This window comes from Notolabrus celidotus, chromosome 19 (assembly GCF_009762535.1).
Source record: "Notolabrus celidotus isolate fNotCel1 chromosome 19, fNotCel1.pri, whole genome shotgun sequence".
Classification (NCBI taxonomy): Eukaryota; Metazoa; Chordata; class Actinopteri; order Labriformes; family Labridae; genus Notolabrus; species Notolabrus celidotus.
In genome coordinates this window covers 26,873,287-26,945,375 of record NC_048290.1, presented here as the reverse complement: position 1 = coordinate 26,945,375, position 72,089 = coordinate 26,873,287, and the positions used below count along the sequence as shown (strand labels likewise).

The 72,089-nt window shown below is 40.0% G+C and overlaps 3 protein-coding genes and 1 long non-coding RNA gene across 4 annotated transcripts; 1 reads left to right on the top strand and 3 right to left on the bottom strand.

The window, feature by feature from the left end:
- Positions 1 to 18,855: 18,855 nt before the first annotated feature.
- On the top strand, positions 18,856 to 20,512 carry LOC117831289 (putative nuclease HARBI1). Its single transcript, XM_034709916.1, is given in 7 exon segments — positions 18,856 to 18,904; positions 18,907 to 19,254; positions 19,332 to 19,447; positions 19,602 to 19,689; positions 19,845 to 19,870; positions 20,123 to 20,343; positions 20,345 to 20,512. Coding segments are annotated over 7 exon segments (1,002 nt in total). The 3' UTR covers positions 20,499 to 20,512.
- A 20,948-nt stretch (positions 20,513 to 41,460) lies between these two features.
- LOC117831292 lies at positions 41,461 to 48,089 on the bottom strand. The gene is made up of 3 exons (XR_004634967.1): positions 48,041 to 48,089; positions 41,836 to 41,894; positions 41,461 to 41,695 (listed from the first exon to the last, which is right to left on the bottom strand). It is a non-coding gene; the product is annotated as an uncharacterized LOC117831292 (long non-coding RNA).
- An 8,003-nt stretch (positions 48,090 to 56,092) lies between these two features.
- On the bottom strand, positions 56,093 to 60,209 carry LOC117831290 (complement C1q-like protein 2). The gene is made up of 3 exons (XM_034709917.1): positions 59,995 to 60,209; positions 59,724 to 59,861; positions 56,093 to 56,683 (listed from the first exon to the last, which is right to left on the bottom strand). The coding sequence occupies exons 1-3, from the start codon at positions 60,206 to 60,208 to the stop codon at positions 56,412 to 56,414; spliced, it is 624 nt and encodes a 207-aa protein (XP_034565808.1). The 5' UTR covers position 60,209; the 3' UTR covers positions 56,093 to 56,411.
- Positions 60,210 to 62,287: 2,078 nt separating this feature from the next.
- On the bottom strand, positions 62,288 to 69,011 carry LOC117831503. The gene is made up of 5 exons (XM_034710222.1): positions 68,834 to 69,011; positions 68,512 to 68,741; positions 66,800 to 66,956; positions 66,529 to 66,666; positions 62,288 to 62,760 (listed from the first exon to the last, which is right to left on the bottom strand). Exons 1-5 carry the CDS (start codon positions 69,009 to 69,011, stop codon positions 62,489 to 62,491), a joined length of 975 nt encoding a protein of 324 aa, XP_034566113.1. The 3' UTR covers positions 62,288 to 62,488.
- Positions 69,012 to 72,089: the final 3,078 nt, after the last annotated feature.

Genomic DNA, 72,089 nt, shown 5'->3' with positions numbered 1-72,089 from the left:
TAAGTGCTAGCGCTAGTTAGCATAGCCACATAGCTACATGTTCATAGCTGTGTACCAAGACACATGTTGACATACTGATAAATAAAACAACAAGAAACACTAAATCTGTGACCAATGGTTCAGATAGGTCCTGCTACAGGCGCCTCTCCGTCAGGATCAGATTCAGAGGGTTGAAGTAACGCGGGTCTGTGAGCAGCCGTGTATATTCAGCCAACATGTAAACATTAGATCAACGTGCCGGAGAGCCGAGGGCACATCCACTTCCTGAGGGGGCGTGGTCAGAGGGAAAACAGACTGTTCTGAGGAGGACTGAAGAAGAGGGTTCTTCAGGCATGCCAAAATCTGATTTCAAAGTGTTTTTTTAAGCATAAACTTTAAAGACATGTTTTGGGGACCTCTTAGACCAATATATATTGATGAAAAAAGCGTGATACGTCACCTTTAAAGGAAAAATACATTCTTGTAGTTACCAACTACAACCAGATAATGCTGCAGTTCTTTTTTGGTTGTTGGCTAAGGAAATTTGGAGACTTTAAATACTTTTGCCTTGACAGGAGAAATGGTTCTTTGCCCCACCATCCAGCCGAGATATGCAACAGACACCATCTCGCACTTAGCCAAATTGACCGGGAGCCAGGCCACAACTAACCGCTCAAAAAGCGCATGTATGAAGGTCAGAGTGCCAATTGTCACTGTAAATCACCAAATCATCCAAATACACAGCACAGGCCTTCAAAACCAATACAACACAGTTTAACAACCTTTGTAACATTGACGGAGCAACCTTTAAACCTAAAGGCATTTCTTTATAAGAGTAAAGGCCGGACGGAGTGATGAACGCAGACACTTCCTGTGCACACTTACACAGTAGTACTTGCCAATACCCCTTAAGTAGATCAAATGTGCTTACAATGATCGATAAAGTCACCCATTCAAAATAATGGAAAATGATCTGATTTTATGACTGCATTAACTTCCTAAGTCCGTGCAAAACCTGGATGTTTAATCAGGCTTTAACACCAGGATCCTTTGAGATGCAGAACTCGGAGACGATGGCTCAGCAATTTCACTTTTAATCATACAGTCATTCTCTGAATTTAAAGTTGTTTTCAAGTATTTTCTGGTGACATATGATTATTTGGTACATTCTTCCCAGTCACTGTCTAACTCTGTGCAGTATGCAAACACTAAAATGAACTGAGTAAGCGCCTTTACCACTGCTTTAGCTGTGATGGATCAGGAGGACTCAGCTGAACAGGAGCACGCTTTACAGATGGGTCTGCTTCCTGATTAACCTGGGAACTTAGCTGGAACTAACTGAAACACAGCCTCACCAACAGAATCAAAACAAAGAGACATCCACTTTCTGAACAGCAAACCATTCTGCAGAAAATAACCATTGGTGGCATTAGGTAGCAGGCAAAATACACTCAAACATTTCTTTTAAAGAGGGGTCACTCTGCTGATCTTGCATCAGCTCACTCAGCAGCACGACCACCGTGGAAACAACGTTATTACAGCTGCTAGTGGCTGTTTCTGCCCACAGTTCAAGTGGTAGGTGAAGTAAGTGAGTATGATTATCAGTTGTACAATGGTCTTTTTCAAGAGTCTGTCAGGAGTGCTTGTAGTGGATATTTGACTTTACAAAAATAAAACTCAAATCAAAACCAGCCATGGGGCACAGGGAGAGTGGATCGTACACAGGGTCCAAAGCTTGCCAAAGTTCAGCCAAGTATGCAGTTTCTTTTGTGGTTTATTAAACAACAACAAAAAAAAGACTTCTTTCAAACAGTAGGTAGTGTCTTTGTGCTTTCAAATCTCTCAGTAAAAAAACATTCACCTTCCCTGGTGTCCGCCCCTCGTATCTTACCTGCTCATCTATATACACGTCACCCGGTGCAAAACTATCAACCTAGAAAAGTGAGTAATGAAATATATTAATTACACCTAAGGCATCAAACTTAATCCTATAATTACCTTAAATGAAATAACATTAAATACATTTATTAAAGTAAAAAAAATGAATATTTGAAACAAAAATAACTCCAACAGTGCTGGCTTTACAAAAGAAGAAGTTTCAGAGGTGTCAGTTTAAAAGGAAAAAGCATAACAAAGAACATTTTGTTGTAATGGGCTATAATGATCAAGGTTATGTCTGTGGAAAAATGTTAGCGAGTGGTAGTACTGAAGAGGGGAAGACTTATAATGTGAAAGTGTCTACCAGACAAGTGCAGAAGGTGAGGACCCGACAACAGATGACACAACAACAAAGCAGTCAGCAAGAGGCGAAGTGAAAAAAAGGAAATAGTGTTACTGGAAAAAGAAAAACTTTGAACCTCCAGATGTTGAATTTGATTAAGAAAACTCAGAAGACAGGCTTGACTGGACACAATACATGTTTTTTGTCATTTTTTTGTCATTGCTGCGTGATAGCTTAACTAGCAGATACAGGATATGTAGTATATGGAAAAAATATTATTTTCTGTGTTTGAAATTACTTGAGGAAACACTTGATGGAAAATCAAAGATAATGGGTTAAAAATGTTGTTTTATATGTTTTGTTTCTGTGAAAAGGAAAAAAATGTGAGCAAAAAATTGCACAAAAATGCCTGATTTATCAAATATAATACAAATTAAAACACATACATGCAAATTGCTATTGAATTTATTAATTTCCGGGCAACTATTTGATTGTTCAGGGTTAAAAAGTTATTGGCAGTCCATACTTTTAAAAATTGATATTGACAGGTCCTACCTTGGTGAAATATTTTTGCCTGTGTAGAATAGGTAAAATATGTATCTGTGTAAAAAAGGACAATAAAGTTATTGCTGTTCAAACCGAGCTGTTCTATGTTTTGTATAGCCTTATTTAAAGGTTGTGTTATTGGATTTGAGATAGCCATTAGAAAACAGGTATTCAAATAATTTAAACTGTTGTTAAAATATATTAATATTCACTTATTAAAATAGTCAAACAGAAGTTAAACAAAACCCTTAAAGGCCATTAATTTGAAGGGGTTATTTTTCAGGAAGATGCAAACTGAGTATAAATAAAATCACTTATTATAATAGAGTCAAATAAAGAATATCCCTGATAAAATGTATTATAGTTACATATTTTGGAAACACACAAGTGTTTCCAGAGGACACTTAAAAGTGATGCACACGCTTATGCTTATGCTGATGCTTATGAGGCAGTTTAGCATTTATAATGTGTTACTTAAGGGATACATGTGTTACACTTTACAATAAGGGTCCAGAAAGCATTCACTAATTGTTAACTAATTAAGTTTTGTAACTTTTATTAATGTTTAATAATGTATTAATTAACTCTGAGCAGTGGACATTAATTAACTGCTTATTAATGCATTAACTAATGTGTTAGTTAATGTTAGGTAATACATTATAACGATTATTAAACTATTATTAAACTGTTAATTAATGCTTAATAATGCATTAACTAACGCTAATTAAGGGACCCTTATTGTAAAGTGTTACCGTTATGAATGAGGATGAAACAGGTGTGAGAAATTAACAGAACTTTTTTCTGTGGTTTGATATGATACAAGTCAAAACTCTCGAGTTAGGGAGCAATAGAGCTTATTATTCATAACGTAATTGATGAGTATTATTTATGTTTTTATTCTTATTCTCTAGGATCTGGATAAACTTTCTAATACACAATTACAAGTTCACAAAGGTCTTAACGCCACGGAACGACAATAAGGGGGGAAAAAATCAGACTGTTTTCTTACCGTTTCTCTTATTGCATGATGTCCGGCTGCGCAGTCTCATCCAACATGTGTCATGAAATAAATCCTCCTGTCTTCTCTCCTGGCTGCGTCATTTCCACCCAGACAAGAGTGGGGAAAGTCCTAAACTTCTTTGTTTCATGGAGATGGCACGCCAGTCAAAGCGGTTATTCCTTTAAGTAGGAAGGGGGTTCACTGCGGTTTAAACAGCGCGAGCGCTTGCATGCATTACCTATCTACAACTTTCACCCGGTGAAGCGTGAACACAGCCGGGGATGGAGAAGCGGATGCTGAGCTGTCCGTGCGCTGCACCCCGTGTCTGTGGACCGAGGAGAGCTGGAGTACAAACTGAGGGGGGGAGCGAGACCTGGGGCGGAGCTAGATTTGGTAAAAACTATGGGGCGCCTCTTTGGGTTTTTACTTTCCCAATTTAAGACAGATGCATGGCCGTGGGAAGCAGGGGTGCTGAGGGTGAAACAAATACATTAGTTAACACAATTTTTTCATTTTATTATTTTCTGAAAATGTAATGCCTGAGGAAGATTTCAGAAATAATTACAGCAATTTAAAATAATAATTCATTTTAAAATAACACAATGCATGGGCCCTGTGTGTGTGTGCCTGCTGAAAAACTAAACGTATTTGGATAAGTTCTGTTCAATGCGCTTTACTGCCTTTTGGGCCTGTTTTACCAGGTTTGGCTTGTATGCTCTTTGCTGTACAACAGAGTATGGAAGTTGCAATTTGTGAATTTATAATGAAAGGTTCTCTTGAAAGCTTGCATTCAAACCAGACAAATACAAATAAAATGTATGGGCCCGATCTACTAAAGGTTTGCGTGTATACAAACTTGATAGCGCACGCAAAGCTGACGTACTAACCGGGAGCACCGAGCAAAATAGCACTCGCAAAACATTTAGCGTGTTTGTCTTCATGAATATGCAGAATACATGTAGATCATCAGAACGTGCAAAATACTGGGAGGAGGAGATGCAAATGTAATCATTTAGCACACGCAATGTGATTTATCAAACCTGAAGCAGATTGTGCGCGCTGTATTTGCGTCTATATTTAGCACGTTTGAAAGGCAGGTGCAAACTGGCACAGCGTTACGCACACATGGCTGCGGTCACTGTAAAGCTCATCATAACATCGCTTTACAACATGCCCGCAACAGCTGGGCTTACAAGCATTACTACATGTTTTAGTCAATCAAACCAAGAGAACACAAAAATAATGATAATAAAACAACACAAATTCAAAGCAGTTCAGCACCACGGATAGCGACCGCATCATTCTGACACCCACTTTAACTTTTTCAACTAATGAGAGCACAGTAGGTCACTGTATCAACAGATATAAAGTTTAGTCAAATTGGCACAGCGGCCCACATGTTCACATACAAACAAAAAATCAATATGAACTCGGCCAACTCACCACTGTCTGGACGAGCCTTAAGCTCCGCGGACTTGTCCACGATGCACTGTATGTCCATTTTCTTTGATCTGTCATTCTCAATAAATAACATGACATGTCCACTCAGTCTATTCTGTCCCATCGTGCTCATCAAGGGGTTTTTAGTTGGAGAATGAGCGCTCACTGAGCTGCTCATCTCGTGCTTGCAGCAGTGTGTTGGGATGAATTGCCTGAAACGTGTTCACAGTTCCATTTAAGCTGGTGAATCTTTGGGACAATTGCTGGATGATGATATCAGGCATTAAAAACGTTCACCCGAAAGTTGCTCCCTGGGACAGTGAGGCGACTGTCTTCATCCAAGTGACGCCTAACTTTTCTTGAGCAAGAGTGGCAGACTAAGCCTCATCAAATCGCTCTCTAAACTCCATCAAAACACTGATTGTGTTTTGGAGTAGAGTAGGTGCGTTTATTTCATTGGCAGATCTTCTGTTTTTTTCTCACATCATTCACCTTTTCACAGATGGCCTCCCAAATCGCGTTTCTAACGCTGAGATGTCTCTGCTGGAGTTCACCGATTTGTTTATTTCCCTCCTCCACAAAGACCTCCAACTCCATGGCTTCAAACTTCATTTATCGCTTAAGACCACTCTGTTCTCTCAAACTCTACATGGTGACAGCCGATAGCACACGCAAAATCCTCATTAAAAAAGGGCGGTCCGCACCACTTTTGCACTCGTTATCATTTGCGCACGCAGTCTTAGTAGATCACCCGCAACACGCCCAGAAATAACACGTGCAAAATTATCATTTGCACATGCAAATTAGCGCTCGTTATTTGGGATCTTAGTAGATCAGGCCCTATGTGCGCTTTAGTCTATAAGTTGCATAAGTAACCTAAATCCAAAAAGGAAAAAAAAAATTGCACCTCTTACTACAGCACCCCCAACTAAAAGCCACTTCCCACGGCTCTGGACAGATGTGTATCATATCAGTCATTTGAAATACTGAAAATATTTAAAGGCAAATTAAAGCTGGAAACTCAAACAACGCCATTAACTCGGAATGTGTCCCAGAACATGTTATCTTATAAGATTTATGAATAATGCAAAATGAATGCTTTGCAGAGCTTAAAGCAACAGATGGTGGTAAATAGTAGGCTATACATAAACATACCAGCTGCTGAAAACAGCTTTCTTTAAGTGGCTTCTTACATCAACATTTCACCTATAGGCTACCCATTTTAATTGCTTTAACTTTTTTTTCTACCATTACTTCCATTTCCTTCCAGTTGTTGATTTTACAGCCACATAAATATTCTGAGGACGCCATGTTTCTTACATATGCAGTCATTTCATGCTCCTCATAATGCTGATCCAAGAATTTAAGCTCACAGCAGTCTAAAGAGGACATTAACCACGTGCCAAAATACTAAGGTTCAATCTCTGTCTTTAAACCTCTTTGTGTCCATCACCATTTTTCTTGCAATAAAGAAACCAAGAGGAGTTTGCAAATATGCCCTCTTCATTTGTAGCACCTTTCATTATGTAGTTTTTTAAAAGGAATGCACAAGCTGCAAGCTACTGCCTAATTATGTTTGATTTGTGTGCTACCCATGGGATCACAAAGAAAGACAGTGTGCACTTTCTTAGGTGAAGTGTACTGTACAATTACTCCACCAGTTATAGCTGGAGGCCCTGCAGCAAGTATTTCAGAATTCAGCTACTGATGATATAAACTCACCTAAATAATAAGTGGGAGAGAAATGAGTCAGTGTATGCACCACTGATGCTGTAAATCTTTCCACACACAATAACTAAGAACCTTAAACAGCTGCTGATCTGATCAGATATTTATAAAGAAAATGGCTGAATGCCCTTCTCACAGTAAAAGAACACAAATAAAACACTATTATAATGTGCTGATGGATGAGAAGAGAAAGGCAGACACTCAATGACAGAGAGCGATATGATATGAATAAAAGATCAGATGCTGCTGTGAAACAAGACTCTCCTCACAGAGTGACACACTTTTTAGATATTCCTCAGCACACTTGAAGGACCAAAGGTCAGAAAGGAGAGTGGACAGAATTTATTGAGGAACATGAACAGATGAAGAGTAACATTAGTGAAGTAAACATGTTGTCAAATACAGATTTATCTCAGCACACAGTTTTACATTAGAGCAGCATGAATACATGGCATGCACTTTTAACAGCATCCATCAAATCTAGCAATATTCTTCTAAAGGCTTCTTTGGAGTGCTGCTATGGGTACTTGGGATATTAAATTAATAGACAGGAGTGATGTATGACTCGTTAAGTACTTTTCCTGCTCTGATTTCTAAAGGATGCTTTACTGTTTCTCTCATAGTGTTTGTTTTCTCCTCAAAAATCTCTGAAGTATTGATCAGCTGTTTTAAATCCTCACTGCTGCCACTGGACAGACTCCAAGTGAGACTCTTAAGTGATCTATATTGATTCATGAGACAAATATACAGAAGCGTTCTACTTCATTTATTTTGTTTTCTCTGTCTTTACATTTTCATCATTCTGTGAGGGGCACTCATGTTGGCCAACTGAGCTCAGAATTGGTCTTATGACAGGACACACGTGTGATTTATGAAACATTCGTATCTGACCAATCCCAGCGTACGAATGATCGGGTCTTGATAAATGTGGCGGCTGAAAACAATCGTCATTTAAATATCATGCCTCTAATTATTCACGGTTCAGCCGGGATCGCCCACAGAATTTCGACATAGAGGGAAACATGTCTGATCTGGAGATCGGCACCATAGCAACGTAGGTAGAAACATACAACTGTGATGTTTGACAGCCAGAAAAAAGGCATTAAAGCTGGGGTTGGTAGTCTCGGAAAACTAGCATGAATTTGAATGTAGCATTTCCTCATGACTCCGTCTAACCCCTCCCCTCTCCCCCTCGGAGCTCCTCCAAAACGACGCCCCCGCTCACATGCATGAGCGCCGCTGATTCATGACCTTATGATCATGACTGATTCAAAACCGGTCCTCACCAAAACATTCTCATAGTGAAAGTTCAAAACACAAACAGATATGGCTGCTGTTAGTACTCACAACTGTCATGCTAGCATTATCCAGTTGTACTGGTGACACAATATCAGGAGAAAAGTTATAACACATATATAATACTGTAACAGCTCTACTGTTTGTTAAACCTGTTCAGTGTAGATGTTCTTGATTCCTACAGTGTTGACAGTCAGTGAAGGCATCAGGAGAGGTGTAGAGTGTGTGAGCTGGAGAGAGGAGAGACAAGAGGAGAAGTTCTTCATTCATTCAAACATTGATTGTTGTTTTGTTGGTTGGCGTGATCACGGCTGACAGTGACCGGTTATTAAAGATCAACGTGTTCACGAATCGGCTCATCATCCTTACAGCATCTGGACGGACGCTACAGCATTTTCTGTAGGACTTACTAAATGTCATTCATTCTTCTGCTTGTCAGAGCCCCCGTGGTGAGAGCTTTTTTAGACTCTGATCCGGACTACAGTCCTGAGCAAAGCACCTCATCGGGTCAGAGGGGACAGGCCCGAGGTCGAGCGAGAGGGACAGTCAGTAGAGGCAGGGGAAGCAGAGGCAGGAGACGGGGACGAGGAGTGAACGCCAGGGAAATGTACGCGCAGGAGGCGGGCAGAACGGCAGGAGGGGATTTGATTGGTTTAAAATTTTGGGACCCAAAAACGGTGATTGGTTGGTGTTTTCCCAGGTTTACTCCGGCTGTAGATAGCAGCTTTTTTTCACTCTTTTTTAGTAACACATTATGTATTGATTACCATCAGGACATAAAGATCAGTTTAACCAGTATAACAAAAAGTGGATCTAAATCTGATTACCAACCCCAGCTTTAAAAGGAGTCAAAAAAACTATGTCTGGATGAAAGTCACTGCAGCCGTCAACAGCGTGGGTTTGAAATCTGAACTCCAGCTGAAGTTTAAACATTTGATTTATAAATCCTCGGATGATCAACGAACTTATTCATCCGTGATATGAAAGTTTTAGAGGTCTTAATAAAAGTGATTCTTTATATTCAGGGGGAAAAACTGCAGACCTTAAGATCGCTGTAAAAAAAAAATAATAATAATGTGGCCGCTCTCAAAACAAGCTGCGCTGACCCCGGCCTGGAACTGTCTCTGTGGACTGTAAGGGGGAGCGGCAGCACTTACCGGGTCTGTGTCGGGGCGCAGGGGGCACAGATGAACCTGTGCCTGTGTCCAATGCAGTTGATGGAAAATATTCAATATCGTAGACCGCACACTGGTTAACCCACCAATTGATATTAACTCCAACTGTGGTCATTTTGTAACACGTAGCATGAGTGTTACATTAATTATTAAAAACTCCAGACGTGCCGACAGGTTCTGATCCCATGTGAATGAATGTTCTTCACTCTTAAATGGTCAGCTGCCACACACACACACACACACACACACACACACACACACACAGGCCATCCATAAAACAATCGTCTTCATTGTAAGTCCTGTCATCAATCGTCTTTCTAAAAAAAAATCCAACCTATTTCAAACGATTGATAAATGAGGGCCATTGTGTTTAGTGAAGGAATCATCCCAGAGCACAGCCAGGTGTGTGCCTGATTGCCCCTGATTTGGAGCAGGTGTGGGAAGCTTATATAGACTCTTGGACTCCAGGGCCCTGTTTTGACTCATTAGCTCTCCCTCTGAGTTACTGAGTGGATCTCTCACATGGTCTATGTTGTTTGTTGCCTAAGCATCACAAGGCCTTTCTAGAAATGTGACCTCTCTCTAGTTAGCTTTGTAAAAGTTTGTTTAATTATAGGAACCTCTCTGTTTTGACCTTTTTATTTAATTAATTTATTTCCCCCTATCCATTCGATTGCTTGTGATTTTAGTGGTTATTCTGTTTGGAATAACTTTAAGCGTCCCATACCCCCTAATCCTGACATTTATTTCCAAGCTGCTGAGTTTTTTTGGGCTTTCAGTGAATATCCTGATACAGACAATCCTGCTTTTTTTTGTTTGAACAAACATTTCTAATGAAAATCTACAAATCAGATATTAAACACTTGGGGAAAATTTGAGAAAGGGAAAACCACTGTTGTACAAAGTCAGAGGCATCAGGATTTGAACAGACTGATGACTTGACAGTGAGATACAGCAAAACTTTACTGCAATGGTGCAGCAGTTTTTAGAACAACCTCCAAAGGGATGTAGGTAGATTATATAATCACACCACATGCATTTTATACAGTCAACAGAGCATAAACAGTAACTACACACCTGAGATTCTCCTGTTCTCCATCGCTTCTTTTCAGCAGAAGCTGCGTTCACTGGCTGATGTCAGGGTGGAGCAATTAACATTTATCAGTCTCAGAGTGAGACCTTTCCTCCATGAGGGGAGGATGATGTGTAACCTGCTGTGGTATTTACTCTCCCTCTGCAGTGCTGTTTCAGACATTAACCAACAACAGGAGCTCAGGGAGAGAGCTCAGATCAAGGCCCAGCTGTCATTATACGATGCAGAGAGCTAATACTGAGTGACTGGACAGTTTGATGTGGCTGCTCTATTGTCAAAGTTCACGACCAATGGTTGGACCTTTTTTGTGTGTTGATATCTGTAATCATATAATGTAAAGCACATAAATGTATCCTATGATGATAAACATTCCTAATTAAAAAAAAGTAAACACCAACTTTATGCTCACTCTGCTTTAAGAGCAGTTAATGGCTTTGAAACAATTTATGCACTTTGAGATACAGCTTTAATTGAGATTTCATTTAATGCTTATGATGCATCATATCCTCTTTATGATGTGTATGTAAATGCACTTTGGCAGAGCTTTTAAAGCAGAATCGTGGAGCAGATGCAGGATTTGGATTTCTGTTGTTGTTTAATGAGCATTTAAATGTCAGTATAACACTCTTTTTGCTCCATTGGTTAAATACAGCAGTGAGCTGCAAGTTGAGCCTGAATGTATCATTAAACATAATATTTTAATGCTACTCTCACTGTTTTTTAGAGTGTTGCTTGTCAGAATTAATTTAGCAGCCTTCAGATGAGAAGTAATTTCAGTACTGAGGGATTTTTATGTAAATGTGCACTTATTGCTCAGCATTAAAGGTGATATCAAACAGAGGTACAGTTGTTTTTATTATTTCCCACAGGCTGCCACAAATCCATGCAAGACTAAAAAGACATTAACAAGTCTCTGTCAACTCATTTTAGATGCATAGAGCTTAGTTTGAAGAATTTAGATGAAAAACGGCATTCATTAATCAGACTAGCAACTGTAAAAGTATGTATTAACTCTGATTCCATACACCTGCAGATGTACATCAATAGTCGGCTTCAGTTAAAACAAAATGATGAACCACAGTCATGAAAGGAAACTTAACATTTAACAACATAAAACAGGAGGAGATGATCATTTGTATATGATTTACTTTGGAAGTCAAACACATTGACACTGCTATTGTAACTACAGTACATTGGTTGGACTGGCTAACTGGCATGTTTCTCAATGATGACAGAAACATGCTAGTGTTTGTTCATGAACAGAAAGGAAGATTGATTCCTGACATTTGTGTCTAAATAAGTCACATCTGGTGATAGATCAACAAGAGACCTGGTGAGAGTCTTCTTCCAAAGCCCAAGGGGTTTTCTTTTTCAGCCTTGTTCAAATGGAGAACGTATTCACCTGGGTGGTGAAAGCCCCTCAAGTGTCTCTGTAATGCAACCCTCTGCAGAGCCGCCAAACATCAGCTCCCCTCTGTAGTCCTTGGCTAAGTGGGACAGACAGCATCAGATTGCCTGACAGCCCATTTACCTGCAGTGCTAAAGGCCTCTGGGATCCACTCAGAGCTGTTTTAGAAGGCTAACAGAAACACGCTCTGCCTGTAACCTCCAGAGGAAATCAGGCATGGACTTCCAAAGATTCAATCAATTGCTTTTTTCAATTATTTCCCACTCAAATGTTTGAAATAATCTCTGATATCTCAAGGAGTACATTGATTCCTGAGACAGGGAAGTTAGATTTACTGTACATATTTATTAAAAAAGCTGTCAAAGACACATCATTCTATCTTTGAGAAATCACAAACGTAGAGTGGGATGACGAAGTAGAAGTAATCTAATCAGTTTAATGATATTTTTTCAATAAGAACATACAGAAAACATCACCACATACCACACCAGTTGCAAAATAAAATACAAGCAGCCTTCACTGCATATACACAAACACACACAATAATAATAATAATAATAATAATAATAATAATAATAATAATAATGATAATAATAATAATTAAATTAAGAAAAATAAAATAAAATTGTCACCCTCAATAGCCTTGCAGATAAGTATAATCTACTGTTGCCTGAGAAAGTCCATTAAGGGTGCCCACACCTCTTCAAATTCTTGCATTTAACCCCTAATTACATAGGTTAACTTTTCTAGTGTAACACACATTGCCATCTCTCTAATCCAAGATTGTGCAGAGGATACTTCAGTCTCTCTCCAAGATAGAGCAACCATCCTCCTGGCCTGCAGGAGGCCAAAGTTGATCAGAGTCTCACACTTCGAGTTAACAGGAAAGCAATTTGGGTATATTCCTAAAATACAAAGTTTTGCTACACAGGGTACCTGAATACCTGTGATTTTACTTAGAGTGCAGGCAACCATTTTCCAAAAAGCTACCAGCTTAGGACAGTCCCATACACAATGAAGCAGAGTACCTTTCTCAATCGAACATTTCACACATGTATCTGGAATGTCAGGGGACCATTTATTGAGTTTCTCAGGGGTTATATACACTACCGTTCAAAAGTTTGGGGTCACTTAGAAATGTCCTTATTTTTGAAAGAAAAGCACTGTTTTTTTCAATGAAGATAACATTAAATGAATCAGAAATACACTCTATACATTGTTAATGTGGTAAATGACTATTCTAGCTACAAACGTCTGGTTTTTAATGGAATATCTACATAGGTGTATAGAGGCTCATTTCCAGCAACCATCACTCCAGTGTTCTAATGGTACATTGTGTTTGCTAATCGCGTTAGAAAGCTAATGGATGATTAGAAACACCTTGAAAACCCTTGTGCAGTTACGTTAGCACAGCTGAAAATGGTTTTGCTGGTTAGAGAAGCTGTAAAACTGGCCTTTCTTTGAGCTAGTTGAGTATCTGGAGCATCACATTTGTGGGTTCGATTATACTCTCAAAATGGCCAGAAAAAGAGAACTTTCATATGAAACTCGACAGTCTATTCTTGTTCTTAGAAATGAAGGATATTCCATGCGAGAAATTGCAAAGAAACTGAAGATTTCCTACAACGATGTGTACTACTCCCTTCAGAGAACAGCAGAAACAGGCTCTAACCAGACTAGAAAGAGAAGTGGGAGGCCGCGGTGCACAACTGAACAAGAAGACAAGTACAGTAGAGTCTCTAGTTTGAGAAATAGACGCCTCACAGGTCCTGAACTGGCAGCTTCATTAAATGGTACCCGCAAAACGCCAGTGTCAACGTCTACAGTGAAGAGGCGACTCCGGGATGCTGGCCTTCTAGGCAGAGTGGCAGAGAAAAAGCCATATCTGAGACTGGCCAATAAAAGGAAAAGATTAATATAGGCAAAAGAACACAGACATTGGACAGAGGAAGATTGGAAAAAAGTGTTATGGACAGATGAATCAAAGTTTCAGGTGTTTGAATCACACAGAAGAAGATTAGTGAGACACAGAACAAGTGAAAAGATGCTGGAAGAGTGCCTGACACCATCTGTTAAGCATGGTGGAGGTCATGTGATGGTCTGGGGCTACTTTGGTGCAGGTAAAGTGGGAGATTTGTACCAGATAAAAGGGATTTTGAATAATGAAGGCTATCACTCAATTTTGCAACGCCATGCCATACCCTGTGGACAGCGCTTGATTGGAGCCAATTTCCTCCTACAACAGGACAATGACCCAAAGCACACTTCAAAATTATGCAAGAACTATTTAGGGAAGAAGCAGGCAGCTGGTATTCTGTCTGTAATGGAGTGGACAGCGCAGTCACCAGATCTCAACCCCAATGAGCTGTTGTGGGAGCAGCTTGACCGTATGGTACGCAAGAAGTGTCCATCAAGCCAATCCAACTTGTGGGAGGTGCTTCAGGAGGCGTGGGGTGAAATTTCTTCGGATTCCCTCAACAAATAAACAGCTAGAATGCCAAAGGTCTGCAATGCTGGAATTGCTGTAAAGGAAGCATTCTTTGATGAAAGCAAAGTTTGAAGGACAAAATTATTATTTCAACTAAAAATCATTATTTCTAACATTTTCAATGTCTTGACTATATTTTCTTTTCATTTTGTACTCATTTGATAAATAAAAGTGTGAGTTTTCATGGAAAACACAAAATTGTCTGTGTGACTCCAAACTTTTGAACGGTAGTGTATGTCCTCATTAACCACTTGTGTTGTAACATTTTCATTGGAGTATTAATGGTTTGTGATTGAGCCTTTAAACAAGCTGTCGCCCACTCAGCTTCTTCAATATCTTCCTTAATATCTAAACTCCATGCCCTTCTTCTATCATGACTAGATTCCTCATCATGCGAGACAATCGCTGTATAGAGTAATCTTATCAGTTGATTGAAGGTATGATTTAGTCATAGTCCTGCTCCCAGACCAAAGTTGATGTTTTAACTTTGTTAGTTAAAAGCTAACATGCTGAATTAAGATTTTTATTTTAATTTCTGCTAATTCCTCCAATGCATGTTTACATTTTGAATGTCAGCAGGTCTGCAAACATTAACATATAGCACTTAATATAACCATGCAACAAGGCAAGTTCCTGGTCCTTACAAAGCTGCTGCACTGTTGCCTCAGTCTGGTACCTGGTTCCTTGGCTTACCTTCCAGCTCCTGAGCTCCAGCCTGGCACCCATATCTCTCGCCTCCATTTGCAGTCATTCTCGGGTCCTCCATTCCTGAATCTTTTACTGATTTTAAAATCGATCCTCAGTTGCAATATAGAATGCCACACTTTTTTACTGACTTGGTTGTGTCTGAGAATGTGCTCCAAATAGGCTCTACCCCTCAGATCCTCCTCTGGAGAGGCTTCTTCCATCTGATTGGCAAAGCCCGAAGGTATGTGCATCAGGTTGACCTCCTGATTATTCTTTGGAGAAACTCTTGCCCTGTGGTAAACCCTCTGCCTGACCTCATGTGGTCTTTGTTTCTGCCGCTGTCCTTCCTCCAGTCCGTGTACTAGATCCTGCTTAATTATAAAACTATTAAACATAGTTATATTCTTCTGTTCTCAGAACACTAGTCCCCCTTCAGACATCACTCCAACCACTGTGCTTGATGTTCCCAAAGAGAATGTTAGTACTGATGAATTGACGAAAAATACACAATGGATATGACACATTTTATCCAATCATTTTACAATTTATCTAACCCTCAGACATAAGAGAGAAATGTATTAATATCTGATTGTGTTGGTGACTAAGAGAAGAGGGATGATAGGTGCATGATAATTCCCTCTCTTGCTTCAGCTGGCAGATGTACCAACTGTCAACAACAACATGCACGTCATGTTGATATTTGATGAATCCACTGTCTGTTTACTCACTTAAAGCAGTCAGATGAACAAAACAACACAGACCTGGAGAGGAACATAACAGTCAGCTCAATGAATCACACAGCGACATGACAGAGAAGAGTCACTTTCAGTTTTAATTAGTCCAGCAGACCAATTTTAAAACACAGATAGAAAAAGATGAATTCAACTAATACTGACATCTGACTAAAGGAGTGATGAACTCAGACTTTGGACTTTCACTTCACAGTTTGTGATCTTTTGTTCATTCACTTTGAAGACTCTTTTTCTGAGCTGCAAAATGTTGTATAAAGAAGTTTAAGGAAGTAAATATGGGAACCAATCTCCATCCAGTTAAGACTCATGTAAACTTGAATTGTATTAATGGATTTTTTTTTTAAATAAAGGGATCAATCTGTACGTTAATCATGTGATTGTCAATAGGTTTTATCAATAGTGTTTTGTGTTAAATGTAATTTATTTTGTAATTATAATAACCGGTCTTATTATGATTTAAAGTTTTGTAAAAAGTACATGTTGCATTAAGTCTGCTACTGAATCAAAGGGGTTGCATAAATAATAACATAAATGTAAATGTAAAGGGAAAAATTCCTGGCTTAGAAAAAAATTACAACAATGCCAAAATATTTGAAAACAAACCAACACTTCAGCTCCATGAAGATTGTATGCAAAAGTATTAAAGTGACAAGTCCCCATAGGTTCCGGTTTTATCTTCACACTTTCATTCCAAGTAAACATCACGCACACACATACCTCCTCTTTCACATCATCATGCATGGATCTGGTTTCTGGAGACAAAACTAAAAACTAAACTACAAACCAAAAACTAAACCAAACATCACTTTACAAAATCTTACTATACTTACAAAACCTCCAAATCAAACTCTGTATTTATATACAATACAAAACTGCTTCAAACTCCTCTCTCCTAGAATCTATATTTGCTGACATTTGATACAGAGCATACAGCATTTCTTATAAAATTAACAAAACACAAAAAGTACAACAAATACAATGTTAAAACATGGTGATTGAAAATATTAGAACACTTAAAAGGAATGATGTAGCACATAGAAAGGGAAACTGAACCTCAATTAAAGACAAACATACATTTAGTTAACCACATCGCACTACGCTGCACTGCCACCATTTTTTCATTCAAAGAGGTGGCTGCCAGGGAAAAATGGGCAGGGTTGTAGAGTTGTCTAGTGGAGGCATAGATCCATCACCGAACTGGAGCCAAGCACTGATAAGTGACTCCCAAACACATGGAAAGCAATCAGACTCAGTACCACAAATTATACTGAGAAAAAAAACAAAAAGTAATCTGCATTTCCCAGCTAATGCATGAGGATGACTGGAGTATATATACTGGAGTATACAACAAAGAGACACAGCGAAAGCAAAAAAAAAGTGAGCTTTAATTACAGTAGAAAGGCTCATGGAAACAATTAGATAGATTGGGTATGAAACTATTCTTGTAAAAGCCAAATATACTTCACTCTCCAAGGACAGAGACAGTAGTCCTGTACCATTTTAAAGTATAATTAGAGGAATAACAGAACAGTTCAGTGGCTGGGTATGTAAATCAAAGACATAACTTTATGACTGCAAGGGCGAATTAATTATGAAAGAAAAATCCCAACTCATATCACAGACTCCATAATAACCCTGATTCACTTCTAAGCCAAATACAATACACAGTAAAGCCAAGAGGCAATGCCAAAGTAAAGACTGGACTTTTACCTCTTCTTAAGGCTCACTGGGCAGAGCTGTTGGGACGGACAGAATAGTTTCCGTTACACAACTGATCAGCAGGTAAACTTCAAAGATTTTCTCCTGACCAACTGTAGTGGATACCTTGACTCCAGCTCACACCAACACTATTTGTCTCAAACCAAGATAAACACAGCCTTTCACCAAAGTTAGTGTATCCCCTTCAGAAAAGGTTCTTCTGTTAGATGACTCTGCAACAAGTAGGCATACAATATCCAATAATCAATCAATCAATCAAGCTTTATTTATATAGCACATTTCATACAAATCAAATGCAACCCAAAGTGCTTAACAGTGATTGAAAAACTAGAAAGAAGCAGAAATAAAACAATGGCAAGACATATTAGGGGAAGATAATAATAATAATAATAATAATAATAATAATAATAATAATAATAATAATTATTATTATTATTATTATTATTATTATTATTATTATTATTATTATTATTATTATTATTATTATTATTAATAATAATAATAATAATAATAATAATTACAATAATAATAATAATAAATAATAAAAATAACATAAAATAAAAGAGAATAAAATGAAATATGTTAAAATGAGTTAAAGCATCAAAATTAAGAATACAAGTAGTTAAAATAAATAGATTTATAAAAGGTAAGGATAAGAGTTGAAAATGCAACTAAGGCTAAAAATATCAATAAAACTGAGTAGATAAAATAAATAAATTAATACATAAAAATCGAATAAGATAACAGTTAAAATTACTAAAATAATAAAACATACTGCTTTGAACCTTTTTATTATAAAAAGACTTCATTTTTGCCAAGTTGTTGTTTATTTATATATTTTTTTCAAAGTAGAAACAGTCTGTCATTGGTTGATTTGTTTAGCTTTGAATCCTTCTTGTTTTAGTTTTCCTTGAGTTATCAGTTGTCAATTCTTGTGTTGTATTGTCATTCTTTACCCTTGTGTTCTGGTACTTCGTGTGTGTGTGTGTGTGTGTGCGTGTGTGTGTGTGTGTGTGTGTAGTGTTCCACATTTTATTTTGTGGTATTTCCCCACTGTGTCAAGTCTACTTCATGAGTTTTTCCTTCTCTGTGATTGTGTGCCCCACCCTGATTAATTTCACCTGGTTCTTGTGTCACACCTGTGTTTGATTACCCTTTATTCAGTCTCTGCATGTTGGTTCATCAGGTCTTCTCCAGTGTGCCTTTTGTCTTCCTTCCAGAGGGGTATACTACAAAGCTGGATTTGCTTGTGCAAAAATGTTCGGTATAAGAGATCAGTGCGTATAAAGGGCCCGCCTACTGACCAATCAATTCACTAGAAAGATGGCATGCCCATTTTTGGACAACCCCGTAGAGCTGGGAGTGCAAATTGTAAGATGATCACTGAGTGGCAAAACCCTCTGTTTCTCCCAGATGATGCACTCATTGAACGTTATAGGTTCTCAGTGGAAGGAATAAAATATCTGTGTGTGCTTCTGGAGCACACACAGAGTCATGCACTGAGCGTTCAGCAGACAGTCTGCATTGCATTACGTTTTTTTGCCATAGGCACATTCATGTATGCAGTCGGAGATGCTGAAAATCTAAGTAAGAACACTGTGTGTTCCACAATTCATAAGGTTACTGGTGCACTTGTTGATACGTTGGATATGTTTGCCGTGTTCTTGGGACACTTGCCGACACAGGCTATAAAGAGGGCCTCTACAAGATCGCAGGTAACCTGTAAAAGTATTCTTATTGAATAATCAAGATCATTTGACATACTGTTGATCATTAAATCCAGATTACCCTTTTTATAGGATTCCCAAGAGTGATCGGTGTGATAGATTGCACGCACATCCCCATTCCCGGCCCTTTGGGTGAAAATGAGGCAGACTACGTCAACCGTAAATCATTTCACAGCCTCATTGTTCAGGTGAATCATTCACTGGTAATTTGCAGAATCAAGTGTATTTTTAATCTGCATGCAATAGTGAAAACTGAATAATTCTTGGACCACCAGTCACTCTGTGGAGGAGCTTTTTTGATGCTACAACCTGAGGCATTACTAACAATAAATTATTTTACAGATGACTTGTGACCATAACTACCTCGTCACAAGTGTTGAGGCGAAGTGGCCCAGGTCAGTTCATGACTCCCTGATCTTTAGGGAATCAAGTCGAATCAACTTTATTTATATAGCACATTTAAAAACAACCAGTGTTGGCCAAAGTGCTTTACAAGGTAAAAAGTAAAAGTACATGAAGACAACAATAAACAACAACATAGCAGGATATTACTGTCCTCTTCACGAGGAGAAGGCCAAAGAGAAGAGATGTGTCTTCAACAAAGATTTAAAACATTCAACAGTTGGGGCCGATCTTAATTGGAGTGGCAAGCCATTCCAGAGCTTAGGGGCTGCTGCTGCAAAGGCTCGCCCCCCCCGGGTTTTAAGCCTTGTTTTAGGCACATCCAGGAGCAGCTGGTTTGTTGACCTCAGTGCTCGGCTGTGTGACAAACTTGAGCCGGGTGATTTTGCAATTTTTCAAATTGGATTTTTTATTTAAACATTCATTGTGTGATACTGATGGTGGCATGTTTCTTGTGGTTTTCAGGGCTGTTCAGGGGGTTTCTGCTGGGAGACAGGGGCTATGCCTGCCAAGCATCACTTATGACCCCTTACCCTGACCCTGAAGCAGGACCACAAACGTCATTCAACGAGGCCCTGGCAAAACCCCGCTCAAGAATTGAGAATACAATTGGGATTCTTAAAGCTAGATTTACCTCCTTGCAGTGGTTGAGAGTGGCACCTGACAGAGCCTGCAAAATAATTGTGTTGTGTTATTCTTCACAACATTGCCGCAATTCGGAAGGAAAGGGCCCCTGTTGTGAACCCCCACCCCCCTGATGTTGTGGACCCCATCACCTTGGACTTTCCCACTGGAAGGGCAGTAAGAGCAGCCATAACCCAACAATTCTTCACTTGAACAAAGGACTTGTTCTTTTTCTTTTTCTTTCATTTATGCATCTTTATTTCTTTCTCTCATTTTCTGCTCTCCCTTTCCTGGGAAGACAAACAGTTATGCATTAAGTTGTTTCCTTAATTTAATGGTGCAGAAAATAAAACCAGTTATACCCTCTTCTCATGCTCCAGCTTCTCTATTTCTAGTTTTGTTTTTTTTATCAACAGTCTTTCATATTCCATGTCGAGCTCCAATTTTCTTTTGTGCAGAGTCCTCACATTGTCAGCTCCAACCTGAAACACAGCACAGTTTCTGCAATTCAAACAGAATGCAGATATCAAGCCGACAATCCTCATAAAACAAGTTGTGCTTCATTTCCACCTGTGATCCAGTCTGCTGAGAGGTAGAGGTCTGATGCTCACTGGGGAAAGGATTCACCTCTTCCAGCTAAATTAAAATCATTGACATTTATTTAATATGACATGGGACAGTGCAAACCACAACCACCTTAGCAAGTCATCAGAGATAAATATAAATATATGAACATTCAGTCAAGTATCCACATTCCCAGGGATGTGACTCATGTCAAGCATTTACATGATAAATACTTGATGACATTTTAATAAAGTGTACCTCCAAAGCTCTTTCTGAGCAAGCAGACTGTGTCCTCATTAAGAGTTTCCAACTGAGAAAATCAAACATCTTTAGTGACACATTCCATGATCAGCAACATGAGATTACATGCAAGTGTGTGCGACATGCTGCCTTCACTGCTACCTCCAAAGGATTCAGGGTATTGGTGGGTGGTGGCAGCAAAATTATTATCATTAAAAGTCAAGTAGCCCAATGATTGAGTAATTGACATATACGTTAACCCTGTACAAATGTAGTCCGTTGAGAGCTGCCACTTCCACCAGGGTCTGATGAAAGGCCCCCCTGCACCCCTTCCATCAAGGGACGGCCTTCATTGTTGCTGAGGGCGAGCTCCTCAGCAGGAGTGTAGTCCTGTGAGGGAGGGCCCCCTCCTGTCTTCCTCATGTCGTTCTTTTTCCTGTTGGCTGCAGGTAAAGACATCGTTGTATCTCCTAATTTATTTCCTATTATTCATGAAAAAAAACGTATGTGAGATAGAAATAAGTGTAGCCTACTTCCCGCTTTGAGTTATGATTTTATATTTGTTCTTTACTTGTTCCCAAGAACATTTTACACCTCCAGGGTTGCATCTGTAATAATGGGGTTAAAATATCATACCAGTGGCATTACTGCATGGCACAGAACATATTTATTTGATGTGAAATCATAAGTGTAATTTCAATGGGATCTTGCATAAACTTTAACTTACACATTCACATGGTCTGCTATTTTCTGCCAACACTCCTTCCTGCATTTTGCAGCTGCGACTGTGTTGCTTTTCGCATTAATGATGTGTTTAAAATCTTCGTATTTTTGTAGAATGATTGTCTGCTCCTCGTTTGTGAAATACGCCACTCTGCTCCCAGTGACTTTTTCCATCTTTGCGATTGGTCACAAGCTGCAAATCCCTCCCCTTTTATGTGAATGCTCTTGTGGCTTGATGAGACATATCTGGATTGAGTTACCGAGTTGGTATCCAGCGTCGTGTGACCATTTAGCGTGATTGCGTTTGTTAGGTTAAGTGTACCCAGATCTCTAAGATACAGTGAGGCAAAAAAGTATTTAGTCAGCCACTGATTTTGCAAGTTCTCCCACTTAGAAAGATGAGAGAGGTCTGTAATTTTCATTAGAGGTACACTTCAACTATGAGAGACAAAATGAGAAAAAAAAATCCAGGAAATCACTGGAGTTTGGAGTCAGAGGCTGTTTCCGAAATCGCCTACTATACTAGCAGCACGTACTGATTTGTCCAAAATTCAGTATGTAGTAAGTAGTATGTGAACAAGAGCAAAATCTGCAGTATGCCAAAACTCCCCGGATGTCTACTGATTCAGGAAAATATCTCAGCATGCATCAGACCAGTCTGCCTCGCGTACTGTTTCCCACAATGCACAGCGCTCGTTCTGCTTTTTCTTTTTCCTTATTTTTTGACAGGAGGAAATCCGTTTTTGGGTGCTGTGAAAGTTATCAAATTACATATAAACTACTTCCAAACCTTTTAAATCATAAATGGATGCTAAATAAGCATTTTATTTATCGGCTTCGCCGTTGTTTACTTCCGCTTTCCGAAACCGGAAATCCAGCGATGTCTGGCTCAGCATGCTGCATGACAGATCGGACAGAACAGTCATACTACATACTAAATTCAAACCCAGTATGTAGTAGGCAATACCTACTGCCTACTACATTAGTAAGTAGTATGTAGCAGTGCCGTTTTGGAAACAGCCTGACTGTTTCAGGCTGTGGACAGGTGTCTTTCATACAGATAACCAGTTCAAACAGGTGTCATTAATACAGGTAACGAGTGGAGGACAGAAGAGCTTCTTAAAGAAGAAGTTACAGGTCTGTGAGAGACAGAAATCTTGCTTGTTTGTTATTGACCAAATACTTATTTTCCACCATAATTTACAAATAAATTGTTTAAAAATCCTACAATGTGATTTCCTGGATTTTTTTTTTCTCATTTTTGTCTCTCATAGTTGAAGTGTACCTCTGATGAAAATTACAGACCTCTCTCATCTTTCTAAGTAGGAGAACTTGCAAAATCAGTGGCTGACTAAATACTTTTTTGCTGATGATGAACTTGCTTCTTAGTATACCCCTGTGTTCTTTCTGTGGATAATCCCTGGTTATTTGTTGGTGTAACTTTCTCTAATGTTTCTTTGGAGTTTCTTTGATGGACATTTGATTTTAGACTTTGTCTGAGTACGTTTTGTTTGTTATTTTTGCCCTGCTGTTAATTAAATACTAATTTTGTTTTCAGTTAGTAGGTCCTTCTCCTTGCTTGTCATTTGTGACAGTGTATTTAAAACTTCAACTCATATTGGTTTCATACATTTCCTTGTTTTTAAAGGGTTATCCTTTCTCATGTAGCACAAATTAAAAAAGTAGCTAGTGCCACCACAGACAGGAAAGTAAAGTTCTCTAAGTTCTGGAAACACTATTGTTTATGGTTAAAATCAACCATAACTCAGATTATTTGTCACACTTACAATTACCCAAACCTCTACAGCAGACTTTGACTCTTTTAAAACCTACTTAAGAATTTATATTGGCTCACACTCATGATATTGCTGCTGGGAGATTTTGTTACCAAAACATAAACATAAACTCCAGCTTGGTGCCCTGTTTTTCAGCGGTCTGTGGATACACACATTGTACCTGGACTGTGGAAAAAATCCACAATCATTCCTGTGCCTAAAAAACAATGTCCCTCTGAGAACAATGATTACAGACCGGTGGCTTTGACTTCAATTGTTATGAAATGTTTTGAGAAATATATTGTGTCCATACTGAAATCTGAGGTCAATTGTCTACTTGATCCATTTCAGTTTGCATGCCGACGAGGACGAGGCACTGATGATGCAATTAATAGCATCACTCATTTAACTTTAAAGCACATTGAGGACCCTAAAGCCTATGCACGTCTTTTATTTATTGATTTTAGCTTGGCTTTTAATACCTTGCAGCCTCATCTGTTGATAAGGAAATTGTCTCAGATGACTGTAAACCCTTTGATTCTTAAATGGTTTTATTCTTTTTTAACAAATAGATCCCAAAATGTCAAAATAAACACCACCCTCTCTGACACCAAATCTATTAGTACATGAGCACCTCAAGGCTGTGTGAGTTCCCCTATCCTCTTTACACTCTACACTAATGAATGTAGCAGCAACCTCCCTGGTAATCAGATTTTTAAGTTTTCAGATGATACAGCCATTCTCAGTCTGCTGTACCAGGACTCAGGTCTCTCGTCATATTTTGCTGAGATACAGACCTTTGTGCAGTGGTGCGATGTTAACCACCTTTTAATCAATGTGAAGAAGACACAGGAGACGGTGTTTGACCCTCGCTCTGTGGGTGATCACACTCCAGTCCTTATTCATGGCAAAAACATCTGTCAGGTCGGCTCCTACAGATACTTAGGTGTCCACCTGGATATCAAGTCCAGCTGGGAGACCCACATTGATAACCTGTGTTCCTGCATACAGCAAAGAATTTACTTTTTATGTCGGCTCGGGGTGTTTGGTGTGAATCAGCAGGCTGTGTTTTTGTTTTCTCAGGCTGTACTGGAGAGTATCATTAGGTGTGGGATGACAGCATGGTACAGTAACCTCTCTGTTCAGCTCAAAACCAAACTCTCTCGCCTGGTGCAGACTGCCATGAAGGTCATAGGGAAGACTGGCAACCCTTCCCTTCAGGCCATTTATGAGCAGTGTGTTCTTGGGCAGGTCCGGAGAATACTTGGAGACCCGTTGCACATCCTTTACTCTCAGTATGAACTTTTACCATCTGGAAGAAGGTACAGAGTCCCCAAATGTAAATTGAATCGTTTTAAAAACTCCTTTGAGGGGCGCTGGTGGCCTAGCGGTCTAAGCGCCCCACATACAGAGGCTACAGTCCTCGTCGCAGGGGTCGCCGGTTCGATTCCCGGCCGGTCGACCATTTCCTGCATGTCTTTCTCCACTCCCCACATTTCCTGTCTATCTTCAGCTATCCTATCCAATAAAGGCAACCCCCCCCCCCCCCCCCCCCCCCCCCCCCCCAAAAAAAAACTCTTTTGTGCTGATCTCTATCAGAGATAGTAAATAGCCTGTTAGGTTGGGGACAGTGTTATGGTGCTCTTTAAGAGTATGCTGTGTGTTGTACTATTTATTGTACTTTTCTCATTGTGGTGATTTTTGTAGGAGCAGGTAATGTGCAGCACTGATGTCAAAGACAAATTTCCCTACAGGGACAATAAAGTACATCGTATCGTATCGTACATATTTTTATTTTATTTTTTACATTTCTTGGGAAGACTAATGCAGGTGCAGACTGTAGTCACCGTGCACTGATTACTGGGTCAGTTAATAAGTAACCAAATAAAATAAAAGGTTCTCCTTTAGTGTTCTACACTCCTATGTAAGATGAGATAAGATACTCCTTTATTCATCCCACAGCAGCAAACAAGAAGGTGTACAGTACAAGAATGTACTAAGGGAGACCACATTCTCTTCTTAGATAAGACAGCTTGTGATTAGATTAACAAAGGCATGCTGACAGAATATCACACATCTAAATTCAAACATTAAATCTCCATCCTGCTATTCTCCACCTCCCTGTGTTTCCAGATGTGAAATCATGTAAGTAGTTGTGATGTTCCGATGAGATGAGAGTCCTTCCCATCTGCTTCAATTAACGCTGCAACTTCTCCTCAAGTCTCCCCCACATGGTTGCATTTACCCACCATAATGAACTGTCAGCTCCTATCACCAACTCATTTGTACACACACTTTTCCCTGTTTTCCTCACTTTGGTTCACCCTTTCCCATGTTTCTCTTTGCTTCTGACATGGCTGGTTGCCTTGAAGTCTGCCTATCTTTCTCTTACATTGAAAGGACAGCAAACACAGAAAGCAGCTCATAATGCCTTTTGTCAATATAAAATCACAGGCTACACTCAACTTCTAGAAAGGTTTCATGGGAATCAGTACTATAAGTTTGAATATGCAAGAAATATGTAGCAGTAATCTTAAACCAATGTGTATGGCACACTTGCTTTAGGTGCAAGGTGCTCACAGAGGAAACTTACCTTTGTGCTTGTTAACTTGGTAAGAGTTAATGATAACTAAGATAAGAGTCATCGCCCTCTCTTTGCAAGAGACACTTCCCAGCTTTTCAGATCTTCTCCTTTAATGGTCCTAGCAGTCCTATCTCTTTTCTTCAGCCTTTTCCAATTTCAGGTATGTAGTGTCTTTCTTTACCCTTTCAAGATTTGTAAGTCTCACCTAAGTCCTAAAGTTTACAGGCTGCTCCATACCGGAGAACAATTTCAGACCCCTTCCAAGTTCCACTTTTTCCATTCAGAGCAATCAGAGTCTTGTCTTGTATGATTTGTGTCAATATCTCAGTGTTCTCACCTCCTGACCACATGGAAACCCATTTGCAGTTGGATCTTGTCTATTATAACCCAACAGTCTCATAAACCAATGGTGCAGTCTCCCTGATTAATCATACTGACACTTGTACAAAAGTAATTATAAAATGGGTTATTGCATCATAACATGATAGACTGATGGTGCTTCAATGTTGTATTTATTTTTCTAGATGCATTGAAAAGTGTAGTTTTCATAACAAGGTGAGTGGCCTCTCCCCTTTTCAGAGCATTAATATCTGAGTGTGTTGGTGACTCAGAGTAGAGGGATGATAAGTGCATGATAATTTCACTTTCTTGCCTCAGCTGGCAGATGTACCAACTGTCAACAACAACAACAACAGGCACGTCATGGTGATATTTGATGAATCCACTGTCTGTTTACTTAATAAACCAGTCAGATGAACAAAACAACACAGACCTGGAGAGGAACACAACATTCAGATTAATGGATCACACAGCAACATGACAGATTTCCAAATATCAAATGCAAAATGTTGTTTTTTCAGAGCACTGGACAGTTTTCTTCCACTTTGCCTCAGTCCATCTTAAATAAGCTCAGGGCCCAGATAAGTCACAAGCACCGGATCATATGGTTTCCTCTTTGTGTGGTACACTTTGAACCCATATTTGTGAATGCAGGACAAACTGTATTCATACACAATGACTTTTGAATGTGATTTTGCACCCATGTGATGAGTTCCACTACAGAGTCACATCTAATTTTAATGCAATGCTGCTTGAGGGCCTGAAGATCATGTCCATTCAGTATTGTGTTTCCGGCCTTGTCCCATTGGTACAGAGATTTTGCCTCATTCTCTGAGTCTTTTAATGATATCATGTTGTAGATGATGAAATCTCCAAATTCATGCAACTGTGTGCTAAGCACCACTATTCTTAAATGATTGAACTACTTGCTCATGCAGGGTCTCACCTACGCAGAGGCCTTATAATATTGTAATGCTTGGTGACGCCACCTTTCTGTGTCAGCCGGTTACATACAAAGAAGTTGCTCACCTCAGAGCCCGCAGAGTTGTTGTTATATTCCGACCAGAGAAGGACTCTCACTCTAGTGACGAGCTGGTTTAAGCTGTGCCTATCTTTCTGTTTGCCATGTGTGATGGACGAATATAGTGCCGTGAAGACCTGGCTTTATAAGGTCGACTGTTAGTTTCTGTTTAATAAACTGCCGTGTGGAAATCCCCACTCTGTCCTCTTTCATCTGATGCTACTCGCTATCTTGGGTCAATAGCTACCTGCTACGACATCCGCTAGCTCTCTCCTACACCAACTAGAGTTACAAGCTGACGTGCACCTCCCCTAAAATGTAACTATGCGTGGAATCGATGTGGACCGCAAGTCCTGTGATTGGTCCGCTCGGCGGATGTATTTCCTGCATTTACAGCACTTCCGGGATCCCCACTCATCGGCCGCATATTGGCCGTGTATTTCATCTCCTCCTCTCTATTCTTCCCTGCAATCATGTCTGTATGATAAACAGCAACATGTATCAGCTGTAGATTAACATAACACGCTCTGAATCTCTGTGGAAAAGTAAACACAGATCGTAGCAGCGCCGGAAGCAGGCAACCGGCTATCAGAGGGACCACACTGCCCTCACACAAGTATGTGGTGCTCATGTCCACGTCAGCCCCTGCTGCGTAGGGGAGAAGCAGAAGTGTAAATCAGCCTTCAGCCTCTCTGGTATTCCTTTTTTAGCATCCAGTCATGGTACTAAACTGTAGCAAATTATCTTCATTAGTTGGGAGATGTTCCTCCAGATGTTTCGTTGGCATTACACAACTGTTTGAGCGTTGTGTTTTCACTGTCTCCATTGTTTTGAAACACATGGCTTGCATCAAATTTAAAATTAGCATATGTTTTTCAAATGCAAATAATTGTTGGACATCTTGTCCCTTAGCACTACTTTCAATTAGTGTAGGATTTAAATTAAAATGCAAATCATCAAATTCTGTCTTTATTTACATTTCACAGAGCATCCCAGCTGTTTTGGACACTGGACTGAATATGCAACAGAAATAGCATAACCTTGATCATTTGGATCAAGTATCAACTTTTGAATGTATTCATTTTTTACTTGATAACATGGCTGTGGACAATGAAAAGCAGAAGCAGAATTAGCATCAAGATTACCTCTGGTTATTTCTTAGAGGATTACAGATAGAAAAGGTTGACTTTTCCAATCACAATTCAATATAATTCATTTATTTGTCATCGCTATTGATGCCAGTGAAGTCCAAACCCTCTGATATATCTCAAAGCCTCTATTGTCTGTTGTGCAGCAGGTTTCCTCGACCTCATGAAAATCACACGCTCCCAGCGTTTTCAAATATCCATTAAAAACAGCTCCCAAAGATAAACTGCTGCCTTTCTTGATTTCTCATTTTCTGTAAAAGGGCAACTGATGTTTGTTTAATGTTTGCCATTTATCTGACTAACGGAAAAGACTTTGCAGGAGCAGCCATCTCCGGCAATATGTGATGTTACAAATGAATGTTTGCAGAGCTAGTAATTGTGTAACAAATGTGTTCATTATTTCCCTCTTATTGGAGACTGAATGGCCCTTTTTCATTTTCATTAAAGAACCCACATAGCACTGTAAAAAATGCATGATAAATAAAGGTATAAAATAAATAAAAAATCTTGCATAGTCACATAAAAGAGCAAAAATGTGCTACAATGAACTCAATAAAACATGCAGACACTTAGGCCAATTGACAGCAAAGTACAATGTAGTCTCAAAGCTAGCATATTCAACATTTTTTGCACCACCCAGATGTTAAATATAAGTTTTACTGTACCGAGTGATTTTAATTAAATAACAGGATAATGATTAGCTTTGATATATTCTACAGCACAAAAGGAAAGGTTCATGTTTTCCAAAGATATTCTTTCCAAGTCACTTCTTGGAGCTGACCATGTTGATGGGGAAGAGAGACTTCCCCATCAAGTCTCTCTGTGTGGCTACTAGGTATATATAAATCCCTGTCATCCATCAGCTCTTTATCCTTTTCAACCAGGTCTGTAAAGTTTTCTTGTGCATGCACTGTCATCTCTCTCTCTGAATCTTACTTTTCATTCCTCACATGAATTTCTAACCTGACTTTCCTGTAATCTATTTTTCAACTCCCTCTACCTTTCTCTCACTCTCACCTTTCCTCCCTCGCTGTTTCGTGCTCTGCTGTAGCCTGGAGGGGAGTGACAGTGACAGTTTCCATTAGGTTTAATGAGGCACGGCCGCTCAGGTAGAAAACGGGCTGACAGGTTAACATGCTGTGGCCTGGTGGTTTGGCGTAGTTTCTAGCCTCACTTCACCCTCCCCTCTTCTTCTCTTACTCCACATTGGTGACAGGACAGCAGTCTGAACCAAGGTGACATTTGTGCCTGGCTCCAGAAACATGAGGTCAGGTCATGTTTGTAGTTGTGAGTGACAGGTCAGCCACAGTGCTGCAGTGTAATGAGGTGGCTTACAAGCTTATGTTAATGTAAATGAGCCCATTCAGATTAAGGGCACACACTCATTAACAAAACTCTACCACAGAAATATTCACATTTCTTTCACTTAAGCTTTCTGTTTTACAAAATGGAACACAAATTTCATGTCATGACTTCTTCATGCATGTGACACGACGGAGGTGATCATGACTGGATAATAGAGGGGGGTTGTCTTAGAGTGCCAGCCTGTGGGCTGGAGGCCAAAGAAAAATGACACTGAGGGCCCGATCTACTAAAGGTTTGCGTGTATAAAAACACGTGCAAACTTGATAGCGCGCACAAAGCTGACGTACTAACCGGGAGCACCGAGGATTGCGTCTGTCAAATGAGCAAAATAGCACTCCCAAAACATTTGGTGTGTTTGCCTTCATGAATATGCAGAATACATGTAGATCATCAGGACGCGCAAAATACTGGGAGGAGGAGATGCAAATGTAATCATTTAGCACACGCAATGTGATTCATCAAACCTGAAGCAGATAGCGCGCTGTATATACGTCTATATTTAGCACGTTTGAAAGGCAGGTGCAAACTGGCACAGCGTTACGCACACATGGCTGCGGTCACTGTAACGCTCATCATACCATCGCTTTACAACATGCCCGCAACAGCTGGGCTTACAAGCATTACTACAGTTTTTAGTCAATCAAACCAAGAGAACAAAATAATAATAATAAAACCACACAAATTCAAAGCAGTTCAGCACCACGGATAGCGACCGCATCATTCTGACACCCACTTTAACTTTTTCATATAATGAGAGCACAGTAGGTCACTGTATCAACAGATATAAAGTTTAGTCAAATTGGCACAGCGGCCCACATCTTCACATACAAACAAAAAATCTATATGAAGTACTCGGCCTACTCACCACTGTCTGGACGAGCCTTAAGCTCCGCGGACTTGTCCACGATGCGCTGTACGTCCATTTTCTTTGCTCTGTCATTCTCAATAGATATCATGACATGTCTACTCAGTCTATTCTGTCCCATCGTGCTCATCAAGGGGTTTTTAGTTAGTTTTAACTTGGAGAATGAGTGCTCACTGAGCTGCACCAGGCAGCTCTGTGTAACTCCTCATCTCGTGCTTGCAGCAGTGTGTTGGGGTGAATTGACTCAAATATGTTCACAGTTCCATTTAAGCTGGTGAATCTTTGGGACAGTTGCTGGATGATGATATCAGGCATTAAAAACGTTCACCCGAAAGTTGCTCCCTGGGACAGTGAGGCGACTGTCTTCATCCAAGTGACGCCTAACTTTTCTAGACCAAGAGTGGCAGACTAAGCCTCATCAAATCGCTCTCTAAACTCCATCAAAACACTGATTGAGTTTTGGAGTAGAGTAGATGCGTTTATTTCATCGGCAGATCTTCTGTTTTTTCTCATATCATTCATCTTTTCACAGATGGCCTCCAAAATCGTGTTTCTAACGCTGAGATGTCTCTGCTGGAGTTCACTGATGTGTTTATTTCCCTCCTCCACTACAACCTCCAACTCCATGTCTTCAAACTTCATTTATCACATAAGACCACTCTGTTCTCTCAAACTCTCCACGGTGACAGCCGATAGCACGCGCAAAATCCTCGTAAAATAGGGCGGTCCACACCACTTTTGCACTTGTTATCATTTGCGCACGCAGTCTTAGTAGATCACCCGCAACACGCCCAGAAATAACACGTGCAAAATTATTATTTGCACACGCAAATTAGCGCTCGTTATTTGGGATCTTAGTAGATCAGGCCCTCAGAGTCTTTGTGGTAGAAAAGTACTTGTTGTTCAAAGAAGTTTCATCCTAATGGAAATTACTGTATTGGTTATATCAACACTTACTGATGGTGAATATTGAAGCTAGGCTTCCTCAAGGGGCTAAACAGTGGTATGGAAATTGTATTAAATTTTACATTAAAAACTCACACGTTTTCCACTGCTGGAAGTATTAAAAAAAATATATATATATGCACTTGAGGTCAAAATTATTAGCCCCCCTTGTGAAATCAGATAAAACCCTTGATTTCTCCATGAGAATGACCATTAATAACAAGTGTTTATAGTTTGTGTTTCCAAAATAACAAAAACAAATGTTCACTATGTTTGACTTGGATATTTTATTGATGCAATGAATTAAAACAAGAAAAGGTAAAAATGGCATGTCCAAAATTATTAGCCCCCTGGCCCTAAGTGGTCAATAGTGCGCCCGTTCTGAGCCACACCTGACAACAACCTCTTCAAATAGTTCTTTACAAGGTTGGCACATGTCTCTGGAGGGATTTTGGCCCATTTTTCCAATGCAAATTGTTCCAGCTGGTCCAAAATACATGGTTTCTGAGCATGGACATTCATTTTGAGCACCTGCCACAGATTCTTCACAGGATTTAGATCTGGGCTCTGTACGGGCCACTCCAGGAACTTGGTTTTGGTGTCCTTTAAGAACTGTTTGACCAATTTTGACGTAAGCTTTGGATCCTAGTCTTGCTGGAAGACCCAGCGCCGACCAAAGCCTAGACTAAGAGCAGAGTTCTTCACATTTATCCCTCAAAATGTCAACATAACTTTCTTTTTTCATGATGATATGCACCAGAACAAGATTTCCAGTGCCTGAGGCTGCAAAACAGCCCCACAGTACGATGCTCCCTCCACCATGTTTAATTCTGAGGACCGTGTTCTTAGGGTTGAAGGACTCTCCCTTTCTTGGCCAAACATGAACAACATCCATATGCCTAAAAAGTTCCATCAGACCAAAAGATTGACTTCCAAAACTCAGCTTTAACTTTCAAATGTTCTCGGGCAAACCTCAATTTGGCTCTGATGTGCCGCTCTTTGAGTAAAGGGGTTCTTCTGGGACGATGGTCCTGAAGCCCCTACGATGAAGATCCCTCACAACTGTGCTCCTTCAAACATCAACTCCAATGGAGGTCAGGTCAGCAACAATCACCTTGGCAGATGTCGGGGGCTTCTTGTTGACATCTTCGTCTACTTTCCTCCCCAAAGTTCTTGAAATCTTGTGTTTTCTACCACGCCAAGGTTTGTTTCTAACAGAGATTGTCTCCTTGTACTTTGCAATGATGCAACATACAGCTATTCTAAACACTGTAAAACACCTGGAAATGACAGTATAGCCTTCCTCCTTATTATGAGCCTCAAATATCTTCTTTCTGAGCTCAAGACAGATTTCCATTGTATTTGGCATGGATAGTAAGAGTAGTCTCTCTCAATAACTTGTTCAAGTGCCCTGATTGGAGTCCCTTAAATAAATCTCAATGCTGTTTGAATGCTCAGGTGTTGTTAGGAAGCCAGCAGACCTACAGGTGTTGTTAGGAAACAAACTGACTGCTCCGGTGTGTTTTAAAAGTAAAAATTCACAGGGGGCCTAATAATTTTGACCATCCCATTTTTCACTATATTTGATATAAAGTTATCCTAAAAATGTATTTTATATTCCAAAATGTACCAAAGCTACTAAAGAACACTGGTGAATGTTTGTTTATATCAAGTTTTATCAATGATTCAAACATTGGGCAGAATTTAAGGAAAATGTTCCAGAATTCCTGGGGGGCTAATCATTTTGACCTCAAGTGTATATAAATAAAGTTTTATTGTTTTTTTCAACAGGTAGCACACAAAAGAACACTAAAATCTAAAGAAAAAATAAAAGTGGAAAAAATATAAGAATACAGAAACAAAACAAAAAGAAGTAATAAGGCCATCAACAAAAAGCAAGAGAAAAAAAAAAGGAATACAAATAATAATCATTATGCAAAGTGAAAGCACTGAGATCAGTGCATTGCGATTACTCACATTCTCTTATAACATTCATATACTGTACTTGGCAAATATAATCCTCATTCCCTATTCCCACCACAAGGACATGATAGAAATATCCAGTGCAAGTGGTTGCACAACTTGAAGTCTTTATATAATAACAGTACAAATAACTATACTCATTAAACGATACGCCTGTTTGCTTCTTGATCTGTGTATTTTTATAAGGTTACTTTTTGTAATAATCTGAAATGGTCACTGATTTACATGTTTGTACTGGAAACATCACGATGCCTCTCACAGATCATTGCACTTCTCTGTGTCGATCCTCAGCCTCAGATAATTTTCTCCAGGCTCTGTACTGCTCAAAATTATTTTACATTTCTTATTTAGCATAAGAGCCTTTAAGGGGAAGCAGTCAAAATTTATTATGAGGCTCTCATTATATTTCCTTTGCAGCTGCACCTACATTATCCCTCATATGTTTGCACCAAGACTATATAGCCAATTTATAGTAGCCTCTGTTTGTTGTATCAAGTGATGGATGGGATTCAAATGATCTCACAGGGATTGTAACAAACCCCTCAGGCTGATGACTGAAATAAATGAAATAAAAAACAACAACAAAGAAAGGAGCTAGCTTGTGCTGCAATATACAATATGGGCACTTTAGGATACAGCAAAAAGAACTGATCTAGCAGGATGAATGGTTTTGTGCTGGTTTAGGCACAATAGATTACTCTTATTCTTTTATTTTTGGCTGGAAATACCTGACTTATTGCTGCAGTGATCAATTCAGACTAGCCACAAATGTAACACTAATACATTGCAGGAACATTTGGGGAGCCAAAAAACGTACTGTAGTTTTTATCCAATCAACTCCTGCTTCGCTCAGAATGTTGTCGTCACATTGGAGATGAACATTTGTCGAAGGGATCTTCCTAAGACAATGGATGTGGGCGTGGCGACGCCTCAAACTTTGATGTCTCGCCATGAAACAGGAAGTACTTATAGCTCCTTCATACAGAGTCCACTTTGGGAATTTGCTGCTACAGTCCCACTAGATCCAGCACAACCGGGAGCTAATGGAGGCTAATGCTAGCCTTTAAGTGAAACCTAAAGCATCAGATCTTCTGTGTTTGGTTATGTGACGATGCATTTTCAAGAATGTTTGAGAGGGATAGTTTGTGTGTAAGTTTTGAGACTTTGGTCCAACACGACATACAGAGTTGAAAAAAAGACATAAAACCTGCTTTAAGCTGGATAGAGTACAACTCTTACCATTTTCTGGGATGTATCTGAAGCATCATTAAATGAGAGAAACCAGAACCATCAGAAGTGTGTTATTACATTCAAACATCACAATCTCATCAGACACTTGATTCTCCTTCGAAGACTGAATCTGTTCAGCAATCTGTCATTAAGTTTTTTTTTTAAATCACTTAAATTCATTTCAGTTTGAAACTCCATCAGAGGCTTGATTGGCACAGTCAGTAATTTGAGAACACGTCCTCAGTACAGTCAGCTGCTTCTTCAGAACAGTCACAAGAAGACTGTCATCTGTCTCCACATCTTTGAGGAGAACTTGGCAGCTTTACTCCCAAATGATGTCAGAGAAGCATGTATCTCAGAGAATCTAAACTGACAGCTTGGTGTCCTCTTCTCCTCCTTCCTTTCACTTCCTTTTTCTCTTCCACTCCTCACTCTCTCACCCTCAGACTACTTCATTATTTCTGTGCTCCCTACATTTTCAGTCTTCCTGTAATGAGAATAAATTGAGCTTCAGGAAGGATGAGCTATTGGAGTAGATCAAAGTGCAGGGAAAGTTTGGAGTATGATTTTTTGCAAATGATCCGTTTTATTAATCAGTTAAATGTTTTATTAACAAACCATCAGTAGAACATTTCTTAAAAAAATAAATCAGTAAACTACCATGCATTTGTCTTTTTATGAGCATTCTCCTTTAGTTTTGCATTTTTCTTATTAGAAATCTGATTAGCCAGTTCCTGTTTTATTTTGTAGTTTTACCTTGTGTGTCAGGTCTTGTTTTACTTCCTGTAATAAGTTCCTCTTATGTTTAATCTATGTTTGATTGTTCTGTTTCTGTATACTGTTTTATTTTATTGTGCTTTCTTCTCCTGTATCATTTACTCCCTCTTTGTGTGCGCTGCCCTGATCTGTCACACCTGTGTTTGATTACTCAGTGTGTATATACAGTTAAGCCCAAAATGATTCATACCCCTGGCAAATGTTGACCTAAAGTTACTTTTATACAACCAGTAAATGTTTTCTTGATTGGAAATGACACAGAAGGTAATAAGACGATGTAAAAGAGGCATTATTGTGGAAAAGATTATTTCTCAGCCTTTATTCATATTTGAACAAAAAGTGGCATGTCCAAAATTATTCATACCCTTCTCAATAATCAATAGAAAAGCCTTTATTGGCTATTTCCAGCAATGAAACGCTTCCTATAATTGCTGACCAGCATTTTGCATATCTCCACTGAGGTTTTTGCCCATGCATCTTTAGCGAATGAGGTCCAACTCTTTCAGGTTTGAGGGTCTCCTTGCCATCACCCTGATCTTTAGCTCCCTCCACAGATTCTCAATTGGATTCAAGTCAGGACTCTGGCTGGGCCACTGCAAAACGTTCATGTTTTTTGTCCGCTAACCATTTCTTCACCACTTCTGCTGTGTGTTTTGGGTTGTTGTCGTGCTGAAATGTCCACTGGTGCCCAAGGCCAAGTTTCTCTGCAGACTGCTTGATGTTGTTGATTTGAATCTTGATGTATGGTGCTTTTTTCATGGTGCCGTTTACTGTGATTAGGGTTGAAGGCTTCTCCTTTTTTACGCCATATGAAGGAATCAGAAGTCAGGACCAGAAGTCTTTTCTTTGTCCAGATGAGCATTTGCAAAGGCCAAGCGGGCTTTTGTGTGCCAGCAGCAGCAGAGCCCAGATTGACCAGGATGGCCTTGGTGGTGATCTTGGATTCTTTTTCACCTCTCTCACAATCCTCCTGGCCAGCACAGGTGTCACTTTTTGGCTTCCAACCACGTCCTCTGAGGTTTTCCACAGTGCAGAACGTCTTGTATTTTTTAATTATACTTGTAGCCACTGGAACTTGAAAACATTTAGAAGTGGCCTTGTGGAGCATCCACAATGTGCAACCGCAGGTCCTCAGAGAGCTCCTTTGTCTTACCCATGACAGTCCACAAACCACCTGCAGAGAGCTGCTGTTTTTCACCTGTTGAGTTCATTAAAACAGCTGTTCCCAATGAATCAGGGTAATTAGGATGCTTTAGAACAGCTTGGACTATTTTGAATGGTATAGAACTTTGGATTTTCCCACAGACTGTGACAGTTTGCAAAGGGTATGAATAATTTTGGACATGCCACTTTTTGTTCAAATATAAATAAAAGCTGATAAATATTTTTTTCCACAATGATGCCTCTTGTAAATCGTTGTATTACCTTCTGAGAGACGCCTGTGTCATTTCCAATCAAGAAAAACCTTGCTGGTTGAATGAAACTAACTTTAAGTCAAAATTTGCCAGGGGTATGAATAATTTCGACCTTAACTGTAGTTTCTCTGATTTCTCCTGTCTTGGTCAGTTTGCTGTGCTTCTCCTTTAACTTCTTTGTGTTCACTGTGTTATGGATCTTTTTTGGAAGTTCTTCCTTTTGACACTCGTTCATTAAACATAATTCATTTTTGTCTGCGACTGGGTCCTTGCCTTTGTGTTTTGAAATGTGACTGAATGAACTGGTCAATATGGACCCATCTGATTAAGTTGATCAGTTTCTCTGGAGTGGGATGTGTCTAGTTTACCTAGTACCCATGGTAACCACAGACATTAGGCTCTCAAGGTTCCTTGTCATTTAGCTCCTTTGTGTCTTATCTGCTAGAAGAAGAGCTAGATAGAACCAAGCGGCAACCTCTGGCCGCAAGAATTGAGGCCAACGCGGAAGTGTTAAATGCAGTTCATCGAGCATCTGTGGCAAGGTTAAAACTATTAAAATCCGGCAACGCCACATAGGTTAAAAAGGAGCATAGGACTCCTTCAAATTTGTTTACAGGTCCTTTTAAAAACAGGTTTCAGCAGAGTTACAAACAGTCAGACTCTTAAAAGTGCACAATAAAAGTTTATTAAAAAAGATAAATAAAACCCCTCAGACCCAAGTCTTTACGATGGTCTTGCTCTTTTGTCGTCCTCTTGTTACTGGTCGCTGTCCTCTTCTCCGCTTCTTGTGGAAGGTAAAATAGCAGTCAGACACTTCCAGGTACAGAGTACTACTCTGAGCCAAATTGTCCAGTCCCGACTCAACTAACCATATGAGTCCTAGTAATGAATAATACACTCGCACAGCAATTTCACAAAGATCCTTACTTTCTACAGTTCAGTCGTTAAATAAAACACACTATGGTTAGGTTGTAGATTCAACCTGGAATTAACGTCCATTTAATTTAAAAGCGCACTAGTATTAAAAAGCCCACCACCATAAAAGACACTAAAAACCCTTAAAATAAACTAAAACAGGGGTGCAAAGCTGTGCAAAAAAGTCCTAAAAACCCTAGTAAAACAATGCCTAAAAGAGAGAATTTGGAAGAAGGTCCTGTGAGGGTACTTAACTGAGAGAAGGGTGCATTGCGACCACACCCCTCTGCTAACTCTTCTACACGACCGTCTCCTGTGGCTCCTCCGCGGCGAGCTCCCACGCTGCCTTTCGTCTCTTCCGGAGAGATAGCTTGGTTGTGTTATCTTCCCAGACTCTCGAACAGACACGGGCTGCTGCGCTGCAACACGGGCTGCTCTGCTCGGGTAGGCTCCTTGTTGACGTGCCGGCTTACTGCTGCTTCGGCCGTCCTCCTTCTGGTCTGGCTTTCTGTTGCCCCTGCTTCCTGTTTCTCCTGCTGTTCGGCTCTCTCCAGCTCCTGTTGTTCCTTCCGTGCCTTCTCCCATCTGCCGCTCTCATGTGCTTTTCAGGTGTGTGTGATGGCTGAGCACACCGGACTTCAATCGGCCCATTTGGGGTGTAGTTCAGGCGCAGTCGGGCATTTTACAACTTAAAAACACACACTCAATAAAAACACAACATGCTCAAAACATTAAAAAACCGACCCCGTTTTTTCTAATGCAGTAATTTCAGAGATATTAAGATTAAAAGTTTTCCATTATGAGAGGCACAGCTGACTTGATCAACAGGTGCTGTTGGCTAGGAGGCTCAAAGCCCGCCTCTTTACCTCACTAAGTTTGGTTGAGTTCAGCATGTCCATTATGATTCCCGCTGATGATTGGCTTCAAAACAGCGCTTCAGGAACAGATGGGTGACGTCACGGATACTATGTCCATTATTTATACAGTCTACGGATAGAACCTAGACTGCTCACAACTTGGCAAGCCAAAATCCGGCTGGTTTTCTACCTGGTGCTGCCATAGAGCCACCTTCTGGAAAGCCCTCCAGAAGAAAGTTTGACTTTCCTCAACAAAGCACTACACAATTCCCCAATGTCTTTTTTGCACAGGTCCCAAGAAACCAAGGGACTACCTTCAGAGGGATAAGGTTCTTTTTTTGTGTGACACTGTGCTGCCACTAAGGCAGTTACTTCCTTTTTTATATGTGTGAATTCATTTCGCACTAATTACAGTTAAAGAATGTGTCAAAGCTGCTAAAAGTTAAAAGGTCCTATAAAAGAGGTTTATTCTGTCAGGTCTCTTTGTGTTGGGTCATTTCCTGTTTAATTTATTTTCCTGGCTCATCAGAAAGCAAGGCAGACATGTTGAGCATGCCCTGAATGTTATCCCCCGCCATCTGCTTAAATCAGCATTGAGGCATTGACATAAGTTCATAAATGTGATGTTAAGGATGTTAAAAATATAAATAGTGATATCTTGTTACAAACGTTTTAGGATAAAATGTTAAAAATAGAGTTTATTTACATCTTTTTAAAAGCTATTTAAAGGTGACATATTCTGCTCTTTTTCATCAACATATATTGGTCTAAGAGGTCCCCAAAACATGTCTTTAAAGTTTATTGCTCAAAAAAACACTTTGAAATCAGATTTTGGTCTGCCTGTAAACCCCTCTTGTTCAGCCCTGCTCAGAACAGGCTGTTTTCTGTGTCTGTGCCTTTAAATGAGAATGAGCTCTCTGACCACGCCCCCTCAGGAAGTGGATGTGTCTCCAGCACGTTGATCTAATGTTTACATGTTGGCTGAATATACACGGCTGCTCACAGACCCGCGTTTCTTATTGTTTTATTTGTCAGTTTGTCGACGTGTGTCTTGGTACACAGCTACAAACATGTAGCTATGTGGCTATGCTAACTAGCGCTAGCATTTTTTCCATAAAAATAAAAATCATCCACTAGATCTTCAAATCTGCAGACGTGGGGAGTAAAACCGACCTTTGTGTTTATTAAGACAGCCTACAACTAGCATGCCTCCCTCCTAAGTTCCTTGTTAGCACACATTTGTGCAGGTAATGAAAAACAGAGGAGGGGTTGAGTTGTATTTTATACAGTCTTCCGTTACAGACCGGAACAGGTTGTGACATATGAAAAACACTGAAAACTGAAACGGCTCGTTTCAGCACACATTAACAGAAAGGTGGAGAAATCAGAACAGGGGCAGAATGGATTTTTTCCATTTCCGTGGGGTTTGTAGACATGCCAGGGACACATATTTCAGATAGAGAACCATTAAAAAGTTGATTTTGCATAATATGTCACCTTTAAAACATGCTAGTAGCTAGTGTGGCTGGTGCTCAAAGTGCATTGAGTGATGTTAATTCATGCTTAAAGCCACTTAAAATGTTGCATTAAGTTAAATACAGTGCTTATTGTTTTGCATTGTTTTATTTACAGTTGTCACCAGCATGTCAGTGAAGGAGCCTGAAGTCAATCTTGCCTCAACTGTGTCTTAATTGGCTCTGGTTTACCTTAGTGGTTAGCCAGAGTTACAACACACTGCAAGAGAACACTACAGACACACTCAAGTATCTTTTCCAACAAATGACTGTAAAAATACTGATTATCTTATTTTATCTTTTATGACCTGTAGAATTTAGATCATAATACCAATACGTTTCTGGTTGCACTATACACACTCCAAGAAATAAGGGGAGCACCTGCACTCATTTTTTCCACTTGAAGCACTGACAGACAGGATGCAAGATGGCTCATTCCCCAGTAGCTCAGACTTGGAATACATTGTTATGTCCGCGTGCAGTGACTCAACTGACCAACTATTTACAATTAAATTGACCTGCAATGAGTTTTGTCATTGGTTTTTATCAACAACGCCTGGTGGTTGTTGCACCCCTAGATGCTACTCAATCCAAAATATTTTGGATTTTTAGTTTTTATTGAAAATGTAATGGAGAGAGGAGGACCGTTTTCTGCTCCCCACCAGGTCAGCGTCAAAATGTGTGGAACCCTTTCAGAGATCTGCCTCTTCTCCATGCTCTGATATGAGTGTTTATATCACAAAAACAGCTCCCCAATTTATTTGTGTTTGGATTTTTCTCATTCCCCTGAATTATTGATCTGTGATCTGAGGATAACTTATCAATTTCTGGCAAAATGATCTAACACAAAAATAAGCCATGCTCTGTTTTGTGAGAGGAATTTTAGTTCCTGCTTCTGAGATAAATGATCACAAAGCACTTCTACACCAGAACTACCTTTTGTTCTTTCTGTTCATCCGCCCACACAACAAGGGGAAGCTGAACATGAAGCAGACTACAGTAAAGCAGCTGCTCAAAACACATCCCACTAACTTGGATAACCCGTTCATCTGTTGACCTGCACTCTACCGACTCTGTTACAGTGACCTTCTTTTTTTTGTACAGCGATAGTTCGTCAGGTCAGGGCAACCAGTTTGAGGATCTTTGTGTTCTGCAAGAGAAACAAACAAATCAGTGAAAGTTTTACAAACAAAGCGGCATGCAAACACAAAGATCCATGTGGTCCCACATGTTTTTGTTAGTGCACTTCTCTTCTATGTAGTAGTTCTCATGAAAGACCAGGTAACAGACCTTGATTTGTAGAAAGGTAGAGTTCCCATTGAATAATTGGTTCACACAGGCCTTCTTCACTGAAAAAGAAACACGTTGACAATAATAGGTTTCGTCACATTACTTGCATTTAAGATATAACAAGATACACATGAGAGCAGAGGGCCAGAGGAGCAGGGAGAAGGACATGAGATCAATTAAGACAATAATAGGTTTCGTCACATTACATGCATTCAAGAGATATAACAAGATACACTTGAGAGCAGAGGGCCAGAGGAGCAGGGAGAAGGACATGAGATCAATTAAGACAGCCTGTGGTAATCCTGGAGCTCTCACAGTGTTGGTCGTACAGAGGAAATGTTCTATCAGAGGATCCTGCTCATCATAGCTTAGTTAAATAAAAGACGACTAAAAGAGGTCTGAACCTTTGAAAGACAAAGAAAAACTTGTCTCCAGACAGCTCTTTGTTCTTAAGTACTGCTGCCTCTCTGTTTGCTTTGTTTCTTCACCCTCATGCTCCTCTTGTGAAAGAAATACATCATGACGCTTTAAAGTACATGAAGAATTTAAAACTAACAAGAGGTCTCCTCTACCTTGTCTCTTTCTTCTTACACTCGTCATATTTTCCATTCTTAGATAGCTCTCCTCTACATCTGCTTGGAGGTTATATTGAAGACGTCAATAGACTACTCTTAGATGCTCTAAAGAAGGACAAATATTAAGTATGTCTCATGTAATTCCTTTACTCTGAAAGTAGAGTGAACACAAGTGACACAGCAGGCTGGTGTCAGCACCAATTAAAGGTCTGTAGGTTCTCTTTTCTTTGTTTATGAAACTGAAACTGAACAGACTTTCCTTACTGTTACTCAAAACACAATCCCCTCGCTCTGAGAAAGGCAGTAGTAACCAAGCGGCAACCTCCAGTCTCAAAATTTGAAGCCCATGTGGAAGGGTTATAAACTGTAGTTCATCAAGCATCCGATCCAAAAAAAACGTATCTTTGCAGCATTAAGAAACAGGGTTACCACCTGGTTCCATAAACAGTTTGGGTCTGAATAGCTCATTTATCTATCAGCACACACTGTACAGGGGAATTCATTCTTTTCTAACACAACAGTTCAAAAGATATTAAGATTACAAGTTTTGTCCATTTAAGGACTTGACTGACTTGATTGACAGGCGGGAACACTGTAGCTCATGGCTAGGAGGCTCAAATCCAGCCTCCGTACCTCACACTAATTTTGGTTGAGTTCAGCATTACCAATATGGCTCCTGCCAACGAATGGCTTCGAAACAGCGCTCAGGAACAGATGGGTGATGTCACAGATACTACGTCCATTATTTATACAGTCTATGGTACTAACTGATAACCATGGATTTTCATGTGGACAAACCTGACTACACAGCTTAGCATATTTAGGAATAAATACTGTATGTGACACAGAAAGGACCGTCTCTGGTGGCAGCTAGTGTAATAGCAATTGCTTGTTCAGGTTATGATGTCATGATATGATGGATGAAATTAACTTATGGAGAAACAAATGATTGTCTTTTGCTTCCTACACTTTTTTATTGATAAGGTGGCTGCTGCAAGGTCTCTCATCTCAGCTCCTGTTCTTGACCCCTCTGACCCTGTTCCCTGTTCTGCAGCTCTTGATAGGTTTGAGTCTGTGTCTCTGTCATTTTTAGAAGATCTGGTTGACCATCTTCAGCCTTCGGGTTCTCCCTGTGATGCTGTCTCTCCTCGCCTGTTTAAAGAGGTTTTCCCTAGTATAGGGCAGTCAGTCTTGGCTATCATCAATAGCAGTCTGTCCTCTGGTATTGTTCCCCTAAGTTTTAAACATGCAGTGGTGCAGCCCCTACTTAAGAAACCTGGCCTGGATCGCAGTGTGCTGGCCAACTATAGGCCCATCTCCAAGCTCCCTTTTATCTCAAAAATTTTAGAGAAAGTTATCCATATCCAGCTGAAGTCATTCCTGGACGAGCATGAAGTCTTGGAAGTTTTTCAATCTGGTTTTAAAACACGCCATAGCACTGAGTCGGCTTTGTTAAGAGTTTGTAATGACATCCTCCTGGCAAATGACTCTGGTGACCATGTCATCCTTGTCCTCTTGGACCTAACTGCGGCTTTTGACACGGTGGACCACAGTATCCTAGTGGCTCGGCTAAGCCATCTAGTGGGCATCTGTGGTACCGCACTTGAATGGTTCAAATCATATTTGTCCAACAGATCTATGAGTGTACGCATTGGAAACTCTGTTTCTGACTCAGCTCCGCTTCTGTATGGGGTTCCACAGGGGTCCATTTTAGGTCCACTGCTGTTCTCACAGTGTCTACTGCCTCTGGGCTCCATCCTGAGAAAGCATGGCATCTCCTTCCACTGCTACGCTGATGACAGTCAAATATATGTGCCGCTGAAAAAGAAAAATGCCTTTTCTCTCTCACCACTTCTTGCGTGCCTTGAAGACATCAAAGCATGGATGGCTTTGAACTTCCTAAACTTCAATGAAAAAAAGACAGAAGTAATGGTGTTTGGTCCCAGTGGCCCTTGTGAACTCCCTCCGGTTGATCTGGGCCCTTTGGCCGTCTATTTTAAGTCGAAAGTTTCTGTACAGCACTTTGTGTCCAACTGCTGTTGTTCTTAAAGTGCTTTATAAATAAAGTTGAGTTGAGTTGAGTTGAGTTGAGTTTTGTCGAGTTTTATTATCAACACTCTTTGCAAAGAGGGAGAAAGCAGTGACAACGAGTGAACTTCTCTCAGTCAAAGTCAGGCTTCCTCTGTGAAAGTGCACGAAAACAGAGTATATGAACCAGTGAAAACACGTGTGGCATATGACAGGAAGCTCTTCCAAAAATGGTAAAATCCTCTAGTCTAACAGATCATTGGCTAAGTAAAAAAACAGGACATGTGAGAGAGCATAACAGGATTCGTAAGCAAGCTAGAAAGCTAGGATGGGAGTACAGGAGACCTCCCGTCTGCCGCCTTGGAGGGGTCCACACCAGCACCAGTTTCCATCGAAACCTCCCGTCTGCGATCTTTGGAGAAACTGTACCTGCAACAGTTCCTATCACCCTTACACAAGCACAGAGAAACACAAAGAACAACAGTTTATTCAGTAATTTTCCACCACACTAGTCTCCTTTAAAACTCTCTCTGCATGTGTTATTTGCTTCCACACGTGATGTTAAGTGTCTAAAGAGCCATTGACGCTGTAATAACAGGATGAAATAGGGGTCGTAATGAGTTTTACGGGTTATTGTGCTGCAAATAATGGAATACTTGATGAGATCTGATATATAAACACGATCACAAGCACAGTGTTGAGAGGAATAAAGTGCAATTTAGAACCGTTTATCAAGCACAACCCTGCTGCCTAATACCCTCTTTGGGTTGAGAATGGCTGAACTGCATGTCCTCTTCATGCAGCCTATTTGTACACAACACGGTAAGCACTCGAAAACTATGTAATAACATGCAGAGACGTAGCACATATATACATACAGAATGAACCCTGACACACGTGAGAACAAACACATCCTTGCTCCCCAGCTCAATGAAGCACTCCTTGCACAGCAGCTTATCATAACAACCTCTTATAACAGCTCAGAGTAGTAAGGATGAAAGAGAAGAAAGAAAGCACGAGAAGGAGGAATCAATAGAAGGCCATTATATTTCTGTGCAACTTGGGTGAATGGAAGGAGTGTTTGGAGGCTGATATGGATGTGGATGAATGAAGTGTAAGGTAGAAGACAGCCTGTAGAAGCACTACTGAAAGAATAGTTACTGTAATTGAATGTCTATAAGCTCCTGGATGTACACAGAACTACACAAACCTTATAGTGAGCCTAAACCCTTTCTCATTATCAAGACTCTCAATGGCTTAGAGCCTACGCAAGGTCATTGAATAACCAAGATAACACAAATATCACAAGATAAATGTGAGGAAAGAAAGTAAAACTTTGTTCCCCAACATGACTTTTAGCAGATCTGTGATTCTATAAATGATCCAAATGTTGACTTCCTTTATGAAATATTATGTGCACTATTTCTAACTGTTGAAGTCACTATTACACACTAGTATTACTACACTACTAGTCAGACAACTCACGTTTACTTAAGATAAAGTTTATTGCAGCATATAGTATTGTGTTTGGCGTATGGGCTCCGAACCTCATTACACCTCGTAGATAATTTGAATGCAGACATTTAGAGTAATGAGACAGGACTAACCCCTCTATGAACCCGCAGCTGGATGCCGGGGAGGAGGTGGGTATGAAGTTTTCACACAGCACTGAGCGGGACAGCAGGATCACTTGCAAAGCAGAGGCAGAGACAGGGAGACTTGCAGCTTAAATAGACCGCCAATGAGAGGATATTGAGATCAGCTGATAGGGAGGGTGATGACGTGTCAGTATGAATGAGCGCAGCTTGAGTTGTCTGCCTGAACTAGCTTGCAGGCGGCGCTCCATTTTCACAGGATGCTAACTTTCATTCAAAGTCTTTCTCAGGGTGAGAACTTTTTCTAACATATTCACCTGGTGGCCATGGGTTGTAATCTTTTTCCTGTTATAGCTTTGGAATAAGGCACAGGAGCCGGCACTGTGAATACAACGTTGTACAGAAGTTAGAGCAGTGTGCTGATAAGTGAAGTGACGGGAGATGTGATACAGCAGACAAAAAGATGCAAGAAAAAAAAGTCTCATGAGGGAGGAGGATGTCAGTCAATTCTAGGTGAAGCAGTTTTTTTAACATGACCCAGCAGCTATAATTGCTGTAGTAGTAAATCAAGCACTGGGGGCATAACCTGATATTAGAAATACCCTTACTGATTGTTAAATTCGGACCAGCAGTGTTTTATACTCTCTTCATTAATTCAATATTGATTGTTGAAACAATCTGTTAGGCCGGATGTTCTTTTGGGCTGTGGTGGCTGGTGGCGTTTTCTCCATGTACTAAGGTTTTACACCACAGAACTTGACACAGTCTATTATTTTAGATAGGATGAGCCTGTTTTTGTCAACCTCCTCATTGTGCTTACGGATCCCTATCCTGTAGCCTTCATCAAGCTGACATGAAATGTTTCTTTTTCCTACATGGCTTGTCACAGAGCATTCTCCATGTGGATCCCAGTTTGTTCATGCTTCTTTGTCTTTTCTGAAAAGTGCTTTAAATCAGTACTACCTGTCTTAATTCATGCTGGGTCAGATCCTGACGTTTGAAAAAGGAGGCAGGGAAAGCAAAATAAAGCATTAGCCTCACTACATGCAGTTACCCAAGCCTTGTTGCGAAACCAGATCCTGGAAAAAGACTGGGTGTGTTGTCTCCCTCTGTCTTTGGACTGCTGATTAATTGTGATGTTGGACTGATCAGGTCTGCGCTCTTTCATGTTGAGCTTCTCCTGGTACGTGATGTCTAAAGTGATTTCACTGAATTACTTAGTTTCTCTTTCTCCATTCTGCATCTCTGTCCGATCGTCTCCAACTCCTGTGGCTCAACCTGTCAATCAGCCGCACTTCATGACAGACAGCTGTGACATCTGCCCCATCCAGCTGCATTCAGCTCTGGGCGCAGGGAAGGTGTGCCCAGACATGGTCCTATCTCTTGTATTGAAGACTAGCTACTGCGCATGTACAACTCTTAACTAGAGCCAATGGACAAAGATTTTTGCACCCAGGGTGAAAACACGTCACCAATCAGACAACACAGATGAACAAAACAACTTTACTCATGATTAACTATATAATATTTATCTAGCTCATCTAAAAAGATATATACATACAGTTTAGAATATTATTTTATTATTTAATTCGAATTACTTTTTTTTTAATGTCTGGTAATGTAGTGGGCCGGCGCCCTCTATTGGCCTGCCGCCACTGCTTTTGGGTTTCTTTTTTGTGGTCTGAAAACCTTTAAGTGAGATTAAATATAAAGCCTGTGTTTTTTACCTCCTCATACTCTCTAACCTTGAAGTGAGTAAATGCTAAACTCAGCTGTAGCAAACCAGCTGCCCATGATAAACCTGTCTGTGTTTTCAGATTTCTTCTCCTGTACCCGGAGGCCATTTGATTAGAATAAACGAGTAAAGCTGCTCTGTAATGGACTAAAAAAAATATATGAAGTCAGACAGACAGAGTAGAGAGGAGTGAGAGAGCAAATAAGCAACAAATAAACAAATAACAATTTAAAGCGTTCACAGGCTTAGCTTCAAAGTAAAGCCTGACTGACCTTTACAGAAGCTGCATCCCAGACTCTGAGACAGCAGAGGGGGATGCTGGGTGGAAGGAGAGGATAGAGTGTGTGTCGACAGTACAGAGGACATGCATACAGTATGTGTGATGTTTGTTATTCATTCAGGCAGTGTAGCTCTTTCTCTGCAGTACTATATTTAGAGTATGATGTAACTCCCTTACATTGGATTATAGTTTTATATTTATACAGACAGGTAACAAATAGATTGATTAAGAAGTGTTTATTTCAAACATGTAAAAAATAACAACTGACAACAAACAAATAGATAGACACAACAAAGCAAACTTTAACAAAAATGTAAAAAATTGTTTCATTCATCACTAATATAAATTATATTTACATACTTGAAAAGGCGTAGGACGAAGTAACACTTATTAAATCCCACCCCTTCTCACTTATTATTACTAATGAGTCAGCTTCCCTTTCACACAAACATACCTGGAGACAATAATCTTTTTTTAAGTTTATATTTTCTTACTTATTGTTTTTATATAATAATACGACATTATATAAATGTGTCATTATAATTTATAAATTCATTCATGTCTAAAAAATCCAGTTACTTTTATATAGCTGTGTTTAAATACACACAGACATGCATATATATTGTTAATCATATGTGTTTGCACCTACACATGTATATGCATGTACATGTGTGTGCATACACATATACACATAATGTTTACACACACAAATATACATACACATACTGTATATATACACATATGTACCTATACACATACATGCATATACAAACCTACATACCAACTAATTCACAACATACATATACATATATCTGTAAGTTTACATGTTTGTTACAATCCCAAAATTTGATTTTACACATCAACATATCAAGACAAGTAAAAAAAAACCAGAGGAAGGCTGGAATGCTGACACGAGGGTACAAAACGAACTAGCACAGAAGGAGGGGTAGAGTGAGCTTAGGTACACACTGGGAGTGGAGTTAACGAGACACAGGTGCAACGCATTTGGGTTATCAGGAGTAGAGAGGGAAACATGGGGGAGCAGGAAGTCAATATACCTGAAACAGAGACAAGGGGAGGTGACAAAATGAAACAGGAAACACAAGATGAGAAACACAAGGAATGGAAATTAAGCAACTTAACTAATCTGGAAGCATGACATTTTGTTTGGAAATGTACCTTTTTGGAATGATGAGTTGCAGATGAACTGTATGATAATGGTTTAGAAATCCCTCCATTGACCATTTTCAATATATTCATGTCAATGCCATAATCAGGGTTCCCACTCTTTTCCAGAGATCATTTTCCAGGACATTTCCAGGACATTTTCAGTGATGATCAAGCTGGTATGACAGTCAAATTTAGTTCCTAATTTAGTTCCTAAATAGTCTAATATGTTCCTCTCAGTGGAAGTCTACATTGAAAGACGTGCAGTCTATGGCTATCCCTGAAATTATCTCTTACATGCTTAAAAATTGTGGCAAATCAATTACAGAACAATACAACCACAGATGTACAGCACTTCACTTTATTAGTGCAACCAAGGAGCAATGATGGCCAACTCTCATCTCAGCTTTCTCTTTTCTCAATAAACTATAAAATTTATAAAATCAGTGCATAAATTGACCTAAATAGAACTGAATGTCAAAAATGGCCACAAATGTTGAAAGGGGATGTGTTTTTTTTATCCTTGACAGGTCGCACGCAGTCATTTTGGAATAATTCTCCAGGACAATCTGTGATTTTCCAGGACATTTTACTTTTTCTCCCATTTTCCAGGTTTTCCAGGACGCGTGGGAACCCTGAATAATTGTGTCTGATTGTTACCTTGTGATCAAGTTCCTGTTCATCATTGGTGTTTATCCAGTTCCCTGATGTTTTTGATGACCATCACTTTGGCTTCCACTTAGTTTGATGAATATCTTTGCAGTTTTAAGACCAAGTGTTCTGAATTTTCTTCTGTTTCTTGAGGTAGCATGCTCTCCTGGCTATGTCCGCATAGTGTTCAGTTAGGTGCCCATTCATGACGATGTTTGATCCTTGCAGTATCCTCCCTTATTTTAGCAGTGCTGTTTGGTGTTTTCTGTTGACAAACCTCCTCATTTCCAGTTTGTCACTAGTGTTTCTCTTGGGTGGTAGATGGCATGCTTTGATGCAATTCAGTCTAGCTGAATCCCCCTGAACACCTGTTGTTCAGTGGAACCAGCATGTCACCATGGCTCCCCCATTCTGCTGTCAGTGGACACTACCCTAACTAATGAACAGGATTTAACGTGGAGCCCAGTGATGATTAGCCGTCACCACCCTAACGTATGAACCTGGTCCACTGCTCCAGGTCCGCTACCCTGCTCTCCTAGCAGGCAATCCCCTTGTCTTTCTCAGAATTGTTGATCCGCAGACTTCCTCAACAAGGCCCAGGATACTTTTCTGCTGCGGCCCAACAGCAGAAACCTCCTCTGTGAGACAGTCAAAAGACTTTTTAAAGTTGTCAACTTCCTCAGCTGACAGTGTTGTCTTGGGACCCATGTAGCCCTTTAGCGCTAGTTATTTGTGGCACTATTAGCTGTTAACTAGTTAGCTCCCATTGTTTCAGTCCTTGAATGGCTTATTCCTGGCAGGGGTCATAACAAGGGTCTACATACATGTAGATAGGAGTTTTTTTTTTTTACCTCAGAACAGTTAAGCTAACAAACGCGATTTGTATTAAAGGTGACATATCACGCTTTTTTCATCAAAATATATTGGTCTAAGAGGTCCCCAAAACATGTCTTTAAAGTTTATGCTCAAAAAAACACTTTGAAATCAGATTTTGGCATGCCTGAAAAACCCTCTTCTTCAGTCCTCCTCAGAACACTCTGTTTTCTCTCTGACCACGCCCCCTCAGGAAGTGGATGTGCCTCGGCTCTCCAGCACGTTGATCTAATGTTTACATGTTGGCTGAATATACACGGCTGCTCAGAGATCACGTTACTTCAACCCTCTGAATCTGATCCAGAATCTGATCCTGACGCAGAGGCGCCTGTAGCAGGACCTTTCTGAACCATTGGTCACAGATTTAGTGTTTCTTGTTGTTTTATTTATCAGTATGTCGACATGTGTCTTGGTACACAGCTACGAACATGTAGCTATGTGGCTATGTTAACTAGCACTAGCACTTATCCATGACAAATAAAAAACATCCACTAGATCTTCAAATCTGCAGATGTGGGGAGTAAAACCGACCTCTGCCAGAAAGGCAGCGGGACCTTTTCTGAAGGATTGGTCACAGATTCTGTGTTTCTTGTTGTTTTATTTTTTAGTATGTAGACGTGTGTCTTGGTACACAGCTACAGCTACGACATGTAGCTATGCTAACTAGCGCTAGCAGTTATCCATGATAAATAAAATTCATCCACTAGATCTTCAAATCTGCAGACGTGGGGAGTAAAACCGACCTTTGTGTTTATTAAGACAGCCTACAACTAGCATGCCTCCCTCCTAAGCTCCTTGTTAGCACACATGTGTGCAGGTAATGAAAAACAGAGGAGGGATTCAGTATTATTTTATACAGTCTATGGGCTGAACAAGCTCCGAGCTCTGACTCCGTGACAGACCGAATATTGTTGTTACGTAACAAAAACACTGAAGTCTGAAACGGCTCGTTTCACACACATTTACAGAAAAGTGGAGAAATCAGAACAGGGGCAGAATGGATTTTTTTCATTCTCGGGGGGTTTGTAGACATGCCAGGGAAACATATTTCAGGTAGAGAACCATTAAAAAGTTAATTTTGCATGATATGTCACCTTTAAATAACAGAATTTTATGGTGTCCAATTACGCTCATTTTGTGATGAAGACATTCTACAGTGCTATTCCAATTATTATCTCTAACATTTTCATTCAACTCACCCTCTTGGTGTGTTAAACTTTCACCACTGGGTGCTAATATGGTAGCTTGCGTGATTCAGATTATTCTTATCAATAACTTCTCAGGGATACTATCAAATACTTCACTAGTGAGGGTGGGAGACACATTTTATTTAGAAAACAATTGATTATTACATTCTGACAGACATTTAGACAGGTCTACATACCACAGAAGTCCCAAGTTTCAGCTTGGTTTGGTGCTGATGCAGATAGGAGGTGTTGTGCCTCAACATGTTCCAAGCGAACGTGATTGTAGGTTTTCGTCAGGTGACTTTTCTGTCTGAACGAAAGGCAGGATTATCTTGGAGATGGACTGACTATGAGCAGCCTTCCTTGTTCTCATCATTCAAAGTGAAATCCGCCAATCAGAAAATATGCAGATAGGAGGTTTTGCACTTTGGCCATCGATATGTAGTGAGCATGCTATAAATCACTTCACCTACTTTCTGCTAAGGGCACATTAGGGTCACTGGCTGACGCTGCTCATCCACTTTCTGTGAATGTGGGTTGATGAGGTATTTTTGAGTAAAACTGAAGGTCCATTTCATTAGACCACAAGCTAATTAGCTGGCTAACATATTCATTGTTAGCCCCCCTCAACTCCACAGATGGAGGACAGTGTTGCTATGGATGCACCACTTTGGTCTGATTAGAAATCTTTGAGTATAGAATAAAAGGGACCCAGACCGTGAAGGAAAAATGTCACTGTGTCTACCCCCTCCCCATATCAAAGAGCAGTCTTTGATACTGAAACTCCAGCCAGTTCCAAGTAACTTTAAAGGGATATTTCAGTTATTTGTAAGTGGGGTCCTGTGAGTTACATTAAATTATTGCTCCTGGTAGCCACAATGAGTGCCGGTGAGCTCTTCCCCTTTAATGAGAAGATTCCCAGAGGACCGGCTGGCAAGCTAGGCTATTTGCTCTGCTGACAGGGCCGCTTATTTCGCGTAATTTCGCCAAACTTGAGAAAATATGGTCCAGGCACTCATCACGGTGCAAATGCATGAACCAATAGAAAAAATTGGAGCTATTCAGTTTTCAGTCAGAAACCCTCTTTGTTTTGGCACTATTTTCGGACGCACCTAGCAGACTGGTGTTCTTCCGCTGCATGAGCACGGATACAAGCCGATCAGCTGTTTGGATCAACAAGCAGGTAGCAGGATCAAGTAGCAGTATCGGTCTTTACAGTGAATTAAACTCACTTTTCTGCTGATTTAAAAGATGGGACATACCTGTCTTTATCATGGCTGTTCAAACAAGCAAACCTCCTGTAAGGCAGGGGACTCTGGATGATGAGTGATGCAGACTGGAGCCGTATGTGAGCCGCTGGTATCCTCTGATTCAGAAAGGTCCTGAAGTATTGTTGTCACTAACTCGGGGAATCCACAGGATGCGTGTGCGCCGCGTTACTGCTGCGACACGGCTCTGCTCCGTCCCGGGGCTTTCGCCCTGGTCCATAGGATGCGTGTTTGGAGCGGCGCGCACTCCGGAGCAGGAAACTCAAGATCCCTCGAGAACTCCAAAACGCGCGAGAACAACACAGTATAAACTTTTCCTCGTCCATGGTGTCGGATATCTTTTGAGACTGACGTCTGGCCCAATGCCACAGGTTATGATGTAATGTTGAAGAAGTGGTGAAATTTACGATCTTGTGTTTGCACATGGTGTTTATTTTGAAAGTGAGCGGATGTTGCATACGATCCTCGTGCCTGACTTCCGGGATAGTTCGATCATTTCTGTGTGGATTGACGCGTGCTGGGCGCGGGGAGTGGCGAAAATAGACTCCCCGCGTATCTCTGGCAGAGCGGCGCGGCGGAACGCTCCAGAGACGGAGCTGAGACGCGCCGCAGCGCGCCCTGTGGACTCTAGAGCATTGACTTGAATGGGAACCTATTTGCTGCGACGTGCGCGGCGCAGCCGTAACGTAACGCGACGCATCCTGTGGATCTTGGGCTTAAGTCCCTCTCCTGACAGCAGAAGCTCTCTGGGTTCGTTGACATGGGCTCACAGTTTACACACTGGCACCACCAGGTAACGTGGGATCTCTCCTGCTCACTCGTTAGCACAGAACTTTCTCCCCTCTCTTCTTCGTTGGTACGTTGGGTCTGCATGTGGAGATCTTCCTCTGTAAACTCTGGTTCATAGAGGGATCCTCTTGTGTCCACAGTAAACAGCATGTCATCGTCGCTGTCAGAATCACTCATTTTTGTAGTTTTTGTTCCTGAAAATGTCTGCTAAAAATGCTACGTGCTTGTTGATCCAAACAGCTGATCGGCGTGTATCCATGCTCATGCAGCGGAAGAACAAAGTCTGCGAGGTGCGTCCGAAAATAGTGCCAAAACGAAGAGGGTTTCTGACGGCAAACCGAATAGCTCCAATTTTTTCTACAAGTGCATGCATTTGCACCGTGATGAGTTCCTGGACCATATTTTCTCAACTTTAGCAAAATTACACTAAATAGGAGGCCCCGTCTGCAGAGAATTGTAGCTTAGCTTGCCTGCTGGTCCTCTGGGAATTTTCTCATTAAAGGGGAAGAGCTCACCGGCACTCATTGTGGCTAGCAGGAGCAATAATTTAATGTAACTCACAGGACCCCACTTCAAAAAACTAAGTATCACTTTAAGTTTTTATTTTCCCCCTACCATCTTGACACAAAATCAATATATATATATATATATATATATATATATATATATACAAGAGGACTTCCTTCAGAGATAAGGAGAATTATGGCCACATGATGCAGATGGCTAGTGCAGCCCTGAGGACAATTAGCATGCTAATGGATAGACTCAGTGTACAACCCATTACTCACGATATTTCCCAAATACAGTTCCTGACAGCGTGACAGTGTGACTGATGGCAGTCTGTTTGGATGCAGCTAGCTGGCCTCTGATGCAGTGATAGCACTGTTTGTGAATTACAGACATGAGTAGCTCTTTCTGTTGCACTTATGTTTCTCTGCCCACAGAGGACAAACATCTGATGAATTCTGCTGTCCTTGTTTCCTCAGTCTGTCACTGACTGTCAAATATTTTGAATAAAGACATGATTGGAAATTCTACATTTGGTTACACCTTAACTATTCCAGACAAAGGTGCTTGCTCGTGACAAAGAATAAAAATTAGAACAAGCAAATATATATTTTCTGATAGAAGTGTGCTTTTAAGGTCAATATGACCATGTCATGAAAATAAAGACATTTTAACTGTTCAAAAGAGAGTGTCTTGGAATTTTTTCTTGGTTTTCCAAGACAGTATGCATCCATATCCAAAGAGCATCTCACTCATATCACAGAGAGATAAGGAAATAAGTGAGTCAGATAAAAGTAGACAATTCAAATAAGAATGGTTGTCAGGTTATTGGGCTGATATCAGATTTTCACATCTCCACTATTGTGGCTGAAGAATATTCATGTTTTCAGTTGTATCACAATATTTATGAAAAACTAAGTCTACATGTGCATTTTTAAAAACAGATATCCTCTAGGTTTTTAAAAATGATCCTGTCCACACCAGAGTTTCTTAAAAATATTTCTCTGTCCACACTATAATGGAGAAACAGAGGAAAACGCTAACACAGGCATGAGAGGCCAGTAGATGGCAAAAATGTATTATCAGTCCCTCACATCAAACACCATAGAAGAATACCCTGAGCATGTGTATTGAGCATCTTTAATTTGAGCAACTATTGTAAACAGTGTTTTCTAAACTACATATGCCCCTCTACTGTGGTTTCCTTGTAAACATGCATGTAAATGCAACAGCAGATCTTAACAAACTTTTGTTCCTGCCATTTTTGTGCAAACACAATACATATCTCCATCACAATCTCCACCTTGGAAGGCATTTTTGAAAACCTAGAGTATGAAGGTACACACCAGGGAATCATCTGAGAGTATGAAGTATATTATTTTGTTGAAAGTTTGACATTATAAGAGTACAGAAAAGCAATGGTCTAGCTTAGCTTAATGTCAACCCCTGATTTGTGTTTTCAGTTTTGAGTTAAACAGATAAAAAGCACAAATTAGCAGCACACCAGAATTTGCCAAAAGAAAGACACAAGATTTTTCAATAAACATATTTATCTATTAAGAAATATATGGGTTTTTTTTTGGAGAGGACAACCTAAGCTCCCAGATAACTGAGGATTGTTCATCCAGATCTATCTTCAAAGCCCCTAAACAAGCTGTAAAAGAGAGTAACTGTAAAAGAAAACAAGAACCTGAACACAGCAATTGTTTGATGTATTTAAGGGCAACTTTCAAAGGTTTGTAATATTTGGTAAGAATACAGACATTATTTAAAACACTGTGATTGAGGATCCTTATTCCTGTTTTCTCTAACCTGACTGAGCCCTTCACACTGCTTACAGTCTATCATAAGTTGCTTTTAAATTAGCTTGGCCATTAGAATAAAATAATTATAATGAATCCTGTTTAGGTTCTCAGTTTTTTCAGAGCAGAAAACCACTGAATGTGGTAACTAAATCATTTCCCCAGACATGTGTATTTGCATCCAAGCGCACATACACCAGGTCTCCTTGCTGCAGCTGCAGGACCGCCGCGTTGCTTCCATTATCAGCTGTGTCTGCTGTTGATGCGTGGTCATAGGTCTGCACTATAGCATCACTGTTCCTGATGAGGGTAAGACTCACTATGTGTTGTCCTCCAGCGTGATGGGACATGAAGAAGTAGTAGGTGCCTGCTACAGGTGCAGTGAAGACACCTGTGGAAACAAGATTTTTAAACAGAGAAAAACAAATTAATATGACCACTAAAGGAATTCAAATAATAGATGACATTACAAAACTACAATAGAGTGATTCAATATTTTTATAGCCATACAGCCATGAAGTGTCATTCTCTAGGAAACACTGTAATGTTGAAATTATCTTTTCTTTTCTCATTTGATAAATAGTTTTTATACAGAAAATGTAATCCCTCACTAATCCACTGCTGAGGTTTAGTGTTGAATTGTAATTTGTGTTAGTTTTGGAGATTTACTCACCAAACCCTTTGTACACATTCATAACCTCATGAATAAATAATGATACAGTCAGTTTAAATATATATTTATTTCATTTTGGTTTATAAAGTAAGAAAAGCCTGAAGTTGCCATACATAAAATCATCATTGTATTAAGGATTAGAGATTATTAGATTAATATTGGCATTTGATTGGAACACTGTCAGTATTGTCCGATACTAAAGCCCATCGTCATCAGGATAAAAACACAGACCTGACAAATCTGATATCTAAAATGTAAACTTTAAATGTGGCTCCACAGACAGAAGGTCTGTTACACAGTTTCAAAAAAAGATGTGTGGATCGGTGCAACTTGTGTAAAATTACTGAATTGCAACCCTGCAACTTCCTGGAGGAAGTACTAATAAAACTGAACCAATATGTTGTCTGGTAATGTTAGAGCCTGGTTGTTAGTTGTAGTCACCACTGGGCTTTCTTCACCTGACTGTGTTAAATACTTGATCCCGATTGGTCAAAACCTCTTGACAACAGTTATTAATTCTGAATAGCAAAAGCGACAACCTGATCACACAGGTTACACAACTAGTCTGCAAAAAGGAGTTACAGCACATCTAGGGCCTGATCTACTAAGATCCCAAATAACGAGCGCTAATTTGCGTGTGCAAATAATAATTTTGCATGTGTTATTTCTGGGCGTGTTGCGGGTGATCTACTAAGACTGTGTGCGCAAATGATAACAAGTGCAAAAGTGATGCGGACCGCCCTTTAATCAGGATTTTGCGTGTGCTATCGGCTGTCACCATGGAGAGTTTGAGAGAGCAGAGTGGTCTTAAGCGATAAATGAAGTTTGAAGTCATGGAGTTGGAAGTCTTTGTGGAGGAGGGAAATAAACACATCGGTGAACTCCAGCAAAGGTGAATGCTGTGAGAAAAAACAGAAGATCTGCAGATGAAATAAACGCATCTACTCTACTCCAAAACGCAATCAGCGTTTTGATGGAGTTTAGAGAGCGATTTGATGAGGCCTGTGCCTGGTTTTATTTTTTACTCTTCCCGTCAACGTTGCACCTTCTGAGCGCTCATTCTCCAAGTTAAAACTAACTAAAAACCCCTTGAGGAGCACGGTGGGACAGAGTGGGCATATCATGTTATCTATTGAGAATGACAGAGCAAAGAAAATGGACATACAGTGCATCGTGGACAAGTCCGCGGAGCTTAAGGCTCCTTCAAACAGTGGTGAGTAGGCCGAGTACTTCATATTGATTTTTTGTTTGTATGTGAAGATGTGGGCCGCTGTGCCAATTTTACTAACCTTTATATCTGTTGATACAGTGACCTACTGTGCTCTCATTAGTTGAAAAAGTTAAAGTGGGTGTCAGAATGATGCGGTCGCTATCCGTGGTGCTGAACTGCTTTGAATTTGTGTTGTTTTATTTATTTATTTGTGTTGTTCTCTTGGTTTGTTAGACTTCATGTCCGTTTGATTGACTTAAAAATTACATAACCGTGTGTAAAAACTGTAGTAATGCTTGTAAGCCCGGCTGTTGTGGGCATGTTGTAAGGTTATGATGAGCTTTACAGTGGCCGTAGCCATGTGTGCGTAACGCTGTGCCAGTTTGCACCTGCCTTTCAAACGTGCTAAATATAGACGCAAATACAGCGCTCGCTATCTGCTTCAGGTTTGATAAATCACATTGCATGTGCTTAATGTTTACATTTGCATCTCCTCCTCCCAGTATTTTGCACGTTCTCATGATCTGCATGTATTCTTCATATTCATGAAGGCAAACACGCTAAATGAATAGCGCGTGCTATTTTGCTCATTTGACAGACGCAATCCTCGGTGCTCCCGGTTAGTAAATCTGCTTTGCGCGCGCTATCAAGTTTGCACGGGTTTTTATACACGCAAACCCTTAGTAGATCAGGCCCCTAGTGTACTCTTAATGATTACCCATCTTCTTTTCAGCAATGTGAATAAAACATTACTTTCCAGTAGATATAGGGAATATTTTTTAAATGACTCTTAATTTATTTTGAGAGCCCAAAACTTAGATTGGTGGTTATTGGCTGACAGGTCACCAGCAGAAAAAAAGACAAAAGAGGAGGCAAACAGCATAGTAACAGTGAGGGATGTTAAAACACAGGAGCTGAGGGATAAAGAGCCCTCAACCAAATGGAAGTAAACAGGCACATCAAACACATCACACCTCAAAATAGAACATGTGGTGGACTTAGGCAGTGTTACAGGACTGGTTGAGTTCAAAATGCCAACAGAGAAATTCTGTTTTGACTTCCTTGTGAATGATTAATCTTTCATCCGTCCCACTTTTCCCATTCTGGGTCACAGGGGGTTGAGGGAGCTGGAGTCTAATTGTCATTGGGTATGAGGCAGGGTAAACCACAGTAGTCCTACCAACTGTGGAATCTGATGCATTCATTTTTTAGCTTTAAAATCAACTACCTGTAAGTTAACCTTGTGTCACCTTGTTGAAGTTGTAGGCCAGGTAATAAGCTGTATAATGCATCATGAGGTCTGGTTCTAATCTGAGAATGATTTCAGAAAACGTTGGCAGCACACGCCTTATTTTGACAAAGAAACACACACTGCTTGTTTAGCTTGTTGTTTTGAATAAAGCACTTGATTCTTCTTCTTCTTCTTTTGTAGAGTTAAATGTGAAATGACTTTGACAGCGATCTCTATTTACTGAAACATTGTGAAGCATTTGAGTTCCTATGTTAGGAGAGAGAGAATATAGAACATTTATGTACTCCTGTACTTACCTGTCTCAGAATTGTAGCCATTGCCCAGGTTTGATAACACTCTTCTGAAGACAAGAGTTCTATCTGTGCCGAATGGTCCGATGGCTGCACCCTCTCTTCCTCCTCCTGATGTAGCGGCGAATGCCACACTGGTTGTTTCTAAAATCAAACCACACACGACTGAAATCACGCATTTTAAATAAATGTATTCCCCCTCTTTGTTGATTTTATTTCTTTGACTAGATGAGATCTTCACTGTAGTCTGAAATAACAGAGAAACGATTGACGTTACCTTTGCTCTTCAGCTCAACAATCTGGCTTTCACTCTCCTTCAACCTGGTTTCCATGGCTCCTTGTTTTTCTCTCATGGCACCAAGTTCTTTCACCAGGTCATACACAGGGAATAATGTTCCATCAGTTCTTCCTGTTTCAGGATTCTGACTGGTACTCTGAGCCAAAATCAAGCTGGAAACCAGCATCATAAAAAGTGAACCAGACAAAGTCATCTTCATGGATGTTTTGATGTCGATCAGACGACTGCTTGAAAGTAAACTCTGAGGCTGATGTTGTGATATTTAAAGTCGACCTGTTAATTTTTAACTTCCCTTAGAGAAAGTAAAAATTATGCAATAAGAAAACAGTATTAGCTCTGTTTACCCACTCTCAGTTAACCTTTGGTGTTCTGTGGAAATGTAAACATGGACATTAGTCCACTTTTTTTCTTTTTCTATTGTGTCCTGCCAATCCATGATCAAAAGTTACTTAGAGACAAGAAACTCTCTATGCAATGTAGACATGAATTTACACAATTATTGTAATCTCACAGTCTGGTTTGAAGACAATTTCATCAAAACTTACCTCTCTCAGAGTAGAAGGATGAAAAACACCTCTTGATAACCTATCCATGTATTGACTTGCACTTGACAGACTCTGTTACGTCTGTGTCTGCAGTCGCTACCTTTACTGATACACCAAGAGTTTGCCAAGGTCTGTATATCTGTGTGATAGTGTGAATATTACTCTTTCATATTCAATCTCTTTGATTCTCTATGATCTATGCATGGACGCATTTTAAAACCATGATAGGAGTATACTACTTTTGTCCAGCAATTACATTGGAGTTGAGGAAGTGATACATTAAGCATACCACACTTCTGTCCTGTAACAGCAATCTCCTCTCTCCACCATAATAATAATAATAATAATACATTTTATTTTGGGCGCCTTTCAGATCACCCAAGGTCACCTTACAGATCATAAAAGCATAAATCATTAAAACATCATAAAAACAAAGAAACAAAAAGTAATAAATAAAAAAGAAAAACTAGTGAAGTGCAGAGAGTCCAGTTTAGAGTGAATATGCCAGTTTGAACAGGTGAGTTTTGAGTTGGGATTTGAATGATGTTATGGAGTCTGACTGTCTTATGTGTGGGGGGAGGGAGTTCCAGAGTCTGGGTGCTGAGCAGCTGAAGGCTCGGGCACCCATGGTACTGAGGCGTGATGGTGGAATTGTTAGTAGTCCAGCAGAGGTTGAGCAGAGGGAGCGGGAGGGAGTGTATTCATGAAGGTGGTCGCGGAGGTAAGTGGGGGCCAGGTTATGAAGAGCTTTGTAGGGGAGGAGAAGGTTTTTGTAATGGATGCGGTATGGGACAGGGAGCCAGTGAAGTTGGATGAGAACAGGGGTGATGTGGTCAGATGATTTGGTGCGGGTGATGATCCGGGCGACCGAGTTCTGAATGATTTGCAGTCTGTTGATCAGTTTGGTGGGGAGTCCGGTGAGGAGGGCGTTGCAGTAATCGATACGGGAAGTGACAAATGAATGAACCAGGATTTCGGTGCTGGATTGGGACAGTGAGGGGCGGAGTCTGGAGATGTTGCGGAGGTGGAAGAATGCAGTCCGGGTGATGTTTTGAATGTGTGGTGCGAATGAGAGAGTGAAGCAACTTTAATTTGAGCAACTATTGTAAACAGTGTTTTCTACATATGGAGTGGTGAATTAAAACTACTGTGCAAGATGTATTTATTTGCCCCTCTACTGTGGTATTTTGATTAAATTAAGGCTATGTTTCCTTGTAAACATGCATGTAAATGCAACAGCAGATCTAAACAAACTTTTGTTCCTGCCATTTTTTGTGCATACACAATTCATATCTCCATCACAATCTCCACCTTGGAAGGCATTTTTGAAAACCTAGAGTATGAAGGCACACATCAGGGAATCATCTGAGAGTATGAAGTATATTATTTTGTTGAAAGTTTGACATTATAAGAGTACAGAAAAGCAATGGTCTAGCTTAGCTTAATGTCAACCCCTGATTTGTGTTTTCAGTTTTGAGTTAAACAGATAAAAAGCACAAATTAGCAGCACACCAGAAATTGCCAAAAGAAAGACACAAGATTTTTCAATAAACATATTTATATATTAAGAAATATATGTTTTTTTTTTGGAGAGGACAACCTAAGCTCCCAGATAAGTGAGGATTGTTCATCCAGATCTATCTTCAAAGCCCCTAAACAAGCTGTAAAAGAGAGTAACTGTAAAAGGAAACAAGAACCTGAACACAGCAATTGTTTGATGTATTTAAGGGCAACTTTCAAAGGTTTGTAATATTTGGTAAGAATACAGACATTATTTAAAACACTGTGATTGAGGATCCTTATTCCTGTTTTCTCTTACCTGACTGAGCCCTTCACACTTCTTACAGTCTATCATAAGTTGCTTTTAAATTAGCTTGGCCATTAGAATAAAATAATTATAATGAATCCTGTTTAGTGTCTCAGTTTTTTCAGAGCAGAAAACCACTGAATGTGGTAACTAAATCATTTCCCCAGACATGTGTATTTGCATCCAAGCGCACATACACCCGGTCTCCTTGCTGCAGCTGCAGGACCGCCGCGTTGCTTCCATTATCAGCTGTGTCTGCGGTTGATGCGTGGTCATAGGTCTGCACTATAGCATCACTGTTCCTGATGAGGGTAAGACTCACTATGTGTTGTCCTCCAGCGTGATGGGACATGAAGAAGTAGTAGGTGCCTGCTACAGGTGCAGTGAAGGTACCTATGGAAGATTTTTAAACAGAGAAAAACAAATTAATATGACCACTAAAGGAATTCAAATAATAGATGACATTACAAAACTACAATAGAGTGATTTATTATTCTTATAGCCATACAACCATAAAGTGTCATTCTCTAGGAAACACTGTAATGTTGAAATTATCTTTTCTTTTCTCATTTGATAAATAGTTTTTATACAGAAAATGTAATCCCTCACTAATCCACTGCTAAGGTTTAGTGTTGAATTGTAATTTGTGTTAGTTTTGGAGATTTACTCACCATACCCTATGTACACATTCATAACCTCATGAATAAATAATGATACAGTCAGTTTAAATATATATTTATTTCATTTTGGTTTATAAAGTAAGAAAAGCCTGAAGTTGCCAAACATAAAATCTTCATTGTATTAAGGATTACAGATTATTAGATTAATAGGTAACACTTTATATTAACTACACACTTTTAAGCATTAGTTAAGCATTAATTAAGCATTAATTAATACTTAACTCATCATCTGTAAAGCATTGTTCATACGTTAATACTCATTTATATATCATGTACAAAGCCAGTTATAAATGTTTTATTATTCATGAATATGACTCTCTATAATGTGTTAACTAACTCTTTGTTCATACTTTATAAATGATGGATTACAAATGAGCTATTATGGTCATTATAAACAAGTTATAAACACATTTACAGGTTATGATTCTAACATTTAGTAAGGGTTGGTGAACACCTTATTACATAGCAAATTATGATTAATCAAAGTAATAAGGTGCTGCTGGTCTTAAATCACATTAATGAATTCTTTGTAAAGCATAAAAAGTCCTCACTTTAGATCAGCTCATAAAACCATGAACAAGCAGCTTATAAGTCCTTTGTGACTACCTTAATGAATCATAATTTGCTATGTAATAAGGTGTTCACTAACCCTTACTAAATGTCAGAATCATAACCTGTAAATGTGTTTATAACTGGTTTATAATGACCATAATAGCTCATTTGTAATTGGTGAATCCATCATTTATAAAGCATGAACAAAGAGTTAGTTAACACATTATATATAGTCATATTCATGAATAATAAAACATTTATAACTGTGTTTGTACATGATATATAAATGAGTATTAATGTATGAACAATGCTTTACAGATGATGAGTTAAGTATTAATTAATGCTTAATTAATGCTTAAAAGTGTGTAGTTAATATAAAGTGTTACTGATTAATATTGGTATTTGATTGGAACACTGTCAGTATTGTCCGATACTAAAGCCCATCGTCATCAGGATAAAAACCAAGCAGCAACCTCTGGTCTAAAACTATGAGTCAATGCGGAAGTGTTAAAAGCTGCAGTTCATAGAGGATCCGCTTGAGGCTGGCTCCGGAAGTACAGGAAGTCACATACACATGAATGGGGAAAAGACGATCTTTGCAGCATTAATAAACATGTTTACAGCCTGGTACAAAAGATGAGTGTAGTCTGAATAGCTCATTTCTCGATGTCCTCTCACTGTGAGGGGGGTGAATTTTTATCTAATTCGGCAATTTCGAAGTTATTGAGATTACCAGTCTTCCAATGAGAGGCACAGCTGCCTGCAGGAACACTGCAGCTGTTGGTTAGGAGGCTCAAAGCCTGCCTCTTTACGTCACACTGGCTCGACAGAAGCAATATGGCTGCCGCTCCCGATTGGCTTCAAAACAGCTTTCAGAAACAGATGGGTGACGTCACGGATACTACGTCCATATTTTTTACAGTCTATGATAAAAACACAGACCTGACAAATCTGATATCTAAAATGTAAACTTTAAATGTGGCTCCACAGACAGAAGGTCTGTTTCACAGTTTCAAATAAAGATGTGTGGATCAGTTTAACTTGTGTAAAATTGCATGAATTGCAACCCTGCAACTTCCTGGAGGAAGTACTAATAAAACTGAACCAATATGTTGTCTGGTAATGTTAGAGCCTGGTTGTTAGTTGTAGTCACCACTGGGCTTTCTTCACCTGACTGTGTTAAATACTTGATCCCGATTGGTCAAAACCTCTTGACAACAGTTATTAATTCTGAATAGCAAAAGCGACGCAATAGACAACCTGATCACACAGGTTACACAACAAGTCTGCAAAAATGAGTTACAGCACATCTAGTGTACTCTTAATGATTACCCATCTTCTTTTCAGCAATGGGTACGGTTACATGATGTTTTTTAATTCTGAATTAATAATTCCAAATTAAATAATTCGGAATTAATGTTTTCTCCTTCGTGTTTACATGGAAATAGTAATTCCGAATTGAGGTTTACATGGAGAACACGTTTAATTGTTTTTATTCAATTCCTCTGAACGTCTGGGGGTTGGGAAGGGTTCTGGTTGGACAGGGGCGGGCGTTACGTATTTACGTTTACCGGAAGAAAACAGACTCCAGTTCCTGCTTCTTTCATTTTCTGTTACAACATAGAAGACCACACAATAAGTTCAAATGTCGCTTTGATTTTGACTATAGTTTTTAAAAAGCAGCTCGACACAAAGATACTGCTTCACTTTCGGCAGCTGAGGAGGAGAAGAGAGATAGAGGACCGGAGAAGGGCGGCGGAAGACCGTACTGTGGCGATTCAAAGCCGGTTAGTGCAACGGCTGCTCTACCTCAGCCTGAAATATGAGCCCGCCATCGCAGAGTATGTGCGTCATCGCGACAGGACAAGGAACGAGCATGCGCAGAACGACCAGAATTAATTTAAAGCGGAATGAACGTATACATGATAGAGGAATTATTCAATTCGGATTTAAAATCAGAATAAACCAGCTACTTACATCGGATTTAAGTTTAATTCGGAGTTATCATTTTCATTTGGAATTAGGTGTTTACATGGTCATTTTTAATCTTTTTAAAGAGGAATTAATCTTAATTCGGAATTAAAGAGGAATTAAAAGTTTCATGTAAACGTAGCCAATGTGAATAAAACATTACTTTCCAGTAGATATAGGGAATATTTTTTAAATGACTCTTAATTTATTTTGAGAGCCCAAAACTTAGATTGGTGGTTATTGGCTGACAGGTCACCAGCAGAAAAAAAGACAAAAGAGGAGGCAAACAGCATAGTAACAGTGAGGGATGTTAAAACACAGGAGCTGAGGGATAAAGAGCCCTCGACCAAATGGAAGTAAACAGGCACATCAAACACATCACACCTCAAAATAGAACATGTGGTGGACTTAGGCAGTGTTACAGGACTGGTTGAGTTCAAAATGCCAACAGAGAAATGCTGTTTTGACTTCCCTGTGAATGATTAATCTTTCATCCGTCCCACTTTTCCCATTCTGGGTCACAGGGGGTTGAGGGAGCTGGAGTCTAATTGTCATTGGGTATGAGGCAGGGTAAACCACAGTAGTCCTACCAACTGTGGAATCTGATGCATTCATTTTTTAGCTTTAAAATCAACTACCTGTAAGTCAACCTTGTGTCACCTTGTTGAAGTTGTTGGCCAGGTGATAAGTTGTATAATGCATCATGAGGTCTGGTTCTAATCTGAGAATGATTTCAGAAAACGTTGGCAGCACACGCCTTATTTTGACAAAGAAACACACACTGCTTGTTTAGCTTGTTGTTTTGAATAAAGCACTTGATTCTTCTTCTTCTTCTTTTGTAGAGTTAAATGTGAAATGACTTTGACAGCGATCTCTGTTTACTGAAACATTGTGAAGCATTTGAGTTCCTATGTTATGAGAGAGAGAATATAGAACATTTATGTACTCCTGTACTTACCTGTCTCAGAATTGTAGCCATTGCCCAGGTTTGATAACACTCTTCTGAAGACAAGAGTTCTATCTGTGCCGAATGGTCCGATGGCTGCACCCTCTCTTCCTCCTCCTGATGTAGCGGCGAATGCCACACTGGTTGTTTCTAAAATCAAACCACACACGACTGAAATCACGCATTTTAAATAAATGTATTCCCCCTCTTTGTTGATTTTCTTTCTTTGACTAGATGAGTTCTTCACTGTAGTCTGAAATAACAGAGAAAAGATTGACGTTACCTTTAGTCTTCAGTTCAACAATCTGGCTTTCACTCTTCTTCAACCTGGTTTCCATGGCTTCCAGTTTTGCTGTTACAGTACTAAGTGCTTTCACCAGGTCACACACAGGGAAGCATGTTCCATCAGTTCTTTCTGTTTCAGGAGTCTGACTGGTACTCTGAGCCAAAATCAAGCTGGAAACCAGCATCATAAAAAGTGAACCAGACAAAGTCATCTTCATGGTTGGTTTGATGTCGATCAGACGACTGCTTGAAAGTAAACTCTGAGGCTGATGTTGTGATATTTAAAGTCGACCTGTTAATTTTTAACTTCCCTTAAAGAAAGTACAAATTATGCAATAAGAAAACAGTATTAGCTCTGTTTACCCACTATCAGTTAACCTTTGGTATGCTGTGGAAATGTAAACATGGACATTAGTCCTCTTTTTTTCTTCTTCTATTGTGTCCTGCCAATCCATGATCAAAAGTTACTTAGAGACAAGAAACTCTCTATGCAATGTAGACATGAATTTACACAATTATTTTAATCTCACAGTCTGGTTTGAAGACAATTTCATCAAAACTTACCTCTCTCAGAGTAGAAGGATGAAAAGCACCTCTTGATAACCTATCCATGTATTGACTCGCACTCGACAGACTCTGTTACGTCAGAAACCGCTCCGCCTGTGTCTGCAGTCGCTACCTTTACTGATACACCAAGAGTTTGCCAAGGTCTGTATATCTGTGTGATAGTGTGAATATTACTCTTTCATATTCAATCTCTTTGATTCTCTATGATCTATGCATGGACGCATTTTAAAACCATGATAGGAGTATACTACTTTTGTCCAGCAATTACATTGGAGTTGAGGAAGTGATACATTAAAAATACCACACTTCTGTCCTGTAACAGCAATCTCCTCTCTCCACCATAATAATAATGATAATAATAATAATAATAATAATACATTTTATTTTGGGCGCCTTTCAGATCACCCAAGGTCACCTTACAGATCATAAAAGCATACATCATTAAAACATCATAAAAACAAACAAACAAACAAACAAAAAGTAATAAATAAAAAAGAAAAACTAGTGAAGTGCAGAGAGTCCAGTTTAGAGTGAATATGCCAGTTTGAACAGGTGAGTTTTGAGTTGGGATTTGAATGATGTTATGGAGTCTGACTGTCTTATGTGTGGGGGGAGGGAGTTCCAGAGTCTGGGTGCTGAGCAGCTGAAGGCTCGGGCACCCATGGTACTGAGGCATGACTGTGGAATTGTTAATAGTCCAGCAGAGGTTGAGCGGAGGGAGCGGGAGGGAGTGTATTCATGAAGGTGGTCGCGGAGGTAAGTGGGGGCCAGGTTGTGAAGAGCTTTGTAGGGGAGGAGAAGGTTTTTGTAATGGATGCGGTATGGGACAGGGAGCCAGTGAAGTTGGATGAGAACAGGAGTGATGTGGTCAGATGATTTGGTGCGGGTGATGATCCGGGCGGCCGAGTTCTGAATGATTTGCAGTCTGTTGATCAGTTTGGTGGGGAGTCCGGTGAGGAGGGCGTTGCAGTAATCGATACGGGAAGTGACAAATGAATGAACCAGGATTTCGGTGCTGGATTGGGACAGTGAGGGGCGGAGTCTGGAGATGTTGCGGAGGTGGAAGAATGTAGTCCGGGTGATGTTTTGAATGTGTGGTGCGAATGAGAGAGTGCTGTCCAGAATGACGCCGAGGCTCTTCACTTGAGGGGAGAAGGGTACAGGGAATCCGTCGACGATGATGGGTGGGACTGGGGTGTGTTGAGATTTGGTGAGGGTGGATTTGGAGCCGATGAGCAGGGCCTCGGTTTTATTCCCATTGAGTTTCAGGAAGTTCCTGCTCATCCAGCTCCGGATGTCTGCAAGGCAGGTGATGAGGGAGGTGGGAGGAATGGCAGCGGTGGGTTTTGAGGAGATGTAGACCTGAATATCATCTGCGTAACAGTGGAAATGGACCCCATGGTGACGGAGGAGTGTGCCCAGGGGGAGGAGGTAAATAATAAAAAGGAGTGGACCCAAAACTGACCCTTGGGGGACACCCAGTGAAACACCCGAACACCTTGTGGTTCTTTGTGAACCAGGAGTGTGCAGCACCAGTGATCCCAATGCCAGCCAGACAGTCCAGGAGCAGTGGGTGGGAGATGGTGTTGAATGCTGCGCTGAGGTCGAGGAGGATGAGAATGGTGAGTAGTCCGGAGCACCATGTTTGTGCTTTAATGTCTGTAGGACTTCTCTTCTCCATGAAAGGAATCAGTGGACGCCCTTTACAAAGTATAAGAGAGCGCTGCACGCTTACAGTCTACAGCCTTCTTTGACACTACTGTTATCAACCATGATACTGCAGTGAATGAACTATCTGATAAAATGTCGGTCTCTGTCTCTCAGCGCCGTTATTTGAACATCAGAAGAAAACATCTTACACTATGACTGCGTCCTTCAAAAGAAAGACAAAGACACAAATCAGTCCAAACGCTAATAACAAAATGACACGCAAGCAGCTCAATGAAGAGCTACAAAACTTTTTAGAACTGGTTCACACAGGCCTTCTCCAGTGAAGAAGAAACACTTTGACAATAATAGGTTTTGTCACATTGCATGCATTCAAGAGATATAACAAGATACACTTGAGAGCAGAGGGCCAGAGGAGCAGGGAGAAGGACATGAGATCAATTAAGACGACGTGTGGTACTCAGCTCTCACAGTGTTGGGTGTACAGAGGAAATGTTCTATCAGAGGATCCTGCTCATCACAGCTTAGTTTAATAAAGACGACTAAGAGGTCTGAACCTTTGAAAGACAAAGAAAAACTTGTCTCCAGACAGCTCTTTGTTCTTCAGAACTACTGCCTCTCTGTTTGCTTTGTTTCTTCACCCTCATGCTCCTCTTGTGAAAGAAATACATCATGAGAAGCCATGCTCTGACACAGGAAGTGCTGCTAACAGGATGAAAAAGAGGGGTCATTATCAGCGTCACCAAGTTTGAGGGATATTGTTTGTGCCATAAATAATTTAATGGATGAGATGTAACACGCGGCATCCGAACACAGTTTCATGAGAGGAATAAAGTGGAATTAGATGGCTGTAATGACACAAGAGGCACAAAAGGCAGGAACCCTTTCTGTGAAATGTGCCCACCTTTGATCAAGCAAAGCCGCCTATATCCTCCTAGGTTTGAGAAGGGCTGAAATGCATGTTCATGGAGCCTATTTGTACACTACCAGGTAAGCACTCAAAAACAATACTAGAACATGCATACAGAATGAACTCTGACACACACATAAAAACAAACATATACGTGCTGCCCAGCTCAGAAAAGCAGTATGGCTCTCTCTTCTTCACAGAACAGATTATCTTAACAACATCTTATTGCAGAGCTGAGTAGAGAGCAAGAAAATAGGAAAGATGGCAAGAGAATGAGGAATCGATAGAAGGCCATTATATGTCTGTGCAACCTGGGTGAAAGGGAGGAGTGTTTGGAGGCTGATGTGGGATGTGTATGAATGATGTGTGAGGAAGAAAACCGCTTATAGAAGCACTGTATTTGAATGTCCACAAGCTTCTGACTGTACCAGAGGGAGTGCTGTAAGCTCAGGAGGTGAGAATGCTGATGAATGACTGATGACACACAGCATCTATTCAAGGGAGAAGATGAGTAGAGGAAGCAGTGAAGAAATGTTCAGTTTGCATCAAGGCCTTTAAAATGGTTTAACACTGGTCCCAAATGTATAACTCATTGACTGAACAGATACCTCTGACCCACTGGGGACCAGAGCTCAACCTTCACTCACCTGCTCAAACTCTCACTCAACTCCTTTGAGTGGGATTTAAATAGCCTCTGCAGAACTCCCAGCTTTTCATTTGATATCATCCATCAAGAAGAAGTATTTTCCCTCCAGCACTATACAGTCTCCCTCTGTCACTCACACAATCTGGAACATATTACAGCCTATATAGCAGGAGTTATAATAGAAGCCAGGGGAGGGAAATTAACTCTAACAAATATACTTACACAAAACAGAAACACTAATCATAATTGGGAAAGATCTTGTCTCTTTTGCACATGTGCTTCACATTCAATATTCAGAAACAAGCATGTAAGTTGAATCTGGTTGGGATAAAATAAACAGAGTCCTCAACTCCAGTGTCTCCACTAAATTAACCAAGATTAGCAAAGCAGCTATAATTGCTGAATTTGCGAATACAGAAATTAGAAAAACCCTTACTGCTCATTAAATCCGGACCAGCAGTGATTTATACCCTCCTCATTAATAAGATATTGATTTATTAAACAATCTGTTGGCCTGTTATTTTGTATTTTGTTTTTGTGGACTGTGATCTCTGAAAACTTTTAGTGAGTCTATAGTCTCTGTTATTTTTCCTGCTCTTACTCTCTCACCCATAAACATGAAGAGAGTAAATGCCAAAGTCAGCAGTGGTAAACCAGCTGCCCCTGATAAAACATGTCTGTGTTTTCAGATTTCTCTCTCCTGTTCCTGGAGGCCATTTGATTAGAATAAGCCAGCAGGGCTGCTCTGTGCTGGACTAAAATGTAAAACTCCCAAGCCAGACTGACAGAGTTGAGGAGGGTAAGACAGCAAGTAGACATAACATAAACAAATAAATCACAATTAACAGAACGGACGGGCTTACCTTCAAAGTAAAGCCTGACTGACATTTACAGAAACTGAATCCCAGACTCTGAGACAGCAGAGGGAGATGCTGGGTGGCAGGAGAGGATATAGTCTGTGTGTCTACAGTACAGAGGACACAGTATGTGTGATGTTTGTTATACATTCAGGCAGTTCTGAGTTTACTCTCCAACACTGCAATTAACCCTCTTGTCGTGTTCATCCTCCTCCCCTTACTTTAGTGTTCCCGGGCAAAATGACTGTTTTAACTGCTCTTAAATTAACACAAAAACCATTAATCCGACAAATGTTTTATTCAACACCCTTTTTAACTGGGAACAATGTCTCAGAGTAGTGGTTAACATGAATAACAGCAGTAAAAAACAAATAGGCACTGAAAATGTATTCCAAACTGAACATGTAAGGAAAAAAAGAAATCGAAAAACCAGAGACCAAACTTCTCAACATGAAGCTGTGTGTGTGTGTGTGTGTGTGTGTGTGTGTGTGTGTGTGTGTGTGTGTGTGTGTGTGTGTGTGTGTGTGGGTGTGGGTGTGGGTGTGAATGTACAGTCATGGCCAAAAGTTTTGAGAATGACACAACTATTAATTTTCACAAAGTCTGCTGTTTCAGTTTTTATAATGGCAATTTGCATATA

Bases quoted from the DNA above. Each gene is read 5' to 3' on its own strand.
- LOC117831290 (XM_034709917.1), bottom strand. From the start codon at position 60,208: ATGACTTTGTCTGGTTCACTTTTTATGATGCTGGTTTCCAGCTTGATT. The intron at 59,862-59,994 runs GTAACGTCAATC...GTTTGATTTTAG, and splicing joins TGTTGAGCTGAAGAGCAAAG to AAACAACCAGTGTGGCATTC. The intron at 56,684-59,723 runs GTAAGTACAGGA...TTGTTTCCACAG, and splicing joins TGGCTACAATTCTGAGACAG to GTGTCTTCACTGCACCTGTA.
- LOC117831503 (XM_034710222.1), bottom strand. From the start codon at position 69,011: ATGGTGCTCCGGACTACTCACCATTCTCATCCTCCTCGACCTCAGCGC. The intron at 66,957-68,511 runs GTGAAGAGCCTC...ATTTTGGCTCAG, and splicing joins CTGTACCCTTCTCCCCTCAA to AGTACCAGTCAGACTCCTGA. The intron at 66,667-66,799 runs GTAACGTCAATC...GTTTGATTTTAG, and splicing joins TGTTGAACTGAAGACTAAAG to AAACAACCAGTGTGGCATTC.